The following is a 72,089-nucleotide window of genomic DNA, read 5'->3' as shown; positions in this document are numbered from 1 at the left end:
TCACTGCACCAACTGACATCACTTCCTGCATTTGGTCTCTTTTTGCTGTTACTAAAGACCAAATGGCCTTAGTGATGGAGCCTGGACTGCAGTTTTCCACCAAGTGAAACACCTAGTGGCCGATTTATAGCAATGTATTTCATATAGAAATAGGGCAAAAATAAATAAATAAATTAAGTATATTGCAAAGATGTAGCTGATTTCAAATTCTTTATTGGAAATGACAGTGTCCATTTAGGAGACACATAATTCTAGCTCTATATACAGAGCATGCATGGTTTGTAAGAAACTGTACCCAGTTAAGATCAACTTTTAAACGCTAGATTGTGCACTTACTCCAATGGAACACAGTATGATGCAATGACCCAGGACAGGACCCAATGCCAATCATGGCCATAAATCTATGACTCCTGCACCAAACCATACTGCATCTGAATACAGGGTTTATGCCCATCCTCTGCCGGGTAGGGTTCCCAGCAGCAGTACAGTATGAAACCCGATGGACAAGGCAGAAGATGTGCAGCTGTGTAATAGTAGTATTGCAGTATAGACCATGACGGACAATGCAGGAGATTTGTGGCTGTGTAGGGGTAGAGTAGTAGTACTATAGTATAGAACATGATAGACAAGGCAGAAGATGGGCCGCTGTGTAATAATAGTAGGACAAGGGAACCTGTCACATTGAAAATCCAGTCCTATCTGCAGGCATCTTGTTATAGAACAGGAGGAGCTGAGCAGATTCATATATAGTTTTATAGGAAAAGTTTCAGGATAACTGGTTATTTACCCATGTAAATCTCTGCTCATTCTGGGGGCTAAGTAGTCATGTGGGCGGTCTTATTCAAAGACTGACAACTATCTGTATGTAAGTGTATAGGTAGTCAATCACTGACTAGGGCCACTTACTTATCTATTCTGCATATTGTGGGTTAAAAAGTCAATTGGGCAGTCCTACTCAGTAATCAACAGTGCTTTCTACCCACAAACTTACACACACACAGCTGTCAATCTCTGAACAGGACCGCCCATGTGACTATTTAGCCCAGAAGGAGCAGAGACTTACATGGGTTAATGACAAGTTATCCTGGAACGTTTCCTAAAAAACTATATATCATTCTGCAGGCTGGACTGCATTTTCAGTGTGACAGGTTCCCTTTAACAGGTTAATGTGCTGGATGCAGAAAAAAAAAATTGTATCTATGAAAAAGGTATATTTTATTTTTTTCTAAAAGGTTATTTTAGAAAAAACAGTATTTTTAAGATGTAAGGGCATTTCTGTATGTATATTTCTGGCGCACTGCCCAGAGTATAGAAAGTATAAAATACAGAACTAAATCTAGTCATTGGAGCTGGTTGGATACAAGTACAGGATAGAGATATACTATATATATATGCTATATACAATTGTCTGTATTATGATAGACCCTCCTGAGAGGTCAGTGAAGTTTAAACCCCACCTATATAGTATAGAACATGATGGGCAAGGCAGGAGCTATGCGGCTGTGTAGTAGTATAATATAGGACACAATGGACAAGTTAGGAGATGTGCGGCTGTATAGTAGTAGTAAAGTATAGAACATGATGGACAAGGCAGACATTATGCAGCTGTGTAGTAATAGTCAGGGCCGTATTTACCACTAGGCACCCGTGGTCCGGTGCCTAGGGCAGCACCTTGCAGGGGGGCAGTACCAGGGAGCAGGGGGACAGAAAAAACAAATTTTTTTGGTTTTATTTTTTTAGTTTCCCTCCTCCTGTTCAGACTTGCCAGTAAATCTGGTGTCTTTTCCAGGGGGGTGGGGGGTATGGTAGTATTGGTCAGGTCTGGTATCGCCAATAGGTGCGTGAAGATGGGGCGTCTTCAGGTTTAGTGCCTAGGGCAGCAGCAGCTGTTAATACAGCCCTGGTAGTAGTAGTAGTATAGTCAGGGTCGTATTTACCACTAGGCACCCGTGGTCTATCTATTTAGCCTCCCACCTCCCGTTCAGACTTGCGAGTAAATCTGGTGTCTTTTCAAGGGGGGTGGGGTGGAATTGTTTAGGTCTGGTATGGCAGTGTTATCCAATCACAGTATGGTGGTATTGGTCAGGTCTGGTGTGGCGGTGTTATCCAGTCACAGTATGGCAGTATCGGTCAGGTCTAGTATGGCGGTGTTACCCAGTCACAGTATGGCGGTATTGGTCAGGTCTGGTGTGGTGGTGTTATCCAATCACAGTATGGTGGTATTGGTCAGGTCTGGTGTGGTGGTGTTATCCAGTCACAGTATGGCAGTATCGGTCAGGTCTAGTATGGCGGTGTTACCCAGTCACAGTATGGCGGTATCGGTCAGGTCTGGTGTGGCGGTGTTATCTAGTCACAGTATGGCGGTATCGGTCAGGTCTGGTATGGCAGTGTTACCCAGTCACAGTACAGCGGTATTGGTCAGGTCTGGTATGGCGGTGTTACACAGTCACAGTATGGCGGTATTGGTCAGGTCTGGTATGACAGTGTTATCCAGTCACAGTATCGCAGTATTGGTCAGGTCTGGTATGGTGGTGTTATCCAGTCACAGTATGGTGGTATTAGTCAGGTCTGGTATGACAGTATTGGTCAGGTCTGGTAATGTGGTGTTATCCAGTCACAGTATGGCGATATTAGTCAGGTCTGGTGTGGCGGTGTTATCCAGTCACAGTATAGCAGTATTGGTCAGGTCTGGTATGGCGGTGTTATCCAGTCACAGTATGGCGGTATTGGTCAGGTCTGGTAATGTGGTGTTATCCAGTCACAGTATGGTGATATTGGTCAGGTCTGGTATGGCGTGTTATCCAGTCACAGTATAGCGGTATTGGTCAGGTCTGGTATGCTGGTAAATATGACCCCTGGAGCTGTTATCTACCAAACCTGCGGTGAGAATTCCGTCAGACAATATGCAGATGGCTCTAATCATTGATTCAATGTGGAAATTTGTTTATGTTTTAAGCAGTTACAAAACATAAAAAACGTGACTCAGACCATGTTTCTACATGTAGAGAAATAGATGTGGCCTCTCCTCCACGCTCTCCAAGATGGGGCGTCTTCAGGTTTAGTGCCTAGGGCAGCAGCAGCTGTGTAGTTGTAGTAGTAGTTGTAGTAGTAGTATAGTATAGAACATGGAAAAAGTAGTAGGCTCTCTAGAAGAGGGTGAAATGATATATAAAAGATGATATATAAAATATATGCTTGAATAGATCTAAATTGTGATGATATAAACCATGTATATATTAGAATAGATCTGGATTGTAATTAGATATTTATTATAACACTTGAAAATACATGAGATGAGATTAGTCAGTGTCCGAATGACCAAACCCAACTATAGATGTACTTCAATATCAGACTCATGGTCAATACACATGGATTCATAAAAATCAGATTGAGATTAGTCAGTACCACAATGACCAAATGCAACAAAAAATGTACTTGATATATTAAAATCTTACAATATATACTGAAAAATATACAAAAAATTTTAAATATAAATGAAAAAGTAAAAAAATGATTAAAAAGTAGAAAATATATAAGAGCCCAGTGGTGTTTGGCTGCGCCGGGCCCAGCGCAGTCAATCCACACAATTGTATAGACAAGTGATCCCGAATCGCTGTACCAAATATTAATTCCTATCGGCAGTATGTAGTTATCGTAATCTCAGCTGTGGAATGATCGATATAGTCTATCTTGCAAGTCCTATGTATTTTATAGGCTATTGCAATACAAATATCTCATAGGCTCCGTAGTGATAGATGGCTGTGATACGGGCCGTGATCCTCACAGTTAAGAAATGTCTTTAGATATACATAACTGTATTTGTAAACATATATTATAAATTGAGACAGTGGCGGTGGAGTAATCCACCCCTCACCCTTTTGAGGACGGCTCTCACGGACCGATGCGGTGATGTGGTAGTGACCCGACCATAGATGGATTCGGTCTTCCTGGGGTCTGTGTAGACGTACTTTGGATTAGCACAGTGTGCTGTCTTGTGTGGAGTACTCTCTGAGCCGTTGCGGCGTCCGCTTGTCAGTGAGTGCGCGCTCTTTCAAACTGTTATTTGAAATGGATGCCGTGGAGAGTACAGTTCTGGTTCGGGATCTTTTTGGCAAACTTGAATATAGTGAATGGCTCCATTATCTTTTGTTCTTAGGACGCGTTTCAGGAGGGCTACTTGCTCCTTTCTTCAGCAAAGAATTTTGGATAACTATGTTGAGATGGTATCAGTTCAGGTCATGTATTTTCTCATGTATTTTCAAGTGTTATAATAAATATCTAATTACAATTCAGATCTATTCTAATATATACATGGTTTATATCATCACAATTTAGATCTATTCAAGCATATATTTTATATATCATCTTTTATATATCATTTCACCCTCTTCTAGAGAGCCTACTACTTTTTCCTATCCATTATTGCTCTCTTAGCGCTGAGACAGTAGTGCACTCGAAGTAGGTGGTTTTCCATACACATCAGTAAGGTGCAGCCAGGGCCGCTTCTGCCATGAGGCGGAATGAGTATTCCGCCTCAGGCGGCACATTCTGGGGTCCCTTTAGGGGCGGCAACTTCTGCCCTGTCATCTGACTCCCGCCGCCCGCTCAGGTGTCCCCCTTTCCGCATCCCTAGAAGCTTCGGCTCTGCAGCTTCTAGGGATGCACTGCCGTCAGACTCGTGGCCCTCGGTGACAGGAGAGGACGCCCCCACTCACACTATAATCCTCTCCCCTGTACGGCATCCGCTGGGTGACAGGCCCCTCCCCCAGGCCAGGTCACAATGCTGTACAACAGAGAGCGTGTATGGCACTGTGACCTGGCCTGGGGGAGGGGCCTGTGTGGCGTCTTCTCCTGTCACCGAGGGAAAGGAGAAGCGGTGGATCCCGGTCCGGATGGTGAGGAGGGGAGCAGGTGGGGGCCCTCAGGTTTTGCCGGGACTGTCCTGATTCTGACGAGACAGCCCCGGCAAAACCATGTCCCGGGAAGCTCCGCCCCCTGCCGCGGGAAGCCCGCCCCCTGTCGAGCGCGAGTGATGTCACCCATGCAGAGCGGGAGAGGAGTCCCTGGAAGACTAGAGGGTCCATACTGGTGAGGTGAGTATGGCTTTTTTTGTTTTAAATACAGATGAAGGGGCTAGTGGTATGATGATCAAGGCACAGGAGGAGGATGAAGGGAGAAGTAGTATGATGATGAAAGGGCAGAAGGATGAGAGGGGTAGTAGTATGATGATGAAAGGGCAGAAGGATGAGAGGGGTAGTTGTAGTATGATGATGGAAGGGCAGGAGGATGAGAGGGGTAGTAGTATGATGATGAAAGGGCAGAAGGATGAGAGGGGTAGTTGTAGTATGATGATGGAAGGGCAGGAGGATGAGAGGGGTTATACTATGATGATGGAAGGGCAGAAGGATGAGAGGGGTAGTTGTAGTATGATGATGGAAGGGCAGGAGGATGAGAGGGGTTATACTATGATGATGGAAGGGCAGAAGGATGAGAGGGGTAGTAGTATGATGATGGAAGGGCAGGAGGATGAGAGGGGTAGTAGTATGATGATGGAGGGACAGGAGGATGAGAGGGGTTGTACTATGATGATGGAAGGGCAGGAGGATGAGAGGGGTAGTTGTAGTATGATGATGGAAGGGCAGGAGGATGAGAGGGGTTATACTATGATGATGAAAGGGCAGAAGGATGAGAGGGGTAGTAGTATGATGATGAAAGGGCGGAAGGATGAGAGGGGTTGTACTATGATGATGAAAGGGCAGAAGGATGAGAGGGGTAGTAGTATGATGATGGAGGGACAGGAGGATGAGAGGGGTTGTACTATGAGGATGGAGGAGGAAGGAGGATGAGAGGGGTTGTAGTTTGATGATGGAGGGACAGGAGGATGAGAGGGGTTGTACTATGAGGATGGAGGAGGAAGGAGGATGAGAGGGGTTGTAGTTTGATGATGGAGGGTCTGGAGGATAAAGGTGGGGGTAGTAGTATGATGATAGGGCAGGAGGATGAAGGGGGGAGTAGTATGATGATGGAGGGTCTGGAGGATAAAGGTGGGGGTAGTAGTATGATGATAGGGCAGGAGGATGAAGGGGGGAGGAGGATGAAGGGGGGAGTAGTATGATGGTGGAGGGGGAAGGAGGATGAAGGGGGGAGTAGTATGATGATATGGGTAAGGTGGTCTCTGAGGCTAACAGTATTATTGAGTGTCTGAAGCTGGCAGTATTAAGCAGTCTGAGACCTATACTATTTGGGGGTCTCTAACACTTGGCTCCCCATATGTCACCACCATTAAGACTGGCACTTATACCTGCTCCTCTGCAGCCGCCGCTCTCCGCTCAAAGAAGTATCATGTTACTTCTTCGAGCGGAGAGCGGCGGCTGCGGAGGAGCGCACGCTCTCCCATAGATGGGCTATGGGACAGTGAGACAGGCGGGATCCTGCGGCGGAGAGTTCCACCGCGGAATTCCACCTGTTTTACTCAGTGTGAACATACCCTTAGTGTATGCACTTCTGTTATATAGTTCTGTATGCACTGTTGGTATGTAGTTATATATGCAATGTTCACTGCTGGTATATAGTTGTGTTTGCGGGGGAAGGGGCGCAGTTTCAATTTTCGCCTCAGGCAGCATAGAACCTAGAATCGGCCCTGGGTGCAGCGAATCCCTATCATCATATCATAGTATAGGACATGATGGACAAGGCAGATGATATGCGGCTGTGTAGTAGTATAATATAGGACATGATGGACAAGGCAGATGATATGCGGCTGTGTAGTAGTATAGTATAGGACATGATGGACAAGGCAGATGATATGCGGCTGTGTAGTAGTATAGTATAGGACATGATGGACACGGCAGATGATATGCGGCTGTGTAGTAGTATAGGACATGATGGACAAGGCAGATGATATGTGGCTGTGTAGTATTATAGTATAGGACATGATGGACAAGGCAGATGATATGTGGCTGTGTAGTAGTATAGTATAGGACATGATGGACAAGGCAGATGATATGTGGCTGTGTAGTAGTATAGTATAGGACATGATGGACAAGGCAGATGATATGTGGCTGTGTAGTATTATAGTATAGGACATGATGGACAAGGCAGATGATATGTGGCTGTGTAGTAGTATAGAACATGATGGACAAGGCAGATGATATGTGGCTGTGTAGTAGTATAGTATAGGACATGATGGACAAGGCAGATGATATGTGGCTGTGTAGTAGTATATTATAGGACATGATGTACAAGGCAGATGATATGTGGCTGTGTAGTAGTATAGTATAGGACATGATGGACACGGCAGATGATATGCGGCTGTGTAGTAGTATAGTATAGGACATGATGGACAAGGCAGATGATATGCGGCTGTGTAGTAGTATAGTATGGGACATGATGGACAAGGCAGATGATATGTGGCTGTGTAGTAGTATAGGACATGATGGACACGGCAGATGATATGCGGCTGTGTAGTAGTATAGTATAGGACATGATGGACAAGGCAGATGATATGTGGCTGTGTAGTAGTATAGAACATGATGGACAAGGCAGATGATATGTGGCTGTGTAGTAGTATAGTATAGGACATGATGGACAAGGCAGATGATATGTGGCTGTGTAGTAGTATATTATAGGACATGATGTACAAGGCAGATGATATGTGGCTGTGTAGTAGTATAGTATAGGACATGATGGACACGGCAGATGATATGCGGCTGTGTAGTAGTATAGTATAGGACATGATGGACACGGCAGATGATATGCGGCTGTGTAGTAGTATAGGACATGATGGACAAGGCAGATGATATGTGGCTGTGTAGTATTATAGTATAGGACATGATGGACAAGGCAGATGATATGTGGCTGTGTAGTAGTATAGTATAGGACATGATGGACAAGGCAGATGATATGTGGCTGTGTAGTAGTATAGTATAGGACATGATGGACAAGGCAGATGATATGTGGCTGTGTAGTATTATAGTATAGGACATGATGGACAAGGCAGATGATATGTGGCTGTGTAGTAGTATAGAACATGATGGACAAGGCAGATGATATGTGGCTGTGTAGTAGTATAGTATAGGACATGATGGACAAGGCAGATGATATGTGGCTGTGTAGTAGTATATTATAGGACATGATGTACAAGGCAGATGATATGTGGCTGTGTAGTAGTATAGTATAGGACATGATGGACAAGGCAGATGATATGCGGCTGTGTAGTAGTATAGTATAGGACATGATGGACAAGGCAGATGATATGCGGCTGTGTAGTAGTATAATATAGGACATGATGGACAAGGCAGATGATATGCGGCTGTGTAGTAGTATAGTATAGGACATGATGGACACGGCAGATGATATGCGGCTGTGTAGTAGTATAGTATAGGACATGATGGACAAGGCAGATGATATGCGGCTGTGTAGTAGTATAGTATGGGACATGATGGACAAGGCAGATGATATGTGGCTGTGTAGTAGTATAGGACATGATGGACACGGCAGATGATATGCGGCTGTGTAGTAGTATAGTATAGGACATGATGGACAAGGCAGATGATATGTGGCTGTGTAGTAGTATAGTATAGAACATGATGGACAAGGCAGATGATATGTGGCTGTGTAGTAGTATAGGACATGATGGACAAGGCAGATGATATGTGGCTGTGTAGTAGTATAGTATAGGACATGATGGACAAGGCAGATGATATGCGGCTGTGTAGTAGTATAGTATAGGACATGATGGACACGGCAGATGATATGCGGCTGTGTAGTAGTATAGTATAGGACATGATGGACACGGCAGATGATATGTGGCTGTGTAGTAGTATAGTATAGGACATGATGGACACGGCAGATGATATGTGGCTGTGTAGTAGTATAGTATAGGACATGATGGACAAGGCAGATGATATGCGGCTGTGTAGTAGTATAGTATAGGACATGATGGACACGGCAGATGATATGTGGCTGTGTAGTAGTATAGTATAGGACATGATGGACACGGCAGATGATATGTGGCTGTGTAGTAGTATAGGACATGATGGACAAGGCAGATGATATGCGGCTGTGTAGTAGTATAGTATAGAACATGATAGACAAGGCAGATGATATGCAGCTATGTAGTAGTATAGGACATGATGGACAAGGCAGATGATATGCGGCTGTGTAGTAGTATAGGACATGATGGACAAGGCAGATGATATGCGGCTGTGTAGTAGTATAGTATAGGACATGATGGACAAGGCAGATGATATGCGGCTGTGTAGTAGTTTAGTATAGGACATGATGGACAAGGCAGATGATATGTGGCTGTGTAGTAGTATAGGACATGATGGACAAGGCAGATGATATGCGGCTGTGTAGTAGTATAGTATAGGACATGATGGACAAGGCAGATGATATGCGGCTGTGTAGTAGTATAGAACATGATGGACAAGGCAGATGATATGTGGCTGTGTAGTAGTATAGTATAGGACATGATGGACACGGCAGATGATATGCGGCTGTGTAGTAGTATAGTATAGGACATGATGGACACGGCAGATGATATGCGGCTGTGTAGTAGTATAGAACATGATGGACAAGGCAGATGATATGTGGCTGTGTAGTAGTATAGTATGGGACATGATGGACAAGGCAGATGATATGCGGCTGTGTAGTATTATAGTATAGGACATGATGGACAAGGCAGATGATATGTGGCTGTGTAGTATTATAGTATAGGACATGATGGACAAGGCAGATGATATGCGGCTGTGTAGTAGTATAGTATAGAACATGATGGACAAGGCAGATGATATGCGGCTGTGTAGTAGTATAGGACATGATGGACAAGGCAGATGATATGCGGCTGTGTAGTAGTATAGTGTAGAACATGATGGACAAGGCAGATGATATGTGGCTGTGTAGTAGTATAGTATAGGACATGATGGACAAGGCAGATGATATGTGGCTGTGTAGTAGTATAGTATAGGACATGATGGACAAGGCAGATGATATGCGGCTGTGTAGTAGTATAGTATAGGACATGATGGACAAGGCAGATGATATGCGGCTGTGTAGTGGTATAGGACATGATGGACAAGGCAGCTGATATGTGGCTGTGTAGTAGTATAATATAGGGCATGATGGACAAGGCAGATGATATGTGGCTGTGTAGTAGTATAATATAGGACATGATGGACAAGGCAGATGATATGCGGCTGTGTAGTAGTATAGTATAGGACATGATGGACAAGGCAGATGATATGCGGCTGTGTAGTAGTATAGGACATGATGGACAAGGCAGATGATATGTGGCTGTGTAGTAGTATAGGACATGATGGACAAGGCAGATGATATGTGGCTGTGTAGTAGTATAGTATAGGACATGATGGACAAGGCAGATGATATGTGGCTGTGTAGTAGTATAGTATAGGACATGATGGACACGGCAGATGATATGCGGCTGTGTAGTAGTATAGGACATGATGGACAAGGCAGATGATATGTGGCTGTGTAGTAGTATAGGACATGATAGACATGGCAGATGATATGCGGCTGTGTAGTAGTATAGTATAGGACATGATGGACACGGCAGATGATATGTGGCTGTGTAGTAGTATAGGACATGATGGACAAGGCAGATGATATGCAGATGTGTAGTAGTATAGTATAGGACATGATGGACACGGCAGATGATATGCGGCTGTGTAGTAGTATAGAACATGATGGACAAGGCAGATGATATGTGGCTGTGTAGTAGTATAGTATAGGACATGATGGACAAGGCAGATGATATGCGGCTGTGTAGTAGTATAGTATAGGACATGATGGACAAGGCAGATGATATGTGGCTGTGTAGTAGTATAGTATAGAACATGATGGACACGGCAGATGATATGTGGCTGTGTAGTAGTATAGTATAAGACATGATGGACAAGGCAGATGATATGTGGCTGTGTAGTAGTATAGGACATGATGGACAAGGCAGATGATATGCGGCTGTGTAGTAGTATAGTATAGGACATGATGGACAAGGCAGATGATATGCGGCTGTGTAGTAGTATAGTATAGGACATGATGGACAAGGCAGATGATAAGTGGCTGTGTAGTAGTATAGTATAGGACATGATGGACAAGGCAGATGATATGCGGCTGTGTAGTAGTATAGTATAGGACATGATGGACACGGCAGATGATATGCGGCTGTGTAGTAGTATAGTATAGGACATGATGGACAAGGCAGATGATATGCGGCTGTGTAGTAGTATAGTATAGGACATGATGGACAAGGCAGATGATATGCGGCTGTGTAGTAGTATAGTATGGGACATGATGGACAAGGCAGATGATATGTGGCTGTGTAGTATTATAGTATAGGACATGATGGACAAGGCAGATGATATGCGGCTGTGTAGTAGTATAGTATAGGACATGATGGACAAGGCAGATGATATGCGGCTGTGTAGTAGTATAGTATAGAACATGATGGACAAGGCAGATGATATGCGGCTGTGTAGTAGTATAGGACATGATGGACAAGGCAGATGATATGCGGCTGTGTAGTAGTATAGTATAGGACATGATGGTCAAGGCAGATGATATGTGGCTGTGTAGTAGTATAGTATAGGACATGATGGACACGGCAGATGATATGCAGATGTGTAGTAGTATAGTATAGGACATGATGGACAAGGCAGATGATATGCGGCTGTGTAGTAGTATAGAACATGATGGACAAGGCAGATGATATGTGGCTGTGTAGTAGTATAGTATAGGACATGATGGACACGGCAGATGATATGTGGCTGTGTAGTAGTATAGTATAGGACATGATGGACAAGGCAGATGATATGTGGCTGTGTAGTAGTATAGTATAGGACATGATGGACAAGGCAGATGATATGCGGCTGTGTAGTAGTATAGTATAGGACATGATGGACACGGCAGATGATATGTGGCTGTGTAGTAGTATAGTATAGGACATGATGGACACGGCAGATGATATGTGGCTGTGTAGTAGTATAGTATAGGACATGATGGACACGGCAGATGATATGCGGCTGTGTAGTAGTATAGTATAGGACATGATGGACACGGCAGATGATATGTGGCTGTGTAGTAGTATAGTATAAGACATGATGGACAAGGCAGATGATATGCGGCTGTGTAGTAGTATAGTATAGGACATGATGGACAAGGCAGATGATATGCGGCTGTGTAGTAGTATAGTATAGGACATGATGGACAAGGCAGATGATATGCGGCTGTGTAGTAGTATAGTATAAGACATGATGCACAAGGCAGATGATATGCGGCTGTGTAGTAGTATAGTATAGGACATGATGGACAAGGCAGATGATATGCGGCTGTGTAGTAGTATAGTATAGGACATGATGGACAAGGCAGATGATCTCTAAGACATGATGGACAAGGCAGATGATATGCGGCTGTGTAGTAGTGTAGAACATGATAGACAAGGCAGATGATATGTGGCTGTGTAGTAATATAGTATAGGACATGATGGACAAGGCAGATGATATGTGGCTGTGTAGTAGTATAGTATAGAACATGATGGACAAGGCAGATGATATGCAGCTGTGTAGTAGTATAGTATAGGACATGATGGACAAGGCAGATGATATGCGGCTGTGTAGTAGTATAGTATAGAACATGATGGACAAGGCAGATGATATGTGGCTGTGTAGTAGTATAGTATAGAACATGATGGACACGGCAGATGATATGTGGCTGTGTAGTAGTATAGTATAGGACATGATGGACAAGGCAGATGATATGCGGCTGTGTAGTAGTAGTAGTCTAAGACATGATGGACAAGGCAGATGATTTGCGGCTGTGTAGTAGTAGTAGTCTAAGACATGATGCACAAGGCAGATGATATGCGGCTGTGTAGTAGTATAGTATAGGACATGATGGACAAGGCAGATGATATGCGGCTGTGTAGTACTATAGTATAGGACATGATGGACAAGGCAGATGATATGCGATTGTGTAGGGATAGTACTGTAGTAAGAGAAGTAGTGCTCACCAATATGAAGTTTTGGATTTGCAGAGTCACCACATTTTTGGGACACTTGGAATAACTGTGATTGGTGCTGAATGGATTCGTACCTCTAGAGAAGGCGTCTCTTACTCAGCCAGGAACGATAGCATCAGTCATAAGACATGCAGAGCGGAGATCAGGAGTTGTCTATGAAGTAACGTTCATGAGGACTCAGCCTACTTATTCACCAGCGACCGTTAACATCAACGTGGCATTTAATGAGTAATAAGGATGAGATATGGGCTCCTCGTAAATGATAGGAGGCAAGCTCGTGAAAATTGATTCTGATAAACGGCTGCCTCCTCCTCGTATAGATAACACACGCAAACCCTGGCATTATCTGGTGTAAGGCTGAACGTTCCAGACACATCTGTTTATAGCAGAATCACTTGAGTCTTAATGTCTGTTCTGGAAATCCAGACTACCCAAAGTATTTGCGCCGAAGGACTGTTAAAGAATCTAATGGAGCGAGCACAAAGTCGCTTCAGTGATGTCTGAAAAAAAAAAAAACCCTCATGAACGTAGCAGTACATTACCAGAAAGTGACACCAATATCAGAATTCTTCTGTAAACAGTATATAATATATTTATTGCAGATTGCATCTGGAATGTTGTACTAATACTTGGGTATTTACTTAAGGGTACATCACCTTCAATGGCACATCAAACAAATAAACGTTTTGGCGACTCCTTTTTCCCCCTTCTCTCACTCAAATAAGTTCAGCCACTCATAACTAACGTGTAAGGGGTTGTCCAGCGAAAATCTTTTTCTTTCAAATCAACTGGTGTCAGAAAGTTATATAGGTTTGTAATTTACTTCCATTAAAAAATCCCAAGTCTTTCCATACTTATCAGCTACTGTATGTCATGCAGGAAATGTTGTTTTATTTTCAGTCAGACACAGAGCTCTCTGCTGACATCTCTGGCTGAGACAGGAACTGTCCAGAGCAAAAGAGGTTTTTTATGGGGATTCATAGAAAACCGAGACAGAGTTCCTGTCTTGGCCAGAGATGTCAGCAGAGAGCACTGTGTCAGACTGAAAATAAAACAACACTTCCTGCAGGACATATATTAGCTAATAGGTATGGGAATACTTAAGATTTTTTAATAGAAGTAAATTACAAATCTATATCACTTTCTGATATTAGTTGATTTGAAAAAAGAAAAAGATTTTTGCTGGAGTACCCCTTTAACACAGTACACAGACCAGATTCTGCATATACTCACCTCTCCTTGTTTCTGCAGGTTACGAATCCTCCTACCTCCTGGGTGTAGACTGCAGGTAACATCCAACATTAGGGCTATGTTCACACTACGTATATGTCGCGGCCGGACATATACGTGTTAAACTCCGGCCGGGAATTTACGCAAGTTGCAGCCGGCTACGTACGGACTGCGAACTTACGCCCGTAGTCTACTTACGCTTCCCGAGCGCCCTACGTAGCGATCTGACAGCGGTCTTTTACTTGGAAATCTTCGCCTAGCCCCGGACACCCCCACAGAACCTTTTCGATTGGCAAAGAAAAGTGGAAAAAAGAAGAAATCGCCACTACGTACGGGACCGCATGTTACGCTACGGGCGTAAGTTACGGCATTTTCGTCCGCAAACAATGGTCTGGTTCATTTTTTAAGGCGCCGCGTACGATCCGGGCGTAAGTTCGTACGTAGTGTGAACTGTGCAGCCGTACATCGTATACTTTCCATTGTACGTCAACTACGTAAATCTCCAGCTGCTTATTCACGGAACGCGCTACGTCCGGAGACTTATGTAGTGTGAACATAGCCTTAGGGTTTTGTTTGCAGTGATGCCCAAGCAGGAAGAAAGATGATATCAGAAGATTTTCTTGCTCTTGCAGAGAATATACCTTTTGCCAGGAATCTCCATAACATTAAAGAGGTAGTGTAGAAAATCCAGAATGTGATATAGGCTTGTCTTCCAGTATTGGTACTTGGTTTCATAACCACCCAAGGCTGTTTACTATAATGAGAGGAACGTTGGATACTTAATGGGCTTGTTCAGGCTTAGGACCCTATTACATGGAGCAATAATTGGCTGATTATCGCTCCGTGTGATGCTGCGCTTACACGGAACGATTATCGTGCAAATTTGCACGATAATCAAATTCGAACGATAATCGTACGTGTAAACGCAGCGAACGATCAAGCGACAAGCGAGAAACCGTTCATTTTGATCTTTGAACATGTTCTCAAATCGTCGTTGGTCGTTCGCAAAAAATTCACAGATCGTTCCGTGTAAACAGTTGTTCATTGATTTAACCTAGGTGCGAGATAGGCTTAAGTGATCACAAAATGATTTTTCCGTACGATATATCGTGCCGTCTAAACCCTGATCGTTTAAAAAAAAAATTGTTACTTCTAAATCGTTAATCGTCTGATGTCAAATGTCAAAAGCAACTCTGCTCAGGCATTGCTAACAATGTCCGCGCAGCCCTAGCTAAACGAAACAAGCGTCTGTCGGCCCGTGTAATAGGGCCGATAAAAAAAAAACATGGTTGCTTTTGTCAAGAAACAGCACTTTTTTTGTCTCCAGTTTGGGTTTTGCAATTAGGCTTATTCACTTGCATGGAATTGAGCTGAGACCATGACGGCACCCCTAGGGTGTAGTAAGTGTCCCTCGATACCATCAAGTTGTATATACTGTAAATGTTTTGTTTGGATTGTCTAACTCTGGCTTTTTATCTCAAGTTAGAAAGGAAGTACCCCTTTAAAGGCCCTATTCCACCAACAGATCTGACGACAGATTATCTGACAAAGATTTGAAGCCAAACCCAGGAGTGGATTTGAAAAGGGGAGAAATCCAGTCTTTCCTTTATGACCTGATCATTGTTTTATAGTTTGTTCCTGGGTTTTGCTTCAAATCTTTGGCAGATAATCTGTCGTCAAATCTGTTGGTGGAATAGGGCCTTAAGATGAGACCACTACGTGGGATAGGCCTCCTGAGGTTGACCCTCCAGTGGCTAAGAAATCTAAGAAATCTGCCCTTCCCTTTGAAGACTCTGCTTCATCAAATGATCTTACGGACAAAAGAGCAGAGGTGTACCTTAAAAAAACAATTAAGAAACCACCACCTCCACATTTAAGCCCCTATAGCTACCACCTCTGTGGCTAGGTCCCTTGGTGTTTGGTTAACCCAGTTAGAAGGGCACATTAGGAAGGATACTCCCAAGGAACAGATGTTACAATTCTTCCTTATCATCAACAGTGTTGTCAAGTTCATATCGGAAGCTTCTGCTGACTCTCTTAGGGTATGTGCACACTACAGAATCCAGACAAAACACCCTTTGCGGCTTTCGGAGCTCGCACCCGCTCGCATTCCCGCTGCTCCCATAGGCTTCATTCTGTGGTTTGCCAGATTCCGCCATCCACACAAAGAATGAACCCGCTCATTCTTTAGGCGGGCGGCGGAATATAGCAAACCACAGAATGAAGCCAACGGGAGTAGCAGAGATGTACGCGCCCGCCAGAGTCCACGAACTGCGGAATCCGCAACGGGTGTTCAGTCGGGATTCCGTAGTGTGCACATACCCTTTGACTTTCTGCCCGGTCTATCAAAATCAATGTATAAGGGGTGTACACCATAAAAAACTTCCATTTTAATAATCTCTTATGGTTAACATACAGATTGGTTGTTGTTTGTTTCTGCCAGGCCTGCTGCATTGTCCAACTCTGCCCATAGGACCGTATGGCTTAAAGAAGGGAAGGGGGACATAAAATCTAAACTTTATGCAGTCCCATGCGAAGGTGAACTTCTCTTTGAATCTTCCCTAGATGTCATCCTTGAAAAAGCCTCTGATAAGGAGTTAATCCCCCAACAGACTAATAGATCCTTCAGGGGCAGAGGTAGAAGAAACCAGTTGGGTGGATCCTCAGGGAGAAAGAACTAGAGCCCCCCCCCCCCCCCAAAGAAATCCTAAGTGTTTGTAGTCCTCTAGATGTTCTCCACTAAGTTCTGCAAATCCACACAAGATGAGGGCCTTAAAGGGTCATGCAACTAGAATTTTGTTGATATGCCATAAATGCCTATGATGGGAATACCACTACTGACTTCAACTACCGTATACCTCTAACTGCTGATTTTAAACCATTTGGGTGACAATGATGTACAGCTTGGGGCATCATTGTGAAAAATGGTTACCCTACGAGTCAGCGAGTCATTGAGTCATTAGTGACCAGTAGAGATGAGTGAAACCCCGAATGCTCGGCCTTTGACTCCCGATGGCTGGATGCAGTCCTAGAGCTGCCTGGAAAACATGGATACATCCCATGGTTCTTCATTTTACGAAACAGCACTGCAGTTTTGCTCATCTCTAGTGACTAATGACCTAATAACAGAAGCCTCTAAACTGGTTTATAGCACTAAGGCCATTCAGGACTAATCCCCCCCCCCCCTTCACTCTGCACACACACAACCACGCACCCTCCGAATGCCGTATTACTTTAGAATAGACTTTGACGCAGACACCAAAAAAAGATTTTATCCAAAACAAATATAATTGAAATCTATATTCCGACCATGTCTTTTGAAAAGCAGATTAAACCAACATCATCCACAGACCAAACCTTTTGTGTGCACTTAATGGAACCATTAAGTAACGCATCGAGCCCGTTCTGTCCATTTTATAGAGCTGAGGGGTAGGATACAGAATGCAAAAACGGAAGCCAAATTAAGGGATGGATTTACCTATGGCCTTGGGTGGCAGGCCTATTGACAATGCCAACTAGATGAATAGGTATCCTGCTTACACTGAATCACTGCTGAATATATATTGGAGGCCTTGAGCCGAGCGGCTGTATACCGATGCTCCGGCTTCATTAGAGGACTGAATATGCCAGCACTAGCGCCAGAGGGTTCTTCTAGACAAGGCTGCCAATTTAGGATGAAAACTGAATTTCCTTTAATGCAACAAGTTACATGTTTCGTGGACAAAAGGCGGATATGGAATTAACTACTTCTGCAATGTTCCCCTCGCTGCAGGTTAGAAATGCTCAGACTGGAAGCAGTGGTGTCTTACACAAGCCCTTAGAGAGTACATAGGTCCTTTAGGTTGAAGCTAATGTCCTACTGATGTTCAATGTATGACATGGAGAGAGTTGGGGTCATCGGTGTTCCCTCAAACATTCAATTCAAAGAACATTATTGTATTGTAGGTCTAAATGTATGTATTAAACAACTTAATAGAAACTGGATCAGCCATAGCATCAAAACATGGTAAAATGGCCAACATTGACTGTATTATAAGAGGGATGGCATATCTTAGGTAACAAGTGAACAGGCAAGCATAAGGATCTGAGTGATAACCACAGCCAAATTGTGATGGGTAGATGACTGGGTCAGATCTCCAGTCTAGTCCAGTCTTGGGAGGGGGGGGGGTGCATCCCAGTATTCAGTAGTTGGCACCTACCAAAGGTCACTATATATGCAGAATGTAAGAACTTGCTGTAGCAGTTCTGATCCCCTTTCACTGTACTGTGCTTGTTCAAATGATCAAATGTGGACATGCATGTCAAAGTTAAAGGGTTTGTACAAGATTAGAAGAACATGGTCGCCTTCTTCTAGACACAGCACCGCACCACACCAATTGAAGAGTTAAGAGCTGGTATTGGCGCTCATCTTCAAGAAGCATTCCATTTTTTTTATCCTTCCCTTCAGCTGCAGGCTGCCACAAATATTTACCAATGATGATCGGTGTCCCACTGCGCAGCTTTGTTCCTGTCCTACAGAGCCGCTTAGATCCCACTGGCGCCCACATGAGCTCTTTAGCTTCAGCTCTGCAGGAGGCTGGAAGTCAGGGTCTCCAATGCATCTCTGAGAGCTTGAAACTTCTGGTCTCCTGAGCTGCAGGTAAAGCTGAAGAGGTCACGTGGGGCCTAGCGGGATCTGAGCGGCGTCGTAGGATGGGAACGAAGCTGCACCTTTGGACACAGATCATCATTGGTAAGTATACGTGGCAGCCCGCAGCGGGAGGGAGAATTAAAAAAAAAAAAAAAAAAAAAAAAAAAAAAAAAAAAAAGGAAAGCTTCTTTCATTAATGTGACTACCACACACACACACAACACTGTTGTATTAGAACCAAGCGCAGCCATGATTTTCTAAGATTTGCTATACAACCCCTTAAAGTTAAAATCCTATCGCTAGGATCTTAAAATATCCTACATGTCAAATAATGTTAAAAAAAAAAACCTACAAGGAGACTTCCACAGATCTGCTGTTTTCTGCCTTCAGTGAATAACATAATCTCCCTTTTCAATGCTCCCTTCAAGGTGGAAAGGTTTTACAGCTGTAAGCAATCTAGGGCAAACACTGCTCCCCAGACGCCAACGCCGAATACATAACTGCATGAATGCAAATTCACAAGGATGGCACATTCATCGTACATGAGAGGGAATGGACCACTCCTGAAAACATACCAAAAGGTCTTCTGCCCCATATCCATCCCATAGCGAGATTAGCCTAATGGCGGCCATATTTAATGCAACAGTACTCTCTTAAGATGGAATGCGTTTAAAGGATAGCGATGCATAATACAAAATAGGAATTATTTATGGTCTCCAAAAAGAACGAAAAATAGTCTACTAGCGTTGAAGCATCAGCAGCTGAGCCTCACAACATAACATAGGAGCTCCTGCAGGTACAAGAAGACAAAGACAAAGCAAAGAAGGTAACATCACAGTCATGGCAAACAGTCTGTGGTTCTGACGGCTGGATTCAGCATCTCAATGTCAGACACGCCAGCCTGAGTTTATCTAATTGTTGGCCGAAAACTGCATATAAGTTAACCAATCGCTCACATTATAAGTGTCAGGACCCCTAAAAACTTAGGGAGATCATGAAATGAAGACCTCGAAGAGGAGGCCGCATCCAGCGACACCACCACAGACTGACCGGTCAGCGATACTCAACTTGGAAGATGCGAGTTTATAGTGAGGAGATGAGTTAATGTTATGGAACGGCATTAAAAGCAAAATTAATGTGGGGGGGGGCTAATAATGGAAATGATGGCAAAATAAAAGAAATTAAAATGCATCCCAGAGAATATAGACACAAGTTTAGCCCCTGCAAGTCCGGGAAAAACAAAAAACTGGGGTCGGAGGGCAGCTGTGGAAAAGCGCGCAGTCTCAGCCCTTGAACGTCTGAACTCCAAAAGTCCTTCGTGGAGATTTCCCTCCGCCCCTATAAATTAAGGTAAAATTCCAGCAGGGGAACACACCCGCAGGGAGGGCAAGTCTGTTTATGCTCCCTGCTCCTCACAGGATACGGGAGACAGAAGGCTCAGTCCGGCCACGTGGCAAAGGAGAGTAGGGTGGCAACACACACAATGTCGGGGAGGTAAAGATAGAAACCTCCTCTCTCACCCCCTTCCCCCACCAATGTCTCTCATGCGATGAGGAAGAGGAGAGAGCGGCTCCAGATCAAGAGTGGGATATCTGTACACAAACTTTATTTTAGGACTGCTTCAGCCGCTTGCGTGGTGGGCCCAGGAAAGGGCACTGAGCCGAGGCCAAGGAACGGTATGCTTCTGCCACCAGGTGTGGGTGAGAGACCACCATAGACTTCCATCCTGACGTCTCCATGACATCAGACGCGTGGCTGCGGTGAAAGGAGAGAAACATGAGAATTAGAAGCTTTTAAATCCTTGTTTCCCAACCTGTAGCGAAACTACAACTCCTATAGTGCCCCAAAAGTGCTTACCTGTAGTTACCTATAGCGCCCTATGGTCAGTAGCAGCTGTGCCTGGTACTGCAGTTCAGTTTGGACAGAGCTGCAGTACCACCTACAGCCACTAGGAAATGTACAGCGCTGTTCTCACGAAGACAACATTGCGCTTGTTAAAACCAGAAGCCCCTTCTGCTGATTGTTGACAATTTGGCTGCCCACCCATCTCTTATGAATGGTTTGGAGAAAGTCACAGAAATATAATAATCCTTATCCCAGTGGCAACATATATTATGCAAATACCTCTCTCAGTAGGCAACTGGACCCCGATTATGGTGGCATATTGGCTTATGGCTGAACTACAAGGGACTACTACACACAGGGAAAGCATTAGAGTCACTCACTAGTTGATGAAGTCCACGGCCTGGGTCTTGAGCTGGTCTGCACTGTGTAGGTCAGCTAAGATCAGAATCTCGGCAGCGTTCTCCACTGACAGGTTGCTGCACAGGGCTTCCTCACACATCACCTTCAGACGTTCCAGAGCGTACTGTGGGTACAACGTAGAAGCTGCTTGGAGCCTTGTAGCAAGGTACGGCTTACAGTAAATGTTCAACATTTAAATTTCTCGGGATATCTTTATAGCATTTCTAACAGCATCATTATAATAGCTGATAGCAAATCCCCAGCGGTGGGCAGCATTAGGTACGTGCAGATTCTGTATGTAAGCAAGACTAATATTTAAAATATCAAGAATTTAAAAGGGAACCCGTCACCAACCAGTCATTGGGGCAATCCCTGACAGCTGCTCCCTGTCTGACTGGCCAATCAAAGCTCTCCAGGCAGGCAGAAGCCACCATGGGCCAACTCAATGACCTGTGGTTCGGGCAGCATGAAAATTATGAGAGGTTTTCCAAACATCAAAACTTACGTCCCAATAGAGATAACAAGCAGGAGCCCCACCAAATCCATAGAACAAAGAAAACTGCACAGCTCTCCATTCACTCTCTTTGAGGGCTTTAGAATCCGCCACTCATTCTGTGGACCCCAGCATTCAGACCCCCACCCATCAGCTTGTTTTCTACAGGATGGGGGATAACTCTGGATGCTGGGATACCACTAGAATGACTTTTCCTATTTCATGCTTGCTGTAAGCTACAAGTTAAAACTCAGACGTACGAGTTCGAAATGCATAGGAATTTCAATGCCATTCTTTAAAAAAAAAAAAAAAAAAAAATGTTACTTTTTTGGGGGGATTCTACGATACCTACTATAACCAGCTAGTATCTCCAGGGCTCACAGGCTCCTCCAATCCATAAGACCAACATTGATCACATGTGTATAAATGAATCAATATGTGTATTTCCCATATATAATGTAAGAGATTGGCCTTATGTTACTGGACGGCCCATTTATCAGCCCTTGGACCTGGGATAGCGGTCAGGCGGTGACCGTTCCCGCAGAGCGTCGCTTCACACGTTCACAGCTGATGAGCACAAGAGAAATGTTTGTCTGCTTCAATTTCCCCGCTGTCTCTTCGTATATATCTACTTTACAGTGTTTACGCTGCGTCCCTGTGGCTTTTCCAAGACGGATGGAAGTCTTCTCCTCAAAGAGCTGTAATTACTACAACTTTGTTGCATTATTGACACGGCCGCTAAAGCCGTCTCTAGCCAAGATATATTCCCTTTTACGATCCCTCCTCTTATTTATAACCTGGTGGCATTAGAGACCTAACACCTCTCGCTTTATTATCCTGGGCTCCAGGATCCATCGTCTACTCTCTAGGTGAGGAATAAACACCCATCTCATGTGGGGATTTGCCTTCAGGAAGTGTCAACAAGGGCGCTGACAAGGTGCGATCATCGGGTGGGGGTTGTCTTTAAGGGTTTTGACGCTATGGTGTTATCATAGACAGACCGCCATGAGTTCAGCTCCGGCAACAAAGTGTAAACAGCTAAAGCCGCTACGGCAGCCATTCAGCATAGCCCCAATTTTCCCATCCTGCAACTTGGTCATGAGAAAGGGGTGTGGTTTATGCAAATGTACTTTGTAAGGGGGGTATCTTTAGTTGGCAGGCGTGGGTCCGAACAGGTTCATTTTTCAATGGCCGTTCATACACTGGTAGTCAGCTGCTCTGGCTGAAAGAAAGAATATGGGGACCCCCTTAACAATGCCCAGAGCATAAAGACAGGGGGCACTCCCATGAGACATCCCTTTAAACACATTTAAAACTGGTTCAAAAACTAGTCAGCAACCAATTAGATTCTGGTTAGCTGGTTGCTATGGGCAACAGCACCGCTTTTCCTCTGAGCAAGTTTAACTAATTCTCCCCCGACGTATTAAGGGTTAGGAAGCAGAGATCCGGCTCTAAGCACCCGGCTCTGCCGCCTGAGCTTGCCGAGACTCAATAAATGAGAGGTCTATGTAGCAAATCAAACAATAATGCAGTGTCAGATATCAGCGGCTATACCCCTGAGGCTGGCGGAGCGGCGGGCCCGGCTGTCTGTTATTCCTGACTGGTGAGATTGTGGAGGATTACGAGCAAGGAGAGGAGAAAGAACATTTCTTCTGCTGTACTTCTGAAATGTTTACAAGGAGATGATTCACAAGACGAAAGAAATAAAAACCTGTACTTCAGCTTGAGGCTGGAGCGGGAAGACGAGTGCTTAGAGCGCGGATTTCGCAGGCCGGGAGGATTCTGGTTCATTCTGGTCAGGAGTTAACTGTCTGATTGAATCTATAACCAGTAAAGACCAGTAAAGCTGCGACAATCTGACCCTGATCCGACCTGAGTTCTGATCGTATTCACGATGGGCACCTTTGTAAGAGCACAGGGCTGCAGGGGAACTTAGAGGCCTTGTCGGAATGACATCTAAACGGTGGGAGTTTCAGCTAGCAAACCAGATCGGCAATAGGTTTGCACTGGGGCATTCTGATGGCATCACCTATGGTCCTCCTCCCAATGCATGGTACCATCCAGACTGCACCCTCACTTATCCCATGCATGGCACCATCCAGAGCCCACTCCCCACCTACATGTATGACGCCATTTAGAGCCATGTCACCAGTTAGGGTTCTCTCCTCCACGCACATCAGCATTTAGGTTTGCCCTGTTCCAACACAGTCCTGCTCCAATGCATAGCACCATTCAGGTTCCTTAACTCCATTAAAGGAGAAGTCTGCTGAAATTTTTTCTTTAAGTATTGTATTGCCCCCTAAAAGTTATACAAATCACCAATATACACTTATTACGGGAAATGCTTATAAAGTGCTTTTTTCCCTGCACTTACTACTGCATCAAGGCTTTACTTCCTGGATAACATGGTGATGTCACGACCCGACTCCCAGAGCTGTGCGGGCTGTGGCTGCTGGAGAGGATGATGGCAGAGGGATGCTCAGTGTCCCTCCATTGCCCTGTGTGCCTCAGTGTACTACTGCCATCATCCTCTCCAGCAGCCACAGCCTGCACAGCTCTGGAAGTCGGGTCGTGACATCATCATGTTATCCAGGAAGTGAAGCCTTGATGCAGTAGTAAGTGCAGGGAAAAAAAAGCACTTTATGAGCATTTCCCATAATACGTGTATATTGGTGATTTGTATAAATTTTGGGGGGCAATACAATACTTTAATAAAAATTTTCACCGGACTTCTCCTTTAACAGTGCCATTCAGGGCCCATACCTCCATTCACAGGACCATTTACAGTTCACCTATGCATGCACCATTGAGCCCCCCACCAACCCTAACACACAGTACCATTTAAGGTTCCTGATTCCACCCCACCCTGTATAGCACACCAGTTAGGTTCCTTCCAACCATTCACAGAGACACCCCCCCCCCCCCGGCTCACCGCATAATTAAGGGTTATTCCTACCCCAGAAAGCGCAATTCACAGTTCTCTATTCATGCACCATTCACCCCACCCCTTACAGTATTATTTAGGCTTCCTGTCCCCCTGCACAGCACATCATTTAGATTCCGTACCCTAATTCACAGCACCATACAGGGCCCCTTACCCCATTTAAAGCACCATTCAAGGCCCCTCACTCCTATTTATAACATCATTTAGTGTCCACCTAACACCACCACCTTGCACAGCACAGTTTAGGGTTCCTCCCTCCTGTACGGGACAGTTTAGGGTTCCTCCCTCCAGTACGGGACACCATTTGAGGTTCCTACCACTTTTCACAGCACTATTTAGAATACATCCTGCCTACTCATAACACCATTCCTTCGACCCCAGCCCCCCATCCCTGCACAGCACATCAGTTTCACCCACAGCCCCATTCCCTTTTGCACAGCACATAAAAGGGGGTATGTAGTATTAGGAATTTTTTATATAATGCTGCCCTGCTGAAGAACATAATGTATGTTATGCTTTCCCCTCCGCGCTCCCCCCGTGTTCTGCTACGGTGTCCCCAGCTGACTGCAACTGCTGCCACTTCCGGGTTGAACTTGTCTTGGGAGTGACAGCCCACTCAGCCAATGACTGGCCGTGGCGCAGTTCCGTCTCAGTTAGCAAGTTTGTCTTTGAAGTGGCATTGGTGCAGTCAGCAGGTGACGCCAAAGAGGCCGCAACATGACACTGGTGGAGTGCAGAAAGGTAAGCATTATGGGGAAGATTTATCAAACATGGTGTAAAGTGAAAGTGGCTCAGTTGCCCCTAGCAACCAATCTGATTCCACTTTTCATTCCTCACAGACTCTTTGGAAAATGAAAGGTGGAATCTGATTGGTTGCTAGGGGCAACTGAGCCAGTTTCACTTTACACCATGTTTGATAAATCTCCCCCCAATATGTTTATTATGTTCTCCAATAAATTCCTAATGCCGGATAACCCCTTTAAGGCTTCCTCCATTCCCTACACAACAGCAGTCAGGGTCTCCCCCGCCCCCCACCATTTACAGAGCCGGTAACCGTTCCTATTCCGAAGAATAAAGTGTGCCCCCACACCCAGATGGACATCTCCTTTAACCCAATGTTATATATATTAATAGTCTTGCTTCTAGCCTTTGGTTCCCAGTAGAGATTCAGCCCCGATAATTATTCTTCATTAATAAATCTGCTAGTCCCGGTGATAATCATACCTTGTCTGCAGCCGCCAGGAGATCATCAGCCATCTTGTCAAGGTTGGATGCCTTCCCGGTGTATATAAAACACATCATTTCCTTGAAGACATCTGGTTCCACATCTTTAATCTCCACACGATTCTACGTTCGGAAAAAAAAAAAAACACATGGTAAATATTCCAAATCTAATTCACAAAGGAACATCGCTCACTCCTCACGTCATCATCGGACAGAGTGGATACAAGAAATACCGTATATCAAAGTAATGGGCAGAAACTGTGCTCGGCCTGTATGGATTAGATGGTGCAGGCAGCGTACAGCTGTCAGGATGGCCATATATATAGGATAACCGCCGGCCTATTAACACTGCTAATCCCCTATTAAAGGAGAGCTGAACCTCATACAAAGAGCCGCTAATATCACTCCTGGGTATAGATGTAAATGTTTCTGGACTTCCCGGCAGAGATCACATTGTAGAGTATAGTTAGTCTCTTAGCGGGGTGATAACAGAGAGCAATATCTCACATTCAACTGCATACAAAGCAATTCACGGACTGGGGATGAACAGCTATCTTGTTACACATAACATAAAAGGAAAATTTATTATTAGTAATTCAACGATACATTGGTTTCCAAAGGGGGAGGGGTGTCATAGAGAGCACCAGCAGAGAGGCACTATTACTTGTATTCTGATAACAATCAGGGCAAATCACTATTACCATAAAATTTCACCTCCCCGTAATGGGGGGGAAGAAAACTTAAAGTGTAACTTTCATGTAAATGTCATTTTTCAAAAATCAATAAATATCAATAGTATAAGTGATTTTAGGGAACACTGTAATAGGTTTTATTAAGCAAAAGAGTTTTATTAAGCAAAAGAGCAAAAGGGGTTGAGGGGGACGAGTGAGCATGGAGAGGAGTAAAGCAGGGCTGTACAAAACATCATCCTGCTATCTTATCTCACCAAGATCCCAGACTAGCACTGACCTTTCTGACCTGTGAATCCAGTGTTTTATGTGCCCAGACAGTCTGCAAACTGTTAAGCTGCTTGTCTGCTCTTCCTGCTTACTCATCCCCCTTGACGCCTCCCCCTTCATAGGTTATAATGGACTCAGCAAACATGTCTTCACTTTGTCCGTAATGAAGACGGCTTTGCCTGATAATGCAGTAGTGAAGGGGGGGGGGGGGTACAGAAACAGGATTTTCTCCCTAATAGAACCCATTACAGAGTTTCTTAAAATTGCTTGTTTATTGATTTCTGCAAAGAATTATTATTATTATTTTTTTTTTAAATGACAGTTACGGTTTAAGGCCCAAGGTCAGAAATAATAGCGCTGATGTACTGAGATCTGTGGGTTAAATTACAGCAGTGGTAAGAACTGGTACTGCAAGCCAGTAGAGAACAGTGTGTAACATTAACTGTTTCTTTAATGATAAAAAGGCTGCACAATAAAAAACTCTAAAAACACAATTTACAGTGCTTGGTCTGCTTTAAATGACATCATAGAGACTTCTCTTTATTCTTGATAGCTGTAATGAGAACACAGCCTATAACTATAAAGGTGCAAATACAGCTTCAACAACTGTGGCTGAACGTTCGATCAGCTGACAGCTACTGTCCCCATACATATGAGTTGGCTCGGCAGCGCATATGTTCACAAAGGAGGAGAGAGCAGACTCCTCTAGTGGCAGCTTTTCTTACCAAAAGGATCGAGCAGTTGACATCCAACATGTCTGATCTGTCTCTACCCCAACATCACCTGTCTGGGGAGAGAGGGAAGGCTTCCATACACAGTAAGCAGGTTCCGCAACAAAAAAAAAAGTTTGGCTGACTAATGTGTATGGTGTTGGATCAAAAAATGTAGCATGTATGGCAACCATGCCTGGAGTCATAGGGCCGATGCTGTGAAGTGCATGCAGCTTGTTGAATCAGATGTTCCCATCAAGGGTGGCTCTGGATCACCAAACCCCAGTGTAACAATTCCAAACGTTAAAAAAAGACAATACCGTACCTTTTTACTTTCCTCCATCTCGTGCTCAAACATAGCGCTGAACACAGGTGAGCGGGCTGCAAGAGAGAAAAAGAGAAAAATATCCAAACTGATGTGCGGCTCCTCATCATCCATTACGCATTCAATGCACTGACTAAGCTAATTACCATAGGTGCAGTTCTACTTGGCCAAGCATGTCTGTGTATATCTATATTAAGAAAACAGAAGGCTGATGCTTTGCCCAAAGCCAAATTGATGATTCTTATTAGTTGCCCGTGTGAAGCCAGACTGAGGATGTTCAGTGGCTGCCATCCAAGCCAGCTGAATTATTGGTTCCCTCATTTGGAAGCGGCAGCCATAATCAGATAGCTGGATCCTATCTGCTCCATCCACACCCACTTCTGTATTACACCTGCTTTTTATGAGTATGGCTTCCTGAATCAGACAAATGAAGCTTAACAAGTCACGTCCATGGCCGTAATCACCTGTCAGAGGGAAAATGCAGCCCTATCTGCACGCGTCATGTTATAGGGAACACACCGATATATAGGTTCACGATAACTTGTCATTTATAGATGGAAATATCTGCTCGTTCTGGGCTTAGAAATCAAGTGGGTGGTCCTAATTAGTGACTGTTAGTCAAAAACAAGGGCCGCCTACTGGACTCCTAAACCCAGAATAAGCACAACTTTAAATGAATTAAAAAAAAAAGTTTCAATTATTTTCCCCCACAAATCTATATCTATCAATCTCCTAAACTAATCCTGCACTATAACATGATGCCCGCAGAGAGGATAGCAATAGTTGTAACAGGATATAGGTGATGATGACCAATGAGGACCTGCAGTGTGACAGGTTTCATTTGAAATAGACATGCACCACTGGGGGAAAAAAAAAAAAAAACATTAAAAGTGTAACATTGCTTTAGATTTTTTGCATGAATAGAACAGCGCCGCTGCGGGGAAGCCGATACCATGGTTCTTTTTTGAACTACCGCCTGGTTCCCACGCACGGTGCGGGTCTTATCCCGAGCTCCGGGCATGAAGCACTGGAGGTGGGACGGCTGACCCCAGTGTCCCTCTGTGACATAGCTCCATTTATTCTAATGGAGCTGCGTCACAGAGGGCAAAGGGGAGGTTGTCACACTGGGGGTCAGCGGGTCTGCCCCCAGTGCTTCACACCAGGCCAGTGACCGGGAATAGACCGACGCCGGTTGAAAAATCTCTGCGTTCTATTCATGTAAAAAAACTTAAAACTATGTACCTGATAGTACATTCACTTTATTATTCATAATAACAACAACAACAGTCTATACAGTATAATATATGCTTAGCAAAATACATATTCATTAGATGGAATGATAGATTGTGTAATAGGCAAAAGGAACACTCTGGATGGACCATGACAAGGGGATATAAAGCACTAGGAAGTGTGAATCCACGTCATGCTCCGCCCCTGAGGATCCGGCATCAGACATAACACAGTATTTCAGTTCTCTCAGGAGAGTTCCTTAAAATGTGATATGGAAACTAGGAGTCAGAGACAAAGTATTGTGCTTTTACCATCATGTGTGTCACTTACATCATAAATAAAACGTATGAACAGGTCGTAAAAGTTATTGATCGCACAATGCAACACTGAGTCACTGTAGACAATGGAGAACTAACATGAGGACCTCACTTTCCTTACAGAAGGAGATCCCTGCTGTCATAGGGGGAGATTTATCAAACATGGTGTAAAGTGAAACTGGGTCAATTACCCCTAGCAACCAATCAGATTCCACCTTTCATTCCTCACAGACTTTGGGAAATGAAAGGTGGAACCTGATTGGTTGCTAGGGGCAACTGGGCCAGTTTCGCTTTACACCATGTTTGATAAATCTCCCCAAAAGTCTTATTATTTTAACTGCCCAATAATTCAGAATATTTAAGAATCCAGCCCATATAGCTTTCTAAGGATGAAAGTAATTTTACTATATGTGGTCAGGTTGTCTAACCAGGTGTCTAGCACTAGCTTTCCTAGTCTCCATAAAGGGCTATCTATGAACTAAACAGGATCTGGGATAATACCACTTTGCCTTTCATGGGCCCAGGAAAGCTGGATGACAACCCCTATGCATCATATAGGAAGGTGGGGCACATTGAGCTCTGACAAGCTGGCAGCTCATAACTCGGGGCGGCTTTCTCTCAACCTGTGAATCACTCTACAAAGAGCGGCGGCTGCGACATCCTCCACACTATGAGCACAGAAAGGACTGAGCTGCAGGTTTGTCACAGCCTATAAAGTCAAGGCTGGGCTTCTGTGTACTTTTAAAGGCACGCTATGACATTGAACCCTCTGCAGAGATCAATATTACAATGGTGCTCGCAATGTCGTACTGTTAACGCCTTTCAGGGTCACCGCCAATGCTCACCAAGCACAGCGGTGTATAGACAGAGAGAAATAACACGGTGATGGCTGACATCAGCGCCTGGGGTGACTCATTTGCAAACTTTGTTAAAACCACTAGCCGGGGGAACCCCCCCCCCCCCCCCCCCCACAAATGTGAATTTCCTTTGAGAAGTAACTAAGAAATATCCAGTACAGGACCACTGCCAGCATAGACTAGAAACGTAGCTGCTGCCAGTACATAGCAGACAAGGAGACCTCTAAAAAGCTTTGGTCAGTCAGGGTCCGGACCACCAAGAACAAGTGGAGAGAAGTGCTCAGCTAAGTGCTTCTTCCCCTCTCTCTTCTCGCTGCAGGAGATGGATTCTATACAAAGTCTATGGCGGAGATACCTGTATGTGTATGACCGGTAATAATGGATGGCTTCTTTACTATTCTCTGCCCTAGTTTGAGTCTAGTTTTACAGCTCAGTTCAATTAAAAAGTCAATAGAGCAGAGTTGCAATACCACACACAGCCTAAGGACAGGGGTGGCGCTGTTTTTGGAAGAAAGCTAATTGTGTGTAACCCCCTTTAAAAATGTAATCCAGATGGCACACCCTCAAACAGAAAAGTCCTGGCCAACCAGGTGCCAGGGAAATGCCCATGAAATATAAGGGTGGCCAGACTTAATATGTGCCCCAATAGGGCCTAAGGACACCAGTTATAGGAAGACTTAAAGAGGTACTCCAACAAAAATCTTTCAAAACAACCACGGTATATAGATTTTTTTAAATTTACTTCTATTTAAAAATCTCAAGTCGTCCCATACTTATCATCATCTGCTGTATGTTCTGCAGGAAGTGGTGTAGTCTTTCTAGTCCGACACAGTGCTCGTAGCTGCCACCTCTGTCCATGTCAGGAACTGTCCAGAGCTGTAGCAAATACCCATAGAAAACCTCTCCTGCTCTGGACAGTTCCTGACATGGACAGAGGTGGCAACAGAGAGCACTGTGTCAGACTGTAAAGGAAAGCACCACTTCCTGCAGGACATACAGCAGATGATAAGTACTGGAAGAGACTGGAAGTACTTGAGATTTTTAAATAAAACTTAATTACAAATCTACATAACTTTGTCATCAGCTGATTTAAAGAGGTACTCTGGGCTGGGGTTATTTTTATTGTATGGCCGGGGAAGGGGTAGATATAGAGGCCGCCAGCCAATTACCTCCCCGGTTCCAGAGCTGGTTCCCGGATCACGCCGCCCCATTCTCCTGTCCGGCTGCCGCTTCCTGGTCTGAGCTGCGGCTTCAGACGTGACGTCTCAAGGCAGCTCAGCCATTCAGCGGTCGTAGCGGAGACGGGGCGGCGCGATCTGGGACCCGATGCTGGAACCGGGGAGGTAATTGGCCCGCGGCCTCTATATCCACCCCTTCACCGGCCGTACAATAAAAATAACCCCAGCCCGGAGTACCTCTTTAAAAAAAGATTTTCGCCGGAGTACCCCTTTAAACCAGGTATTTATGACACACCCTTGAAATACCCCTTTAAGCATCTATCAGGCTTTAGAAGATACACAGTATACAGAAGCTAAACTTCCTCCCTCAGAAGGACAATAAGCAGATGAAGCCCCCCCTCCTCCGTACTAACCTGCGCCCAGGATCTGCCTTGTGTAATATGCTAATCCCGCACATGCCCACATTTCATGACAATTCTCTCCATAAAGCGGCAGCTGCAAACTGCTACCATTTCAATGAAAATGATACTTTTATGGTGTAAAGCGCTGATACACAGGTGCAACATTATACAGCAACAGGAACGACATTCAATGGGATGGGTTTTTGGACTAAAAAGATTACTTTAAAAAAAATGATTATTTGAACTGCAGTGTAATGTACATATCCTGATGCTTTCAAATTCTTAAGAAGAGAAATAGCGCCACTTTTGTCTACAGGTTGTGAATGGTACTGCGGCTTAGATCGTATCAGGATGATTATACAAGCCAAATGTAGTATCCCATACCATATTGCAGTATGTATAATACAGTGGTCTCCAACATGATGCAAAACTAAATCCCCCAACATGCCGCTGAGGGTTGTAGTTCTGTAACTGGTGGAAAACTACAGCCTGAAGACCACTGCCAGGACAGTACAATAGTGATAGTAATCAATACACAGCAGGGGGTCCTAAGTTATTCAAAGGGAAAAAAAAAACCTAAGCCCCCTCCCCTATAAGATGCCTGTATCCCAATAAATGCATATGATAGGGCCTGCCCCTTACAGGGGGACTCCGGAGAAAAAATGTTTTTATATCAACTGGTGTTGGAAGCTAATACAGATGTGTAAATTATTTCTATTTAAGAAGTACTGGAAGTCTTCCAGTACTTATCATCTGCTGTATGTCCTGCAGGAAGTGGTGTATTCTTTTCGCAGTTTGACGCAGTGCTCTCTGCTGCTCCCTCTGTCTGTGACTGGAACTGTCCAGAGCAGTAGAAAATCCTCTTAGAAAACCTCTCCTGATCTGGACAGTTCCTGACATGGACAGAGATGGCAGAAGAGAGCACTGTGTCAGGATGGGAAAACTATACCACTCCCTGCAGGACATACAGCAGCTGATAAGTAATTGGTAATTTACTTCCATTTAAAATGTCTTCAACCTGTATAACTTTCTGACAACAGCTGACTTATGTTATATATATATATATATATATATATATATATATATATATATATATATATATATATATATATATATATATATATACACACACACACAGTGGTGCCTTGGATTACGAGCATAATTCGTTCCGGGACGGTGCTTGTAATCCAAATCCACTCTTATACCAAAGCAAATTTTCCCATAAGAAATCATTGAAATGTAGACAATTGGTTCCACACCCCAAAAATCATTTTATAATCATTATAGCAGCAGTGTGTATAGCTGAGTGTGAGTGCAAGCACATTATAGCAGTAATGGAGAGGATGGGAAACACAAGGACTGATAGAGACTGCAGGGAGCATGAAGGAATGAGCAGGGCAGATGTGGACACAGTATAGCAGCACTCTCTGTCCGGGGAGAGAGGGGTTAAAGCTATAAAGAGATTACCCCCACAGTCCTGTCCCCTGATGCAAGCCCCAGCCTGAAGTGGATCTGCTATAAATTGGAAGGTGAGAGAGACTTCCTGGGTCAGAGTACAGTGCTGCAGACCCCGCTATGCAGGCCATGCCCCTCTCCCACTCACGCTCCCACCCAATACCAGGAGCTCTTAAACCAAAGCAATGCTCTTAAACCAAGTCACAATTTTGAAAAACTGTAAGCTCTTCTTGCAAAACGCTCTTAAACCAAGTTACTCTTAAACCAAGGTACCACTGTATATATAAATAAATTTTATTTGCTGGAGTACCCCTTTATGTAACTTTCTGACACCAGTTGATTTAAAAACAACTGTTTTTGCACTGGAGTACCCCTTTAACACTTGACAAAAATGAATAAAAATAAAATCTAATAAATAAGTAAAAAGGAGGGGGAAAAAAGCCAAACACACAACAGAAAGGGGACAGTAATAAAATAAAAGAGCCCCATGTATCCCAGAAAAAAAAACACACAGAACACACATTTGCATAATTATGGACATGGAGGGGAGGGGGAAACTAACCTAGTCTACAGATGTTGAAGCTGCAATACCAGACACAGCCTATAGACAAGAGTGGCGCTATAAAAGGCAAACATTTTCAAAAACTACATTTAATACATGTTTTTAATTCTCATATATGTAGATGTAAACATTGATTTCTATGGTGTAAAACATTGCCTACTTGTTTCCATTTGGCTGCTTTTTTTTAATTATTTTTTTGGCCAAAAACTTTGCAACTCTTTAAATTTTATAATGTAAGTCAATAGGAATTGGATTGCGGCGTCCGTCTAACGTATACGTTAATGTGAACCCTTCCCAAACCCATTATACAATCACTGTTCTCCTTGAAGAGCAGGCAGAAGACTTCACTTGTGTTGTAACTGCACTGTTATCCCCCCTGGACCAAAACCCAAGAGGAAACAATGTAAACACAAACAGTCACTAAACTAAAAGAAACTGCTAGAACAATAGAGGCGACAGAGCGAGAACGCTGCCAGGAGTCAGGCAAAGCTACTCAGCTGTGCACTAACAATGGAGGGGGAGGTAATGCTGCAGAACTAGCGACACACAACCCCCCGGAGACCGGGAAAGCTGGGCGACAGACCCCCGAGGAGCCATCATGGCCGCCAGACTGATTGTCACTTTCAGGATCCATATGAATACAGCCAAACATAACGTCACGTGACTCCATTCCTCTTATACTTCCCCCTTTCAGTTCTATATAAAAGTCCCTTTAGTGTCGGATAAAAATGCATTTCTATAGCGAGTTAGCAGCGATTACTGCCTGCTGTAAACCCCATGACAACACTCGCTGTCTTATGTTCATCCTTAAATGGGTATTCCAGCGGAAATACTTTCAAATCGACTGGTGTGAGAAAGTGCCAGAGATTTGTAACTTACTCACTCCAGTCTTCCTGTACTTATCAGCTGCTGTATGCCCTGCAGGAAGTGGTGTATTCTTCCCAGTATGCCGCCACCTCTGTCCGTGTGAGGAACTGCCCAGAGCAGCAGGGGTTTCTACGAGGATTTGCTACTGCTCTGGATAGTTCCTGACACGGACAGCGGTGGCAGCAGAGAGCACCGTGTCAGACTGGAAAGAATACACCACTTCCTGCAGGACATACAGCAGCTGAAAGTGCTGGAAGACTGGAGATTTTTTAGTAGAAGTAAATTACAAATCTATACAACTTTCTGACATGGCTGATTTGAAAGAAAACATTTTTCGCTAGAGGACCCCTTTAAAGTGGGCACACATCTCAGATGGGAGCAATAGCTGTCACCTGATGCCGCTTGAACTAGGGTGCATGTGTTCTCCATAAGGAGAGGGGACTAAGGACATGTTTACATGTTTAGGTTTTGGGGGTTTTTTTGCAATTATTGAATACAAAGCCAGGAATGGATCTGATAAGAAAAGAAGCCTCCATATTTCCTTTATCCATGTGCTCTATAATCTGCACCATAGCTGAACCCTTCTCCCTATGCAGAACACAACAGGAGTAGGGAACCTTGGCTCTCCAGCTGTCGCAAAACAACAACTCCCATCATGCCTTGAAGCCAAAGCAAAAGCATGATAGGCGTTATAGTTTTGCAACAAGGTTCCCTACCCCTGCTTTAGATGGTTGGAGGGTTTGGGCAACATTTGTCCAATGGGTATGGTCAACTTCCTCAAAGCAATTATTCACAGCAGGGCTGTTAGGGCATGTTGGGAGTTGTAGTTTAGCAACAGCTGGAGAGCTACAGGTTTGAGAATACATCTCTATAGATATTCCCCCAGCTCCCGGCGCTCCACCACCCTCTACATTGTCACACTGATCATGTTCTCACCACTATGCTACTCTCTATTATCACCATCTGCACGCAGCTTATACACCGCTCCCTCGGGACCCTAAGGCTTCCACCCACAGTATACACTCTGCTTGTAGGTCATACAGCTTCCCTTGTCTGTGGCCCCAGCCTGCTCCTATGAGAGTATGTGTGACCATAGATGAGAGGCTGCACCAGGAATAGACCCGCCATGAACCTTTGTACTACCTACAATATTAGCCGTAAGGGCTGTCACCCAGCTTTCCACAGAGCCTGAAAGGCATGGCTACATAACAGTGCAGATTTCTATGCCTGGGTGACAACCCCTAGGTCATGTGCACATGGTAGGGGAGAGATTTATCAAACATGGTGTAAAGTGAAACAGGCTCAGTTGCCCCTAGCAACCAATCAGATTCCACTTTTCATTCCTCACAGACTCTTTTAAAAATGAAAGGTGGAATCTGATTGGTTGCTAATGTTTGATAAATCTCCCCCGGTGTATTCTTGTAGAAAAATAAGCTGATTCTTTGGACTACTATCAAGAAGGCAGTAGCCTTATTCTAGCTTACTTAAAGGGGATTATCCAGGCTTAGAAAAATATGGCCACATTTCTCTAGAAACAGCTCCTCACCTTTCCTCAGTTTGGGTGTGGTATTACAACTCAGTTTCATTGACGTGAATGGAGCTGACTTGTAATACCACACACAACCTGAGCACTGGGTGATGCTGTTTATGAAAGAAAGTGGGCATGTTTTTCTAATCCTGGATAACCCCCTTAAATGTATGCTCAATGTGTATGTGTATCCCTATAAAAAACAATGGTGTTTTTCAGTCCATATTTAGTGGAAAACAATGCCTGGCCTTGGGCTATGTTCATACATGGTGACTTTTTTTTGCAAGATTAGGCAAGCATTTCCCGCGTCTGTTACGTCTGAACCTACTGTAGATGTTGCAGGGGTGTTAGAGGACTATAAAGACTGCTGTCTTACCTAAACAGCACCACACCTGCCTATAGGTTATATTTGGTACTGCAGCATCAGTACTGTTTCACACAAATGTTACACGCATATTTTAAGGCTACACTATAGCGGCATGTCCTGGCCTGACGCGCTCCTGATGTCACTTCAGGTCATCAAAACCTGCAGTACAAACCTGTGGGCAGGTGAGACGCCATTTCTGGAATAAAACATATTTTTCTAATCACTTAAAGGAGAAGTCCAGCGATTTATAAAATCAGGCAGCCGGCGGGGGTAATTATTACAAGTACAGACTTACCTCTCCCTGTGCCTGCAGTGAGCGTTGGGACTGGCCCCGGGACCCCCGGCAGACATTACCACAATAAAAAGGCCTGTCCCAGCTAATGGACTGGCCGCTCAGCCAACCAGTGACTAGAGCTGCGTCCCTGCCCAGTCACTGACTGGTTGAGCGGCCAGTCCATCAGCCGGGTTGGGAGATGTGAATGCCGGAGATCCCGGAGCCAGGCTGGGGTCCCGAGGCCAGTCCCGCAACTCACCGCGGAGGCATGGGGAGAGGTAAGTCCGTACTTGTAATCAGTTTCCCCCCTGCCGAATTTTATAAATTGCTGGACTTCTCCTTTAAGTCTGAAAAGGAATCCAACATTAGCAAGTTCCCCACCCCCCCTTACAGATTCTGCACCTCCTTACAATTAATTCCCTGCTATAAACAATGGGTGACACTTGGACACTTTAATGCTGTAATTTAAAAGTAGTACAAAGAAGAAAAAAAAGGATCTGAGGCCTCGCTGCTTCTTCTATCGGTTCATCTCGCACTTTTCTTTACAAACGTGGAATAAATTAGCACCACGTCGATTTAATTAAAAGGAAATGAGTCCTCAGCCAATCAGATTACAGGAAGAGACACCGGGGAAAACTTTGTGGCACGTTTTCTCAAAGGAGCAGAAAGGCTCTGTAGTCATAGCACTATCTGGGTTACACAGGCTGTACTGCAAACCTCAACACAGCAGATTAAAAGGGATTGTCTACTTTGAACAAGTTCTTTAGCGGGCAGGTACTGGGACCCCCTCCCCAGCCCCCTCCATCACCCACATGTATTTAAGATCATGTCACAGACTGCAAGTAACGCTGGATCCATAATGTAACCTAAATATCTGGAAAACAGATCAGCGCAGGAACATCAGATATTCTGGATCATCAGGAGCCGAAACTTAATTAAACTCTGTTATAATATGAATAGAATATAAGTAGCTGTCCTCAATCCATCTTCTGCACTGGCAACAATGTGAGCTTAAAATACAAAGTAGTCCCCTATCCACATGATCAGTGTATGTGGGGGGGGGGGGGAAGGGGGTGGTCTTACTGTTGGGACCCCTGCTGATATTGAGAACAGACAATTGTCCCTGAACAGATGCACAGCTAGTGCTCCATGGACTCTCTATGGGGCGTCTGAATATTGCAGTTTGGCACTTGGCAGTGTTCAGAAACTCCATAGGGAATGAATAGAGCTCTGACTGCACATGCACAATGCTGCTCCTTGGAAAACGGATCTCTGTTCTCATGATTGGAGCGGTCCCTACAGTCAGCTAGCTATTCCTTATCCATAACTTTTCAACTTGGGATCACCCCTTTAAAGACTAGCTACATTACATAATCCTAGAGATTTCACCCTAGCCTAATATGCATAGCTGAACATTCATGTGTCCCTTATGGGAAGGGGAGGGGTGAGCTTCTACCCACAGTACCCTTGCCCCAGTTTATCCCTCCAAGTTTTGCAGCTTAGTTCCATTGATATAAATGGAGCTGACTTGTAATACCACACACAACCTGAGGACTGGGGTAGTGGTGTTTTTGATAAACTTCTCCCCTCCCTCCCCCCTCCAACATAATGCAAGTAAAGCCTCAGGAGTCCACCATACACCTTATACTGCCACCAGTCTTTAGTGTCGTACAGACACTGGTCGGGTCCTTTCTATATACTCAGGGCTGACTGTACAGAGATAACCCAGTCCCTGATCATGTCACTAGGAAATTATTTTTACCATGCCAGGGTCACTTTTGGGATGCGAGGTTCACTGCACAGCCAAGCACCCATGCAAGGCTTTTCCTATAGCATCATAAAGCACTGCGTTGTAGAATAAGGCCCTTTTATGACTGTCATAAAAGACGTATTAGTGGCTGTTAAGGATGTGCTGTACAAGAGCTCAGCAGAGTATATTGATTCCTCTGTATTCCCCGGCCCTTACAGCCATGTCACATATAACCTTTAAAGCCACAATCCCAGATCACAAGCACAATGCATGCTGAATGAAGAAGCACCCATCACATCACTGTATCTTACACCCACCACACACACACACACACACATGACCTGTGCCAATCCCTTCATTGAAGGAGAATACTATGTTTTCCTCTAACATATCTCAGTAAGACAGATCTCATACAGCCTTCTGGGGATGCCAAATCTGTCAACATTCTAGTCAATGGTCCAATAAAATCAATGGTGGGGCGTTAGATTGTCAGTAGTAGAAAGCTCTGCGCATTGCCAAATGTGTGTACCCTTCCTATAGAGTGACCTATATAACTATCATTGGCATCCTGTAATCACATATACTCCCATATGTATATCAGACATTAGGGATAGAGATGAGTGAACCTCGAGCATGCTGGAGTCCATCCGAACCCGAATTTTCCGCATTTGATTAGCGGTGGCTGCTGAAGTTGGATAAAGCCCTAAGGCTATGTGGAAAACATGGATATAGTCATTGGCTGTATCCATGTTTTCCAGACAACCTTAGAGCTTTATCCAAGTTCAGCAGCCCCCGCTAATCAAATGCCGAACATTCAGGTTCGGATGGACTCAAACCCGATTCGCTCATTTCTAAATAGGGATAATTTTCAGCAGTGTTCCCCTTTAAAGAGGTATTCCAGGGAAAATGTACTTTAAAGTAGGAGATTGCAGGGGGTCCGACCTCGGCACCCCACGACGATCTCTGTAGCTGGCTCCCGGCTTCTGTATTTTATATAGAGCAGCAGGAACGGCACTGACCTGCGGCTCTATTCATTCCTAAGGAGCCGACGGAAAGAGCCAAGTACAGTGCTCATCTGGCATACTCCGGAGCGATTGAAAGAGCGACGTATGCCAGATGAGCACTGTACTTGGCTCTTTCCGTCGGCTCCTTAGGAATGAATAGAGCCGCGGGTCACATGCCATACCCGTGGCTCTATACATAATACAGAAGCTGGGGACGATAGGGAGATCAGTGGGGGTACTCCTACTTTTTCCTTATCCTGTGGATAAGGAAATGGTTTATTTTCCCGGATTATCCCTTTAAGGCTGCCTATTATCACAATGCAGAACAGGACTCTTCTCCACAGGAATGAATAGCAGAAAAAACATCAGAGAGCAGGAAGATTGCACTTGCATTAGACCGACCTGCAAGGATGGCTTTGTGCGCCTGAAATTCCTGACCGGCCACACACAGGCAGCAGTCTGTGAAGCGAGAGTTCTCCCATAACCCTCCCAGCTCATCCGCTAGGCGACATTCAGGGACTTTCACCATGTTCATTGTGTTCTGACCGGAAATGTTTACAGAATCCTGTACCACGCTGACCTAGGGGGGCAAGACACACAGGTTATAACACTCTCCAATCCCATCTGTCATCACAGATTTAAAGGAGGCAGTAACACCGTAAAGGGGATGTCCAGTCTTGTTACACAAGTTTCTGATACATTTTAAGATATCTGCTTGCTTGTCAATGAATGGAAGCATTCTTGAAACACTGACAGGCTACAAAATGATACCTCTTACAGCTAGGGGTTAGATAGTATTGTCCAGACAGTGAGTTAAAGGAGTTGTCTAAGATGTGAAGAGCATGGCAGCTGTATTCTAGAAACAGTGCTGCACCTATCCATAATAGTGCTGAACTTAACTGAAGGGAAGCTGCAATACCAGACACAACTATCGGACAGCTGTATAGCGGCCAGGTTTTCCATATGTGCCTCCATAGAGGAGAAGTATTATCCATAGAAAATGGAAAATTTATAAGCTCACATAAAGGTACAGTAAATTCCATGATAGCTTCAGTACAATCCCATACCTCACAAAATAAAGTCAACTTGTCATCCGGGAGTAAACCATTGGCCTCGTCGAGCAGGAAATCCCTACGAATGAACTTCTTAAAACCCCAGTCCTTCCCCTGGACGAAGCGATATGCCCGCTGACTCTCTGTAAAGAACACATAAGGGTATGTCACCCTAGGCCCAGGAAACAATGACAGCGATAAAACAGAGAGGAACAACACTACCACATACCCATCGCCTTGGTTTCTTCCCCCTTGGCATTGAGGATGGAGAATTTAAATTTGGCGCGAACCTCGCTCTTTGGACAACTGACTAACAGCAGATAGAGAGACAGATAGTCCTTGCTTTCTTCATCCAAACCCTTAGGATTTACTCGTAGGCACCTGCAGAAAAGCGAAAGTATATATTAGTAGTCATGTCATACAAAAAATAGCACTTTATGTTCTTGGTGGTATAATACTCATAATAATCAGTGGGTGTCTGACATCTTTAACAAACAACAATGTGGAAAATAAAGGGGCTGCCTCTTTAAATCTATCACTTTCCCAGGACAGCCAGGTGCACCACTGAACTGCCACCAATCTTATTCACTTGAACAGAGCTGCACTGCCGTTCCATGCACAGTGGGTGGCTGTATGTCCAACACCCCACAATCATAAATTGATGGCATATCCAAGCAATATGCCATCACTTTATGATTTGGAATAACCATTTAAGATGTTTGTTATGTGGATCTAGTATAATATAGGGAATTGCACAAACAGCTATCACATTCAAGTGAAACACATTTGACTCAGCATTCGATAATCCAGAATGACCAGAACAGAAGATCTTATGCTTGGGGTTTATTTTTTAAAGTAAATGATATATTCTATGCCAGCCCAATAATCCAGAATATCTGACACAGAAAATAGTACGGTATTAGAATAGTTCCCTTTGTTTTCCCACCATTAACATTGACACATTGATGGACTATGCCATCATACTCTCACTGACACACTATACTAAACTAAACGTTGTTGTACAACAGTTTACATCTACTAGGCTGATGCCAAAACCAAAAGAGAATCTGAATTCCACACCACTTCCCTATTTCATTAGTCAATAGTGCTTTTCACTGTCAGTTTCACTGTCTATTTGACACGTACGTCAAAAGTTTTGGTGTGTCAGGGTCTGGTTATACAGACTCCCACCAATCTGCTAGAATGGGGCAAGTGAAGCTCAATAATAAGCCCTTCTTTTTCTGACTTGCCCATAGAAGCACAGGACAGACTCTATAGAACCTGTATAGAGCCCATCTTGTGCAGCCATGTGTAAGGCCAGATTCCCACCTTCTGTAGGCACAGCCATGTGGAAGGCCAGATTCCCACCTTCTGTAGACACAGCCATGCACGAACAACGTACTACGGACTGAACCTTGGAATTCCTGGCATCAGCATTAATTATTCCGAAACAGTTAAATATCTGCACTACTGTACTGACTCGGCTGTGTTTGTAGTGGCACAGAGATTTATATCATCACGTTAGAAGTATATATTGTACATGAGCAGCTTAGATGCTTCTAACCTGCTGATAGTTTCCTTTCAAATCTCTGCACTACTGTACTGACACAGCCATGAATTTAATGAATGACAATGCTAGGAGTTGCAGGGTTCAGACAGTAGCATATAGTCTGTGCACAGACCGTATCTACGGAACGTGTAAATCTGGCCTAAGACTGAAAAAGAAGCACTTTCTCCCGCCTCATTCTGGTGGATCAGTTGTAGTCTGTACACCCAGACCCTAGACTGTTCAGATATCTCTTTAAAATGTAAAGGTATTGCCATTTCCTATTTATAGAGCGCTCCCATGTCTGTTTAGATGGGGTGATCTTACCATTTCAGTTTATCGTTGGCTCCTGATGAGAACGTGGAGCTTTTGATCACCTCGCCCATTTCCTCTCGGCAGAAGCTGAAGTTATTGATAGTCCACATGTATGAAAACTTCACAACTTTTATCTGTGATGAGAAATACAAGACAACAATGACCGACAATGCTTAGGAACAGCAGATGTCAATGGAACCTTGAGGTCCCCATGCACCTTATAATAAAGTTGGCCAGACTCTCTGCTAGTCGTTGCCGCCAACAGTATAAGGGGTGTATGGGGGACTCCTAACTCTCCACCCTTAGATAATGTCAGTGGAGAGAAGGATCGGGTAGCGAAAATCCATCACTTTTGTCTCCACCACCATTATCTTGTTCATGGAGGGATAAGCTGGCACCAGAGCAGTGCAGCTCACCCTCCCCCTATGTAACACATGAACGTTTGACACCAGGAGACAAAACAGTTGGCCAAACAACCATTCATCTGAAAAACGTAAACACTGAAAACGTATTGGAACCTGGCGCCTGTCCTCTCCATACACAGGAACATTCGCCATGGCCGAATGTTCCTGTGTTCTCAATGAGGATGGGAAAAGTAAGCCGCTGTGAGAGAGCACTGATCTCTTTCTTAACAAAGGGTTGGCTGTGATTTTCCATCACGGCTAACCTTTTTCACCACAGACATGATGTGTCAGTCTTTGATGGGGGGCGCAAACATCACAGAATAATGGCTGAATACGCTGCGAGATAACATAAGACTTAGGTGCATGGCCACCTTTAGTCTCAGCAGAACAAAGAAATTTACTTGAGTATAACACCAGCTTTCAGCCACGGGACCACTGGACATCTCAGCCGGGGGAGGGGGACTTGGAACTCGCGACATCGCCAGCTTGGAAGCGTTTGTGAAGCGGAGGAAGGAGCCCGAAGGGCCTTCTCCTGAAAAGAAGAAAAGAAAGAACTTTAATGGTTTATGTACATTTCCCTATTAGAAATCTGTACTGTGCGTATCTAGTATGACACCCATAGAAATCTGTGGCCCCATAACACTTAATGGCTCCAATCTCCTATGAAATCCATCACATTATGAAGGCAGCCTCCTATGAGTACATCTTAATACACAGATGTTTTTAAGACACTAATACTGAGGTCCTCTGGTAGGCTATGGGATCCACATGCTCTTAGTAGTAGATGTGACCACCATGGTGAACAGGTTGCGGCTGCTCAAGAGAGATGAAAAAAGACAGGCCATAAACTGCACTACAGCGAAGGTCAGAAACCAAAGGGAAAGTTCTTTGAAGAGTTCTACAATTCTTTAATTTAAGGGGCTTTGCCAACAGAAGACATGGCCTGAGGATCTGATCTTCCGAGGGCCCCGCTGGAGATGAGAACAGGAGTCCTACTCTAGTTCCTCCCCATAAATGCGCTGCATGAAGATAGCCATCCCTCACCACACGGCAGCAGTGTACATGTCTAACCGCAACTCAAATAAGAGCGCGGGATGGGGGTCTTAGAGGTCATACCCCAACAATGAAACACTGTCATTTGTTGGTAAACCAGTTTAAAGAGGCACTGCCATATTATAAAGTAATGCCATTTTGCCAGGACCCAGTGACCCCCCTACCAGTGCACCTGGCTGTGCATAGAACTGCAGCACGTCCCTACTGTAGTGAACACGGCTGGCGGCATCCCCCTGCACAACTGGGTAGCTGGAAGCACCACTGTAGAGGAAAGAACGAGGGATTCTACATTACACCTGCAGTCAGTGGGGTTCTCAGATGTCAGACCCCCACTGACCAAGGTGATGGCATACCATGACTTTATGAAATAGGTGTACTTCTTAAGATACTGTTCCCCAACCTGTGGCTCTTCGGCCACTGCAAAACTACAGGTCCCATGATGCATCAAGTTGTATCTTTCCAACAGCAATGCTGGGAGTTGTAGTTTCACAACAGTTGGGGACCTGTAGGTTTTGGACTACTGTCCTATACGATTTGATGTCCAAGTAGAGCCATCTTGGTGGGCTGGGAGTTGTAGTTACACAACAGCTGTAGAGCCACAGGCTGGCAACCACTGCTCTCTATGCGCTCTGCGTACCACTTTCATTCATGGACCCCTTAACCACTCACACACACACTTACCTTTCAGTAACGTAGAAAACACAGAGCAGCCTTTGTATACGGAGTTGTCCGACTGACCATTAAATTCCAACCCAAGTTGTTAACGGCGATAACTTTCCCAAAGAGAAAAAAGTAAATGTAAGTAAATCTTTGTGACATCTCCCACTGCCAACATCACTACTATCATCTGGACCCAAACATCTGCCCTAAATAGGCCGCCTGTGACTAAGTGCACCACATAGAGGTGGTAAATGACGCCAAGGTCTATTGTTATCATGCATAGACGGCCTAGGGTGATGTCATAGATGCCAGTCTGGTATAAATATGATCATAATATTGAAGAAATCAGGGTAAAAATGAAGATAAAGTCATATCGACAGATGGATAACGCTGCATCCTGTCTCTGACCGCTACTATGAGTATATACATGATGCCAGCTATGGGCAATCACCTATAATGTATACATGTAGTGATGTTTATATGTATACATCCACAGCCTATCAGCTAAAATGTATACATGTAGTTCTGTATATATATGTATACATCCCCAGCCCATCAGCTATAATGTATACATCCACAGCCCATCACCAATAATGTACACATGTGGTGCTGTATATACGTATACATCCACAGCCCATCAGTATAATGTATACATGTAGTGCTGTATATATGTATACATCCACAGCCCATCAGCTATAATGTATACATGTAGTGCTGTATATATGTATACATCCACAGCCCATCAGTATAACGTATACATGTAGTGCTGTATATACGTATACATCCACAGCCCATCAGTATAACGTATACATGTAGTGCTGTATATACGTATACATCCACAGCCCATCTGTATAATGTATACATGTAGTGCTGTATATATATATATATATATACACACACACATCCACAGCCCATCAGCTATAATGTACACATGTAGTGCTGTATATATGTATACATCCACAGCCTATCAGCTATAATGTACACATGTAGTGCTGTATATATGTATACATCCACAGCCCATCAGCTATAATGTACACATGTAGTGCTGTATATATGTATACATCCACAGCCCATCAGCTATAACGTATACATGTAGTGCTGTATATATGTATACATCCACAGCCCATCAGCTATAATGTACACATGTAGTGCTGTATATATGTATACATCCACAGTCCATCAGTATAATGTATACATGTAGTGCTGTATATATGTATACATCCACAGCCCATCAGCTATAACGTATACATGTAGTGCTGTATATATGTATACATCCACAGTCCATCAGCTATAATGTACACATGTAGTGCTGTATACATATATACAGCACTACATGTACACATGTAGTGCTGTATATATGTATACATCCACAGCCCATCAGTATAATGTATACATGTAGTGCTGTATATGTATACATCCACAGTCCATCAGCTATAACGTATACATGTAGTGCTGTATATATGTATACATCCACAGCCCATCAGCTATAACGTATACATGTAGTGCTGTATATATGTATACATCCACAGCCCATCAGCTATAAGTATGGGATACAGTGTGAAACAACACAACTAGTGACACTCACACTCACACTCACACTCAGGCACTATACCTCTATTATTACAGATCACTGATCACCCACAAGCACAGGAAGTGTTCATTCCAAGTATTAATCAGCTGTCAGTTCCTGGTTCGTAGCCCCTCCCCCTTCAGGTTCCCAGGGGCCCCCCCAAACTGGCTCCCCTTCGAGCTACGCGGCCCCAAATACCCGAGTAATCGATGGCACCCCCTAGTGACCACTGATAAAGGTCCCCTAGAACCTCAACAGGCAGGGCAGCTCATAATGTGGCAGCATATGGGGAGCTAGGAATGCTCACTATCTGGCAAGAGAGAAACCCTGCAGAGCTGTACGGCGCAGGCGTAAGCCATTAGGCGGAAAAGCGCCTGCGCAGACGATAGTCGCTATTTCCTCCATATGGGGAATGGTAGACGCTACGCATGCGCAATACTTACTAAGGAGGCGATGGGGAGCCGGAGTGGGGGAAGAGCGCGCCTGCGCAGTAGGAGCTAATCGGTGGGCATGCGTACTAGTGTAGGGAAATAAATGGCACATGCGTATTACAAGCTCTTACCGTTCTTAATCTTTTTTGTTTTTGCGATACTCCGGTAATGAACGGTTTCAGCGCACAGCAAGTAATGGACTCCACAGGTAGAATAGAACGGACGTAGATAGCTGTGACGTCATCGCGCACCAGGAACGAGGCCGCAATAGGAACTGCGCATGCGCGCTAACTTTCCCCAGTATTTCCCTACAAGTCTAAAATGTTTTCCAGTCATCACGGGTGACCTCATCCACATGTTACAGATACTTCATCCTGGTTAGTCACTGCTGGAAAACCGATGGCGTAGAATGGAAAATAGCAATCATTAGATGGTAATTAGGTGTAATAATGGAGAATAACAGATGGAGGAGGTACTGCCCTTTAAGTCCCACTTATACATCGCCTTGAATAAAAGTAAGAAGGGAACAACAGTGCAGGAAAGTATAAGTGTTATAAAGACCTACAATATTATTAATTATTAATATTGCAGCAAGAGCGTTCTATAATAAAGGGTTCCCAACTTGTTGAAAAACTACAACTCCCATCATGCCTGGATGACTGTGGCTCCCCATGACTTCAACATCAATCATACTCCGACATAGGTGACTCTCCAGCTGTTAAAAAACTACAACTCCCGTCGTGCTATTGATGGCCTTGAGCGTGATTGCATAAAGAGCTGTAAGTCACTGATCAGGACCACCCACTGGACTCCTAACTCCAGCATAAGCAGGGGTTTAGATGAATACATTACTAGTAAGGCCAGGTTCACACTGCGCTTGTGCTTATGTGTTTTGCATATATTTTATACCCTTGAAAGGGATAAATAAATATATGTTATCAGATGCTGAGTACAGATTTTGCCATACAGTACATGCATTAGTAGGGTGCGTTGACGCGCACCGCATCCACAGCACATTTCACGCTGCAAGATACTTAGCGAAATCCGCAGCGTTATGCGGTACAGTTATTTCCTATAGTCTCTGCATTCTTGCTGCGGTGTGCAGTGCCTTGATTGGCTAAGCGCTGTCAGTGACCCAGGAGCTGGAGAATCAAGACGGTGCGTGGGAAGGTAATGTATGAGCCTCTTCAGGCTCCCGACTTGTGGCAGACAAGTAGTTAATAAGACAAAGAGGCTGCAATAATCTGCTGCGAGAATGCAGAGACCTTAGGGAATAACTGTACCGCAGCGTGAAATCCGCTGCGGATGTGGTACCTGTGAACGCACCCTAAGGCTATGTTCACACTATGTATCTGTGCGGCTGTATTTTTTACGCAGCTGGAAATGTGCGGCTGAAACTACGGCCGTGGGAAAAAATAGACATGCTTCTGAAAACATACGGTCATTTACTTGGAAATCTGGTTCAACTAAAAATAACAAATAAAATCTTTAGAAAGTGATGGAAACACCTCTGGATGCATCTGGGAAAGCAGGGAAACAGTTTACAGGAATCGCTATTACCGGGGTTTGCGATCCTCTGCACTATAGCCGATGTCTCTCATGGTTAATATATTTAATTAATAAAACACATTTTCGTTGTAATAAAGTCCCTTTCATTGTTCAATAATTACATTTAAACGATTCTATCATTTTGCAATTAAATATACTGTTAAAATAAATATATATATAAATAAATAAATGTATATTTATATATATTTATTTTTTGACAGTATATTTAATTGCACAATGATGGATTCGTTTAAATTAAATTATTGAACAACGAAACTGATTTTATTACAACAAAAATGTGTTTTATTAATTAAATATTAATTAGTACAGGAAGCTCCATAAGCCGTTAATTCATATTGCCGGCAATAGAGCTTTCTGTACTAATCATCACTTTACTTTAATGAAAACATCAAATGTTTCTTCTAATTATGTTATGACAATAGCATTATTAGAAGAAACATTTAGAATTATATGTGCGCTCAGCTGATCGGCTGATCGGCTGAGCGCACATATAAAGAGCCGATCCGCAGCACAGTGACTTCATTGTGCTGCGGACCAGCTAAGAGGACACATCGGGGTGAGTATAGAGCTCTCCCCACCCCCTCCCCAGCACTGCACCCCTCCCAGTAAGGTAGGGGGGGTCACTTAACCAGAAAAAAAAGGAAAAAATTGGTCAGCTCTCCTAGAACACTGTTCACTGTTCGTGGTGAGGCAGTTTACGCTGTTTGCAAATAGTTACCAAGGAAATTTTTTGGGCAGTTGGGGGGGCTGCTTTTAATTATTTTCATGTCTATGGTGGGTCTGTATCTTGCTATTGCGGTGAGCTGTTCCATTTTTCTGTGTTTTTGTGTGTTTGCAATTTCAGCCATGGCAACGTGCTCCTGCCTAGTGTGAACAGTGTTCTAGGAGAGATGACCAATTTTTTCCTTTTTTTTCTGCGTTCCAGTTGGGGGAGTGGCTGCCTCTATTTGGTCGTGCACTCCACCTGTCTCACCCAGGTGGTGCAATTATTTTTGCAGGTATTGGACAGATCTTGCATGCCCAGAGCATAGGCGTATTATACGCCATGGAGAGGCCATAGTGTACATACAGTGTAGGGTCTGCCTCGATATGAGTCCACCTTATCGTGGTGAGGCAGTTTACGCTGTTTGCAAATAGTAACCAAGAGACTCATTATTTTTGTGGGAATTTTTTGGGCAGTTGGGGGGGCTGCTTTTAATTATTTTCATGTCTATGGTGGGTCTGTATCTTGCTGTTGCGGTGAGCTGTTGCATTTTTCTGTGTTTTTGTGGGTCACTTAACCCCTTCCTTGCTTGGATGGGTGCAGTCTGACATCAGTCTGGCCCCCAAGGGGTTAAGGGGGATGCAATACATCCTCCCTTAACCCCTTGGGGGCCAGACTGTAAGCAGCGACCTGTAAAGATGCTGCATCCTGTAAGGTGCACAACACCGCTCACAATGATGGGTGTTGTGCTCCTGTTTGTGTGTTTTTTGTGTGTTTCTCCCTTTTTGTTTTTCAGATATCGGTATCCTGTGGATTACGTCGGATTCGGTGGACTACGTCGATGACCAGCGGTTGTTTGGTTGGTTTTTTTTAATAAAATGGTCAATGAGGGGTGTGGGGGTGTTTTTATTTGAATAAAAAAATTTTTTCCACTTGTGTCTTGTCTTTATTTCTTTACTTTATAGACTTAGTAGTGGTCATCGACGTAGTCCACCGAATCCGACGTAATCCACAGGATACCGATAACTGAAAAACAAAAAGGGAGAAACACACAAACAGGAGCACAATACCCATCATTGTGAGCGGTGATGTGCACCTTACAGTATGCAGCATCTTTACAGATCGCTGCTTACAGTCTGGCCCCCAAGGGGTTAAGGGAGAATGTATTGCATCCCCCTTAACCCCTTGGGGGCCAGACTGATGTCAGACTGCACCCATCCCAGCAAGGAAGGGGTTAAGTGACCCCCCTTCCTTACTGGGATGGGTGCAGTGCTGGGGAGGGGGTGGGGAGAGCTCTATACACCCCGATGTGTCCTCTTCGCTGGTCCGCAGGACAATGAAGTCACTGTACTGCGGACCGGCTCTTTATATGTGCGTTGAGCCGATCAGCCAATCAGCTGAGCGCACATATAATTCTAAATGTTTCTTCTAATAATGCTATTGTGATAACATAATTAGAAGAAACATTTGATGTTTTAATTAAAGTAAAGTGTTGATTAGTACAGAATGCTCTATTACTGGGAATATGAATTAACGGCTTAATGGAGCTTCCTGTACTAATTAATATTTAATTAATAAAACACATTTTTGTTGTAATAAAATCAGTTTCGTTGTTCAATAATTTAATTCTAACGAATCCATCATTGTGCAATTAAATATACTGTCAAAAAATAAATATATATATAAATATACATTTATTTATATATATATATTTATTTTAACAGTATATTTAATTGCATAATGATGGATTCGTTAGAATTAAATTATTGAACAACGAAAGGGACTTTATTACAAAGAAAATGTGTTTTATTAATTTAATATATTAACTATTAGAGGCATCAGCATTATTGCCGGCTATTTTTGAAGTACTCCGTACAGACCGCCTGTCAATCCACGGCCGTGAATTTGCACAGTTCCAGCCGCAAACAATGGTCTTGTTCATTTTTTACGGGTCGGTTTACGATCGGGCCGTAGGCTCATACATAGTGTGCACTGTGCAGCCGTACATCGTATACTTTCCAGCGTACGCATGAACCGGAAAAATACGGCCGATGATTTACAGCCCGCAATACAGCCGCACAGATACATAGTGTGAACATAGCCTAAAAGGGGAACTATAAGCAGGTAAGTAGATTCTTACCTATTAATATGTCCAGGGCTGGCCTTAGGGTAGACGGCGCCCTGTGCGAAACTTTTTTCGGCGCCCCCCACCACCACCAAATCCTACCGCCCAACCCCACTGTCAGCTGCAGTGTTGCATGACCACAACCCCTTCATACCCTATCAGGGTACAAAAATCCAGTAATAGTAGCAAATCCTTGCACTACTTATCCTCACCGTTCATCCAGCCAAGTGTACAGACGCTGGGGCACAAGAAGCTCATGCAGGTAAATGGTGGTATTACAGTGACGCACAGCGGTGCTCAGTCCATGAGAGGTACTTACAAGAATACGATGTAGAAAATAATAGCGAGACGGCACTCACGGGATTCAGCTGGATGCTGTTTATTTGCAAGGCTTCCCTGTATGCCATTGCATTTGTATTCGGTGATTTTTGCAACTAAACAGCATCCAGCTGAATCCAGTGAGTGCCGTCTCGCTATTATTTTCTACATCATACCCTATCAGGGGATGATGGGGTTGTGTTCATGTAACACTGCAGCTTTTAGGGGATCATGGGGGTTGTAATCATATAACACTGCAGCTATGAGGCTATGATGGGGGTTGTGGTCATGTAACACTGCAGCTATGAGGGGGGTTGTAGTCATGTAACACACACCAGCTACCAGGGTATGATGGGGTTGTAGTCATGTAACACACACCAGCTACCAGGGTATAATGGGAGTTGTATTCATGTAACACACACCAGCTACCAGGGTATAATGGGGGTTGTAATCATGTAACACACACCAGCTACCAGGGTATAATGGGAGTTGTATTCATGTAACACACACCAGCTACCAGGGTATGATGGGGGTTGTAATCATGTAACACACACCAGCTACCAGGGTATGATGGGAGTTGTAATCATGTAACACACACCAGCTACCAGGGTATGATGGGGGTTGTAATCATGTAACACACACCAGCTACCAGGGTATGATGGGAGTTGTAATCATGTAACACACACCAGCTACCAGGGTATGATGGGGGTTGTAATCATGTAACACACACCAGCTACCAGGGTATGATGGGGGTTGTAGTCATGTAACACACACCAGCTACCAGGGTATGATGGGAGTTGTAATCATGTAACACACACCAGCTACCAGGGTATGATGGGGGTTGTAGTCATGTAACACACACCAGCTACCAGGGGATAATGGGAGTTGTAATCATGTAACACACACCAGCTACCAGGGTATAATGGGGGTTGTAATCATGTAACACACACCAGCTACCAGGGTATAATGGGAGTTGTAGTCATGTAACACACACCAGCTACCAGGGTATAATGGGAGTTGTAGTCATGTAACACACACCAGCTACCAGGGTATAATGGGAGTTGTAGTCATGTAACACACACCAGCTACCAGGGTATGATGGGGGTTGTAATCATGTAACACACACCAGCTACCAGGGTATAATGGGAGTTGTATTCATGTAACACACACCAGCTACCAGGGTATGATGGGGGTTGTAATCATGTAACACACACCAGCTACCAGGGTATAATGGGAGTTGTAGTCATGTAACACACACCAGCTACCAGGGTATGATGGGAGTTGTAATCATGTAACACACACCAGCTACCAGGGTATGATGGGGGTTGTAATCATGTAACACACACCAGCTACCAGGGTATGATGGGGGTTGTAATCATGTAACACACACCAGCTACCAGGGTATGATGGGAGTTGTAATCATGTAACACACACCAGCTACCAGGGTATGATGGGGGTTGTAATCATGTAACACACACCAGCTACCAGGGTATGATGGGGGTTGTAGTCATGTAACACACACCAGCTACCAGGGGATAATGGGAGTTGTAATCATGTAACACACACCAGCTACCAGGGTATAATGGGGGTTGTAGTCATGTAACACACACCAGCTACCAGGCTATGATGGGGGTTGTAGTCATGTAACACACACCAGCTAACAGGGTATAATGGGAGTTGTAATCATGTAACACACACCAGCTACCAGGGTATAATGGGAGTTGTAATCATGTAACACACACCAGCTACCAGGGTATAATGGGAGTTGTAATCATGTAACACACACCAGCTACCAGGGTATAATGGGAGTTGTAGTCATGTAACACACACCAGCTACCAGGGTATAATGGGAGTTGTAGTCATGTAACACACACCAGCTACCAGGGTATAATGGGGGTTGTAATCATGTAACACACACCAGCTACCAGGGTATGATGGGGGTTGTATTCATGTAACACACACCAGCTACCAGGGTATGATGGGAGTTGTAATCATGTAACACACACCAGCTACCAGGGTATGATGGGGGTTGTAATCATGTAACACACACCAGCTACCAGGGTATGATGGGGGTTGTAGTCATGTAACACACACCAGCTACCAGGGGATAATGGGAGTTGTAATCATGTAACACACACACCAGCTACCAGGGTATAATGGGGGTTGTAGTCATGTAACACACACCAGCTACCAGGCTATGATGGGGGTTGTAGTCATGTAACACACACCAGCTAACAGGGTATAATGGGAGTTGTAATCATGTAACACACACCAGCTACCAGGGTATAATGGGAGTTGTAATCATGTAACACACACCAGCTACCAGGGTATAATGGGAGTTGTAATCATGTAACACACACCAGCTACCAGGGTATAATGGGAGTTGTAGTCATGTAACACACACCAGCTACCAGGGTATAATGGGAGTTGTATTCATGTAACACACACCAGCTACCAGGGTATAATAGGAGTTGTAGTCATGTAACACACACCAGCTACCAGGGTATAATGGGAGTTGTATTCATGTAACACACACCAGCTACCAGGGTATAATAGGAGTTGTAGTCATGTAACACACACCAGCTACCAGGGTATAATAGGAGTTGTAGTCATGTAACACACACCAGCTACCAGGGTATAATAGGAGTTGTAGTCATGTAACACACACCAGCTACCAGGGTATAATAGGAGTTGTAGTCATGTAACACACACCAGCTACCAGGGTATAATGGGGGTTGTAGTCATGTAACACACACCAGCTACCAGGGTATGATGGGGGTTTGGGAAATACTAGCAGCACTCAGCAGCCTGACAGACAACACATTGATGATGACACTCACTGTCAATGCTGCTGCTCCTTTTCATAGTCCAGTCCCTGGTAGGAGGCCTCCAGCTGCCGCCATCACTCCCCCTTCTCCCTCCTCACACACAGCAGGAGAGGGGGAGGGGCCGTCAGCAGCTCCGTGCAGCATGTGAGTTTAAGGAGAGAACCAGCCAGGGCCAGAGGCGGCATCAGGGGGCTGAGAGGGCCGCACTTGCCAGGTACTGATGGTCTGGCAAGTGCCTGTGTGGCCCGAGGGCGCTGTCAGGCAGGAGAGGGGAAAGGAGAAAACCCCTGCGGAGGAGGAGGGCGCACCTGCAGACAGAACATCTAACAGCAGGAGCGCCCCTGCTGGCCGGGAGTGATGCTGCGCCCTGTGCAACCGCACTAGCTGCACACCCCTAAGGCCGGCCCTGAATATGTCCCTCTAGAGCACGGGGCGCTAAGGATAGCGGGAGATATCAACAGGCTAGATACTTCTTCTAACCTGCTGATAGTTTCCTTTTTTTTTTTTTTACGTCATGGCTGGCCAAAATGGACATATACTTTTCATTTCGCAAGTTTTGCCACAATTTGTGTACAATTTTGTTCAATTCAAAACTGCAGCGGGGGTCCACTCTCCATAGTAGTTACAGGCCCTTTAAGTCCATCAGTGTCATCATGGTCACATGTCAAAGATCCTGCAGTGCATGAGATAGTAGTAGAGGTATATTAGAAAGTGGGGGATGGAGGGCACATAGGGAGGGGACAAGATGATTAGTTTATAGGGGAAAGAGAGGCAATCATAGGGAGAGGGGGGGCATAGGAGCAGTTTGTGTAAGAAAGATCAGCGTCTTCTCTATTCTGGTGTCTGAATTAATTTGGGGGTTAGGCCTGGGGCCTATTATTTTGTACTTGTTTGTAACCCCTTAGTGATATCTGCAATACATGTACCGTAAGAAGCCTACCTTATCTGGATATGAACAGGTTTGTAAATTACAACATTTACCAACTATAACCCTTTCCTCAGAAAAAAAAAAAGCTCAAAAGTCTTGGTCACTAGGTTTCTCACTCCCCTGAAATATAGTGTCCACTGCTTGTTGTGAGGAGAAATCAGTCTCTAGTAACAGAGACCACAAGACAGAACATATGAAGTAGGGGTGGGGCTTAGCATGTCCTATGTGCGGGAAAGAAAAAGAGAGTGATCCTAGACTGATTGCATGCCAGCTGAGTATATCTCTTTATTCTCCAAAGGACCTGCAAAGTCCATGAAAGGTAATGCTTCCTTTTCTTCGCAGCAGCATGTCCGTGCTTAATGTAACCATTTCCTTGCTATGTTAATGTAGTTTTCCTTTCTGCAACATAGCATTTTGCAAACACAGTACATGAGTGACCCCCTTCTCCCTCCACATGCCATCTGTAGTACTGATGGTACTGATGTAGCACCATCTGTAGTAGTGATTTCCCAGTACAGTGTAGCTTCTTCTGTCCGGTGCACTTTTACCCGTACTCTGTCATGGCATAGCAGAGTGGATTGAGTGTTGTGCTGTAACTGGCTAGAGAAGTAAAATAGGAAGTAACTATGTGTACTACTAGTGAGGTACTGAGTTGGCATTTCCTGTATGTCAGGTTGGCGATCACAAAGCCCTGATCAGTGGAGACTGGCCACGGTTGAAACAGCAGCAACAGGGTATGAGGGGGGAGAGTATCCCCGTTTATAAAGCTAGTCTAAGCATTGAATAACATTTCTAGCACTGGACAACCCCTAAGGGATATACAACCTCTAAAAGGGAATTCCAGAGAATTTATTGGGTTATCTAACTGTGCTCAGGGTGCAATTAAATAGAATAAAACCTATGCTTAGCCTCTATACTCTATTGCTGCCACCACCTCTGTGTCAGCTCTGCGATGCACTTCCTTGTGTCTGTACAAGGACCTTCTGGCTCAGCCATTCTGTGACTGGAGCAGGAAGCTGCTGAGGCCACGGATTGGCTGAGTGGAAAGGTCCTTGTGCTTACACAAGGGTAATTATAGGTTTATTCTATTCAATGGCCCCTAAGCACAGTTAGATAGAAAGAAAAATCTCCAAAATACCCCTTTAATGAAATAGCAGGAAAACTTTAATAATAGACAACAGAAGGTGCACATTGGTTCCTCTTAGAAAAGAAGTAAAAAATCATCATACTATGTAACTATTCTGAGCCTATAGTGTACGGAATCATGGAAAGTCTTGTAGACTTCTGGAGGGGGATACACAGGAGGTGAGCATATGCTTTTTTTCTGTTGTCCACCCACCCCACTGGGTGGAATACCATTTTAAATACTGCTATACCAGGCATAATAGGCTATGTTTCTGGAAATTATATCCCTTTTCTGATCCCAAATACCATTTTTCACCATGTATTGGTCCCATTCATGAATCCAGCCTGCCACCCAACCTTCCCGCTCCCTTGAGTCCAGCAGAGGAGTCCATGTTGTCCTTTAGTCTATCTAGATAATAGTATTCAAATGACGTTTCTCCAGTCATCTCTCACATTGATCAAACAGACATCGCCCCCGGGGTCAATTACAGTCGCCAGAAGCGGCATCAATATGTGACAAGCACAGTAGTTAATAGAGATTAATAAAGATAAATAGCCACTTCCTCGACTGATCCCTAACAAACAGCCAATCTTCATAAATACGTAACCGCCACTTCTCGCCGGTCCTGTGTGTCATATTCGCAAGAGGGATGAGAACAATATTCCCGTCATTAGGTCACTTTGCTCCGGCTTGAAAGGAAACATTAACAAGTCGCTGTCATTAGAGCACAGTGCTCCTCGGTTGGGGGCACCGTCATCCATTATTCGACCTTTTCATCTACACATTGTGGGCTTCAAATCACGCTCGCTAATAGTGTGTTAATATGTAAAAATAAACATAAATGACCAAATACTGTTATTGCATTAGGGCTCTCCGTTGTTGGTGTCCTTCTCTAGGATGGAGTTAATGTTAATGTTTCATATAAAGTTTCAGCTTTCAGATATATGCATCCTATATGTCTGTGGTCAGAATACCCCTTTGATGTCATTTCATATATTGCTGGCTTTAAAGTGAATGTGCCAGCTCAATTCCAAACTTTCGCCACTGTTAGATAAGCTGTTAAGGCAAGGAGAGATGTAGTACCTTTCATTCATTCATCTGTGCTTCCATAACATAGAAAATGCTTTGTGTTTTTTAGATGAACAGACTGGAACCGTCGCGGGGTCCTTTTTTTTTGAACCAACACCCAGTTAGCGCGAACATCGCCGGTCTATTCCCAAACACCTGGGAGCGGGACTGCCAGCCCCATGTGACGAAACCCCCTCCCCTCTGCGAGGCAGCTCCATTAGAATCCATTGCTAGAAAGTGGGGCAGGCACAAAAAGTGTTACAGGCTCACCTCTGTGACACTATTGTTTCCAAATAAAGATTTTTTTTTTTTACAAAGACACCAGATTAGAGAGCAAAGCTAAAGGTACCTAAGCGGTGCTCGCTTAGTAGGAAACTGGCAGCACTGATACAGGCATTCTGTCAGTTTCCCTTTAATGGGTTGATTTCACCCAGTCTAAGAGCAGCTTTCGGGAAGGGTCATTTGGGACTATCGATAATTGTGAAATAGCTTTGGAGGTCACAGTTGGAATTTTCTGAAACCCTGGGTACATTTTACCACTCTGTGTTTTCCGCCATCATCAATCAGCCTCATAGTTCCCAATTTACTGCGCTTGTTTTGCCCAATTATCTGTGTCACTTCCACCCGTTAGATTGTTGCTACATGGAGCTGACCTTTAATTAAACATGTCAATGTTATTAGATCCTACAAATCCCAGGCGAGAGTTATCCTTTAATCTACTAAACATGTCAGCCTATTCTCCAGTGTTGCCGGATAACCCCCGTAAATTGTGGTGTAGTCATCACCCCTCTAAGTCTATTTGTTCACATAACACTTTCTCCAGATTTGGGCCATCAGCGTGTTTAAACAGGCGCGGTATGAGTGCTTTTCCTCTGTGTAGACAACAGTCTAATCTCCTGAAGAAAAATAAGAGCAATATTTGAAGGCTATTATGGGAGTCCCAGAGGTAAATGTGAGTTTATGGGTTAAATTATTTAATTCATCATCCGCAGGTCCGCAGGGCTATAGGAATGTGGTGCTCATTTGATGAGGCTGTTTCCAGCAGGGCTCAAATCACTGACATATCTCATATATATGAAATTGGCGGCAAGTCTGTACACAGCTGAGAAGAACCGTGTATATATATATAGAGAGAGAGAGAGAGAGAGAGAGAGAGAACAGCTGTAAAATTAAAATCACTGATAGGTGACAAATAAAATTATGATTATCTCATTACAGCAAGGGTGGTGTGTTAGAAGCAAGGAAAATGAGCAAGCATATAGATCTCAGCAACTTTGACAAGGGCCAAATTTTGAGAGTCAGAACATCTCCAGAATGAACGTTCATGTGTGGTATTCCTGGTATGTACTGGTAAGCATCTACTAAAGGGACAATTGGTGACTCCATCATGAGCGGCCAAGGGTCGCCCATACTGACCCCCATCCATCACAAAGTGTCTGCCTTGAGCACATGAGTATCAGAACTGGTGAACAATGAAAGAAGTCCTGGTCTGATGTGTCACGTATTAGGGTCCTATTAGACAAAACAAAATTTGTTTCCACCGATTAACGAAAAGCTATTGCATATTCACGCTTTTAGGAACGACCTGAAATCATTCACTATAATACAAAGAACGATAGTCATCAGTTAGGATTGCAATTCTGATCGAAATACATTTATTCGTTTACTGTGGCCCACAAGCGTTACATGCCACTTTCCGTGTAATAGGGCCCTTACATCATGTGGATCGACAAGTGTGCACTTTATTTACCTAGGAAATAGCACCAGGATTTACTATGGGAAGACAAGGTAGAGGAGGCAGCATAATGGGTGATGTTCTGCGGGGGGACTGTGTGTCCTGGCATGTGGATATTACTGTGACACCTACCACCTACCTAACCGTTGTACAAATTAAGTCCACCCCTTCATGGCACCATGATCTCCTAATGGCCCTCTGAGCAAGTTAATGATCCCCAAATTCTCCAACAACAGAAATGCTCTTGAGTTGTTGGTCCTCAGTGTCCCGCCTTCCTCATATGGACAGTCCACATAAGCAATTATCCTAAATTTGTGTTGGATGCCAACTTCTTATGAATATTTTATTTGGCACTTTTTCCATTTCCAGTAAGCCCTCCAAAATCACATGGGAATGATTCTCTTTATTGGTTGGTGCAAGCAAAAAAAAAAACCTTACTGGTGTATGAGAGTCTATTCTGCAATACATACTTGATGATGGCCATAAAAAAAACAATTTGGTGGGAGACCCTTCTTTGTGTATAAAATACTGTTCTTCTATTTTAGTGTCAGGATAGGGGCAGGGAAACACAAGGACAGGTAAACCCTGACACTGGCACTTTTGTCCCTACCTTCTTGCCTTAGATGCCCTAAGCAGCAAACAAACAACTGGACGGCAATCCCTGATCTTTCCAAAGTGCAACACAGAACAAAAAGAGAGAGACAAACACAATAGGAGGGGTGCAGTACAAAAACGTGTCCAAAGGGGTAGTCAAATAGTCAGAAGTCAGGTAACCAGAAATACTATACAGGGTAAACACTTGGTAAAGATATACTAACAAGCTAGGCTCTATCGCAGGCAAGGGACATGATACAAGTGCAGGAACCTGCAGTCCAGCCCCCAAGCGTGATTGGGGATGAGGGTCCAGGTCCTGCCCAGATACCGACAGCTAATTGGTAAGTCAACTATCAGTCAACAATCAGTGAGCTCACTACACCTATGTTGATCAGCCAGGGAATGATCAGGGCCGCTTCTGCCATGAGGCGGAATGAGTATTCCGCCTCAGGCGGCACATTCTGGGGTCCCTTTAGGGGCGGCAACTTCTGCCCTGTCATTTGACTCCCGCCGCCCGCTCAGGTGTCCCCCTTTCCGCATCCCTAGAAGCTTCGGCTCTGCAGCTTCTAGGGATGCACTGCCGTCAGACTCATGGCCTTCGGTGACAGGAGAGGACGCCCCCACTCACACTATAATCCTCTCCCCTGTACGGCATCCGCTGGGTGATAGGCCCCTCCCCCAGGCCATGTCACAATGCTGTACAACAGAGAGCGTGTATGGCGCTGCGACCTGGCCTGGGGAAGGGGCCTGTGTGGCGTCTTCTCCTGTCACCGAGGGAAAGGAGAAGCGGTGGATGGTGAGGAGGGGAGCAGGTGGGGGCCCTCAGGTTTTGCCGGGACTGTCCTGATTCTGACGAGACAGCCCCGGCAAAACCATGTCCCGGGAAGCCCCGCCCCCTGCCGCGGGAAGCCCCGCCCCCTGCCGAGCGCGAGTGATGTCACCCATGCAGAGCGGGAGAGGAGTCCCTGGAAGACTAGAGGGTCCATACTGGTGAGGTGAGTATGGCTTCTTTTGTTTTAAATACAGATGAAGGGGCTAGTGGTATGATGATGAAGGCACAGGAGGAGGATGAAGGGAGAAGTAGTATGATGATGGAAGGGCAGGAGGATGAGAGGGGTTATACTATGATGATGAAAGGGCAGAAGGATGAGAGGGGTAGTAGTATGATGATGAAAGGGCAGAAGGATGAGAGGGGTTATACTATGATGATGGAAGGGCAGAAGGATAAGAGGGGTAGTTGTAGTATGATGATGGAAGGGCAGGAGGATGAGAGGGGTTATACTAGGATGATGGAAGGGCAGAAGGATAAGAGGGGTAGTTGTAGTATGATGATGGAGGGACAGGAGGATGAGAGGGGTTATACTATGATGATGGAAGGGCAGGAGGATGAGAGGGGTAGTTGTAGTATGATGATGGAAGGGCAGGAGGATGAGAGGGGTAGTACTATGAGGATGGAGGAGGAAGGAGGATGAGAGGGGTAGTACTATGATGATGGAAGGGCAGGAGATGAGGGGGGTTATACTATGATGATGGAAGGGTAGGAGGATGAGGGGGGTTATACTATGATGATGGAAGGGCAGGAGGATGAGGGGGGTTATACTATGATGATGGAAGGGCAGGAGGATGAGGGGGGTTATACTATGATGATTGAAGGGCAGGAGGATGAGGGGGGTTATACTATGATGATGGAAGGGTAGGAGGATGAGGGGGGTTATACTATGATGATAGAAGGGCAGGAGGATGATAAAGTGGGTCGTAGTATGATGATGGAGGGTCTGGAGGATAAAGGTGGGGGTAGTAGTATGATGATAGGGCAGGAGGATGAAGGGGGGAGTAGTATGATGATGGAGGGTCTGGAGGATAAAGGTGGGGGTAGTAGTATGATGATAGGGCAGGAGGATGAAGGGGGGAGTAGTATGATGATGGAGGATGAAGGGGGGAGTAGTATGATGATATGGGTAAGGTGGTCTCTGAGGCTAACAGTATTATTGAGTGTCTGAAGCTGGCAGTATTAGGCAGTCTGAGACCTATACTATTTGGGGGTCTCTAACACTTGACTCCCCATATGTCACCACCATTAAGACACTTATACATGCTCCTCTGCAGCCGCCGCTGCAGTATCATGTTACTCCTTTGAGCGGAGAGCGGCGGCTGCGGAGGAGCGCGCGCTCTCCCATAGACGGGCTATGGGACAGTGAGACAGGCGGGATCCTGCGGCGGAGAGTTCCACCGCGGAATTCCACCTGTTTTACTCAGTGTGAACATACCCTTAGTGTATGCACTTCTGTTATATAGTTCTGTATGCACTGTTGGTATGTAGTTATATATGCAATGTTCACTGCTGGTATATAGTTGTGTTTGCGGGGGAAGGGGCGCACTTTCAATTTTCGCCTCAGGCAGCATAGAACCTAGAATCGGCCCTGGGAATGATACACTGCCCACTGCTACAACACGCAGAGCAGAGTAGACAGAGTCGTAACAGTTAGTGTGCTACAGTTTTTCTTAACATAATCTTAGCCATTCTTTTGGACCTCGCCTATGACATGTCAGTTTTTTGGGCAGATGGCGATATCTGCCTGAGCATAGAATGAAGCCTATGGGATGGGTGGAACTTCACACGGGGGCACGTGGCGGTATCTGCTTGAACTTCTCAGCTCTAAATCCGTAGTGTCCACATAACTTCATACAGGAAAATTTGACGGAAATGAGCAATGGTTTTTCAAAGTATCAAACCGACCCAATCAACTAATGAACATTCGCTAGTTCGATGGCTGATCACTAGCGCGATTATACAGAACATTGTTGGCCTAATCGGCCAACAATTGACTTGCTTAACAAGGTGCTAGCATCCATGTTTTGACCCGGATCCATCTTCTTATTACTTCTTAATCTCATCCTGTTTTCCACTAGTGACCTTTGGCTTTGTTCTCATCTTCACCTTTGCTTCAGCTTCAGACGTTCTTAGCAGTGTCCCCTCTGCCAATCAACAACTGCAGGACCACAACTAAAAATCCTACCGGGAAGTCCATAATGATGAAGAATACACTCTTTACCAAAATTCAGCCAATGCCAAACTGACTTTGGTTCAAGGAAACAGAGGTAGCCTTCACATTTCTTACAACTGGTTGCCCCTACTTTTTTCACTGGCGCCGTTGGGCACAGTAGGAACTCTGGGGAGGAGAAAGTAGTGTAGTCATGTCACTATGCTATATCCCCTCTAAATAAATTACCAGTGAAGGCAGATAGTGGGTAGCAGTGTAGGATAAGAACTCCTCCATGCTTTGGTGAACTGGTTTCGTTGAAAAACTGGGAAGAACCAGCTATATCCACCTGTACAAGAATCCACTTCACTGGTGACAATCATAGTAGTTCCATCAATCCTTACAATTTCCTGGGGGATGATTAACATGTGACTTAAAATCCTCCCGGAGCCGTAGTCTACTCTTTCACTGGGTGCTTCACGAAATTCCTCAACCCAGGTCTAGACTCGACGTGGCAACTATAAAAACAACATAAACCAGACAATAGCACAAACTAACAAAGCCTACATCGAATTCTAGCCGTTGCATCAATCCAACAAGCGACAAAAGCCACCACCTCTCCCTTGTTCTTCTATGTCTTGTTCCCAGTGTAGTCTCATGTACAATCCATCGCCTGGGAAGGAGGACACTTAGCAACTGATCAGAGAGATTCACTGCATGGCTTTTGAAGGATAAAATACGCTTATTTTTCACAGGACACACACAAGCAAACCGCTCACAGTTCATTAATCCTGTTGCCAATTATCTCTGTAAACCGTTGAAAAAAAAAAATCAATTTTTTTTCCTCCCGTTCTTCGCTAAGTGGGACCGGCCCTTTCAACGCAGCTTGTTAATATTCTACATCTTCTCCACCTTCTAATTATTTTCTTTCCCCATTTTCTTTCCCCCTTTTTTTTCTTTCCTCCTTCTTCCTTTTCAATTCGCTAAACCTAGGAGCGTAATTAGAAGCTGAACAGTTATTAAAATGGTAGTTTAGAGCGAGCGCGAGAGATTCTTATAATTACATCCATCTCTCCAGAAAAATAGGCACAGCTTCAACCAGCGCTAATTAAAGAATCCCCAGCCGTTAGGGAGGGACGAGGGAGACACAAAATCCTATTTAATTAGTTTTTCCATGTTGTAAACGGAGAAAAGAAAGAGCAGAGAGATTTTGATGTTTTTATTTATTCCGAGCTATAAACTGATTTCTTCTTTTTTTTTTATTTCTCTGGAGACTGGGGTGGTAGAAAGGTAATCGCGAAAATCTGTTTCTAGTTCAATTGCAGATTTTGGATTCCCAAAGCCTGTGCCGGGTAGATTTTATTTTATTTGCTCCATCAAAGCAGGGACGTTCTGTGTTATTTTTATAGAGGAGAAATTAAAACGCAGCGGAGGTGGTCAGATGATGGGCCTAACCAATACCCAATAGAATACAGCCTACAAATCTAACTTAAAGGAGAAGTCCGGCCAAAATTAATTTTTGATATGTTGTTACTTATGAAAAGTTATACAAATTTCTAATGTACATTAATTATGGGAAATGCACATATACTGCTATTTCCCTTAATTTAGTAGATCAGGAAGTGTTAGAAATATCTCTGAAGAAGTGACGTCACGACCCAGGGTGTAATTCCTATGGAGTGTCCAGCAGGGGGCGCTCTCTATATAGAAGTCTATGGGACTTTATTGTTTCTATGGGTTTCTATGTAATGTAATGTAATGTAATGTAGTGTACAGTGCTTTATTGAATGAATACATCTATGGAATACTTTGGGGAGCAAGTGTCCTTGCTCCCCAAAGTATTGCATAAATGTATTCATTCAATACATAGTAAGCCCGCCGATCCGCCGCATTTCCGCCGCATTCCCGCTGATCCGCCGCATTCCCGCCGATCCGGACCATATACATTGAACTACAGTTCCCATCATCTGCTTCTAGTATGAACAGGTGATGGGAGCTGTAGCTGGGTAATGGATATGACATGCCGCCGGGCGCAGGGGGGAGCCGCTCAGTACACAGGAGCGCTCCCCCCTCCTCCTTCCGTGATAACTTCCGCCTATACCAATGCTGACTCCCTGCCTGGCCGCCGCTCTCCGCTCACATATACCGGCTCCCGGCATCAGCGCGGACACCAGGATGCATCGGGAGCCGGTATGTATGGGGGGGGAGAGCGGAGAGCGGCGGCCAGGCAGGGACTCGGCATTGGTATAGGCGGAAGTTATCACGGAAGGAGGAGGAGGAGGGGGGAGCGCTCCTGTGTACTGAGCGGCTCCCCCCTGCGCCCGGCGGCATGTCATATCCCATCACCTGTTCATACCAGAAGCAGATGATGGGGGCTGTAGTTCAATGTATATGGTCCGGATCGGCGGGAATGCGGCGGATCAGCGTGTGGCGGATCGGCGGGAATGCGGCGGAAATTCGGCGGAAATGCGGCGGATCGGCGGACTTACTGTGTATTGAATGTATTGAATGAATACATTTATGCAATACTTTGGGGAGCAAGGACACTTGCTCCCCAAAGTATTCCATAGATGTATTCATTCAATAAAGCACTGTACACTACATTACATTACATTACATTACATAGAAACCCATAGAAACAATAAAGTCCCATAGACTTCTATATAGAGAGCGCCCCCTGCTGGACACTCCATAGGAATTACACCCTGGGTCGTGACGTCACTTCTTCAGAGATATTTCTAACACTTCCTGATCTACTAAATTAAGGGAAATAGCTCTATATGTGCATTTCCCATAATTAATGTACATTAGAAATTTGTATAACTTTTCATAAGTAACAACATATCAAAAATTAATTTTGGCCGGACTTCTCCTTTAAAAGGGTTGATTAGAAAAATAGGTCATCTCATCATCATTGTTTATTGTTATGGGTTCGGCTTAAAAGGAATGTATCACCTAATTTTTTTTTTTAGTATAATTAAATCCAGATCCATGTTCATTTCTTTTTCTCTGTCTTTATTTTCTAAGTGTATTTTCTTAATTCTATTTTCTGTTCTTGATCATGGCAGCAGCCATCTTACCTGAGCTGTCTTTTTCAGCATTTAGGGTACAAACCCACACACCGTATACGCAGCAGATACGCAACAAATACGCAGCAGATTTGATGGTTTCGATTTGATGCTGTGTTCAGTTATTTAGATCTAATCTGCTGCGTATTTGCTGCGTATCGCAGCAGTAAATACGCTGTGTATACGGTGTGTGGGTTTATACCCTTAGAGATGTTTTACAGCAGCCACAAGAACCATAGAAAACAATAGTCTGAGCTGACTTGACTTTTAGGTTATGTTCACACACAATAAAATAATACATATATATATAGATATATATAGATATATATAATAATAATATACCAAAATCGTTTTTTTTTTTTTTTTTAATAAAACAGTTTGACATAATACCTAATTACGCCAATTTTTCTATACAGTGTGTGGTCAATTTCCCATAGACTTTAATAGACCACATTATTACACTGAAAATACAATTATGGCTATATCTTTTTCTGTGGGAACAAAGTTCACACACGTTAAAATATATACAAAATACCGTTGTAATTTTGAGGTACAAATATGGCTGTGTTTTCAATGCTTTGAAGTCAATAAGAAATTGGCCTTCATGGAATGTCCTCTAAAAAGCCTTTCTTATTCATCAGAATGGGACTGGTCCTGTCTATTGTGCCTATGGTCCATGGAGCTTGATGTAAAGCATATCTATAAATGGTGTTAAAAATAGTTGAGACAAGATGGCAGCCCCCATAATAATGTACAGAAAACTAAAAAAAAAAAAAACAATCAGAAAATATGGCACAAAAAATCACTCATCTCAGGGAGACCAGCTAAAGACGACACTGTCGGCTGCTAGTTAAAGCACCCAACACAGTGAAAACCTAGGCCCCTGGGAAATACAAATATGCTAAAGATTCTGTGGAGCCTCATTTAAGAGTCTCGAAAAAAAAACTAGCCAGATATCCCTCCAGGGAAGGACCCAGCCATAGTGACCATATTGGTCTACTAGGCATTGCTCCCACCTAGCCAGAATCCTACTCCACACCTATGAGGGCCAGCACCCCCGAAACAGCTGTCTGTGGATGGAAACCTGGCTTTGGTATTTCCCTTGTCATATGCTAAGGTTTATAATTTAGTTGGATATTGACCGAAAGGGACGCATAATATGGTGGTTTTGGTGGTCTCCTTATTGGAGCTACTCCTTTGCTAGATCCTTCCAAGAAGGATATCTGGCTATGTGTCATTAGAAAATGACTTACTGTTTAAATAATGTTTTTACGTTAAATATATTTTTTAAGAATTTTTGGTGACTTTTTTAATTTTCCATGTTTCTATTTATATTATAAATCTATACAGTATTATAATTTTGAAATCTTGCAGTTTTTATTCTCACCACTGGGGCTAAAACTAAGCTGAGACTTCCTGTTCTATCTGTAGTGATAAGAGGAGTCTGCTGTAAAGTGATCTGTACAGCATCATGTGAAACCAGTAGGTAGATAGCATCATTGTGAGACAATAGCAGCTCCCTGTGGAATGACCTTTTCAAAGGTCACAGAGCATGCTGAATGATGTTTTACCTTCAACTCAAGGGGACAGAGTATGTCTATTATCTTCTATGTCCAGTGACTCTTGCTGTAAAGCATGTCACTAAATGGTGTTAAAAAAAGGCCCAGGCAATATGGCAGCCCCCATAACAATGTACAAATAGTGATATAGAAAATAGAAACAGATTAGAATAAAAGTATTTAGTATGTGATTCTAATGAATAAAAAATAAAAAGTTTTCGTTTGTGATTCTAATGAGTAAAAGAAAATTTAGTTGACACATTCCCTTTAAATGAGGCTCCGCATCAGAAAATAGAAATAGATTAGAACAAAAGTTTTAGTACCTGTGTCTGATAAGCAAAAAAAATAGGGGGGGGGGGGAATCTAGGGGATTCATAACCTTTACTATACCCCTGGCGATCAGTTGTTATCTTCAAGGGAACCTAGAACTAGCCGTACATGATCCCTGGCCTCTACAGGTGAGTACAATGAGTGGGCAGCTTAAAGGGATTGTATTCAAGTTAGAAACCTTTTCTTCTGCTGCTTTCTTCCTGCTGAAAAATTCAGTGTGTGATTGGTCCTTCTATGGTTGGGCAATTGTAATACCACCTCTCACCAGTAGTGGCTACTGCAGGAAACTCATATAGCTTGCCACTAATTCCCTTGATTGCCAGGGGTTTCTAAGGGCCCTATTCCACCGGACGATTATCGTTTGCATAATCGTTACCGATTAACGATCTCAAACGGCCGCTATTGCGAAAGACCTGAAAACGTTCATTCATTTCCATTGAACGATAATCGTTACTTATGATCGTAATTGCGATCGTTTTTCTTCGCTATTTATTCGCTATTGTGTTCGTATCTATTGCGAACGACCGAACAATGTCTTATTCAATGCGAACGATTTGCAAACGTTTTGCGAACGAGCAACGATAAAAATAGGTCCAGGTCTTATAAAGCGATCAACGATTTCTCGTTCGGTCGTTAATCGTTAACTGCATTTCAACCGAACGATTATCGTTTAGATTCGAACGATTTAACGATAATCTGAACGATAATCGTCCGGTGGAATAGGGCCCTAAAGATGGAGCTGTGATGATCACTTGTCGATTGACTATAAGATGTCACGATGAGACATCAGACATGGGATTTAGGGGGCCGCCATTTGGTGAGTCCAATTAATATTCATAACAAAACCTAATAAACTCTCAAGAAAGCAAAGACATAATTAAGGCTTAAAGTTCCTTAGCGTCACTAATTATTATAGAATTCATTAGCACACCTTCTAAAATATTGGTTGCGGCCTCCACAGGGTGTTTTTCCCGAGCGTCCTTGAAGGCAAAGCGTTAATTTTAATATGCAATCCCCTTATTTCTAGGCATCGTCAATCCAGTCTGGAGAGAAGTCATGTGGTGAATGTCTATGGTTTAGAATTGATGAGACAGCCACAGTTCTGGATTTCTGGCTGTTTCTGAGAGGTATAACTTTTTTTTCTGCAGATACTACAAAAATCTGTAAAAGGATTGACATTTCAAAGCGAGAAAACAAGATGATTGATGATTGTAGAAATGTTACAGGAAATGCAGAGCGCGGACTGCAGTTCAATGCAAGTTCCAAATAGCATGTGAAGAAAAATGTGGAATTAGAGGTGAAATATCACTTTTTTTTGTAAACATGTATTTAAAGGGACATCTATACTGTGTAATTCCTGTAACCTGACACTTCATGGAGGCAGAGATTGATGAAATACACAGTAAAAAAAATGAAATCCCATTTTAGTCGGAATTTGTTGGAAATTCAAGCAAGCAACGCCTTGTAAAGAAGTGGCTTCTATGAACCCACTATTATGAGTCTATCCCTGGATACCGCACAGATTATAAAAGAAAATTATTGTGGATGCAGACTAACCTTACAGCTACACACATCAACGAGAATAAAGACTCAACATTTGTTCCAATAATATAACGCTGATCACTGGCGTTTATGCCTACCGATAATTGACCAGTGTAAAAGGGCGCTTAAGATCAGTCCAAAGGTCAACGCATTCAGATTCCAGAAGAAGGACAATATATAGACATTGACATAGAAAATTGGGAGCTGTGAGATAGCATTGGTAGCCCAGGTAGGACACGTGAAGTCAGGACAAAGTCAGCGATCAGCCCAGAAACAAACATGATCAGGCCTACACAAAGGAGCCAGGAATGAGGTCCAAAGACAACTCTTGGCAAGAATTGGCCAAAGCAGAACTGAAGAACCAAGATGGACGGCAAGAAACAAACACGCATGACAGTAATGAGACAAGACTTTGGAGATGGGGGACTTAAATTCAATGTTTATTTTAAATGAAAAATAATTACTGGACTCGATATTAGAAGACTTGAAAGACGGTACAGATGTAGCAAACAATGGATACCCAACCTTCTCTCATATCCCTTAGCAGCATCTAAAGGTCCCTTTAAGCCCCTTTTATACTGGCCGAATGTCGTCAAGGAGCATTGCTAGGAACGCTCCTTCGGCCAATAAACACCCATGGTGTCAGCGATAAGCTAGAAAACGCCCGATCAACAGCTGATTGCATCTTTAAAGGGAGTCTGTCTCTAGGTTTATGCTGATGTAAATGAGGGCAGCATAAACTAGTGACAGAAATGCTGAACAGATTGGTGTATTACTTACATCATTCTGTTCAGCCATTATCCTAATATGCAGGAGAATAGGATTCTTGCCACACCCCTTCCCCCGCCCTCCAGCTACTGATTGACAGCTGCTGTCTATACACAGCATGGATAGATAACTGACAATCAGCAGCTGGTGGGCGGAGTTTTCTGCTTCTCATGAATAATAAGGACTACTGAGCACACACACATAATGGAGAGGACTACTTATTGTGCATGGTATTCAGGAAGATATCTCAGAATCAGCTGCACAGAACAATGTAAGTGATAAAAAAAAAATCACAGCTGCGTCACACAATGTATTGCGCAGATAATACCGGTCAAAAAATACATGGATTAAATATATATACTTCCGGAATCTCGTATTAAAATTTAACTTCTATTAGTATATCTAAAGTGTTGTACAAACAAGCTAGCTACAAAAACAATATATATATATATATATATATATATATATATATATATATATATATATATATATAAAATGGGCACCTCACAACAATACTGGAGTGTTGAGTCTCCATATTCCCTGCTTTGACCGTGTTAAATAACACTAGTATAGAACTGGGAAGCAGGGTAATCAGATACTAGTTATGTCTCTGTCTCTACGCGTTTCACCCAGATATCACTCTGGGTTCATCAGGAGACTATACAGTAACACGATGGTTCAACAATAGGATTTTCAACAAAAGAACCTTTAGATGTGCCAATCTTCGCGCATCCTTGGCCACAAATGAGCATGAATCAGCGAGATCGGTACTCAATTGCAGTCCTTTCACACGGCACAACTAATCGAGCAGCCTGGTCATTTAAATTCATAGCTATCGGCCGCACCTCCCCTGTTTACACAAGGACATGTGCCGCCAGTACATGATTTATTGTCTCCTCAAAAGATGTAAGCAACCAAGGAGCAGGCGTTTTCCCGCTCCTAAGCTGAACGCCGATACTTTTACATATGCCGATTACCGGCCGAAGCAGCGTTTCTAGCAACACCAATAATCAACCCATCTCAAAGAGCCTTTAGAAACACAGCAAAAGGGATCCATCTAGTGACTAGTATTCCGAGATGAGTCGGCATTAAAGTCCCTACAGCTGTGAGAACCACATGAAGTCATTGAAATTTAAATAGTCCACATGCCGCTAGTAAAAACAAGATGCACCATTAGTTTTGCCAATCCAACATGACCTCTAGGTGAGGATGGGAAGCCTGAAGCTGTGCTAGAGTGAAGTGTTGTGTATAAAGAACCTAAATGAGGAAGCTAATAGAGGAACCTATGTGATTGACCTTCACTGACGCTCGTGCCCCATAGCTATAACCTGATTAATTACACATATATTCTGCGTCTACTCTCAAGAACGTTCACGCTTCCAGGGCTGAGGATATTCGTGGTAAGTGAACCGGCTTAATTTTCGCAAAATGCTGTCAATTTATATATGTTACCGTAATGGCGAAGCAGAGTTAATACACTGGCCATTCAGTTACAGTAGGAGTAATAGGCAATTTTCATTTACAGGCAGTTAGACTGCACCATTAAAAAAGCGATTAAGAGAATCCATTCATGTTTCCCAGCAATCAGCTTATCCACAGTTCCCAGTAAGAACACCTGTGAGGAATGAGCATCAGGAAACCTGAATGCGTCGGAGACAAATTCTAGGTCTACAGAGCAGAACAAGCTAACACATGGGCTTCTATACAATGTGAGGAAAAAAGATAGCTGAAAAGCTTTTAAAAGGGAACTCCATATAAATCTATGTTGTGACATTTTATCTAGACACATCAGAAAATGCCACTGACTGGGTCTGAGAACTAGGGTCGAAATGAAGGGGCGACGATGTTCTGTAGAGTTCTCTGCACTGCTGTCATTTTGTAAAAATCTCTTTGGATCAGTGAAAGAGGTATGAATTTACTACTGACTATTTACTATGGTCAGTCAGCATTTTTAGAGTCTCTTTGGATCGCAATTCGCAAAAACCCACCATCGGCATCTTGGGACTGTTCTCAAAACATGTGAACATCTCACATAGGTCTATGGGAGTAATAAGTCTCTTTGGAGAGACCACATAGCTGGCATAGAGAAGCATAAAGCGAATGTACCATTTAAGGGTACAAACACAGGCCAGATCCGCAGCCGATTTCTCCCTCTGAAATCCGCTGTGGATTCCTTGCCTGTAGTTTGTATGGGAAGACAGACCAACCCGTTAACCCCCTGCCGGCCGGAG

At 44.0% G+C, this 72,089-nt stretch overlaps 1 protein-coding gene across 4 annotated transcripts; it reads right to left on the bottom strand.

The window, feature by feature from the left end:
- Positions 1 to 17,545: 17,545 nt before the first annotated feature.
- On the bottom strand, positions 17,546 to 46,836 carry SPOP (speckle type BTB/POZ protein). 4 transcript variants are annotated; one of them, XM_069952739.1, is made up of 11 exons: positions 46,748 to 46,836; positions 44,637 to 44,728; positions 43,304 to 43,434; positions 42,511 to 42,632; positions 40,867 to 41,018; positions 40,653 to 40,780; positions 39,988 to 40,165; positions 27,796 to 27,851; positions 25,802 to 25,924; positions 21,122 to 21,264; positions 17,546 to 20,651 (listed from the first exon to the last, which is right to left on the bottom strand). In XM_069952739.1, the coding sequence occupies exons 3-11, from the start codon at positions 43,379 to 43,381 to the stop codon at positions 20,507 to 20,509; spliced, it is 1,125 nt and encodes a 374-aa protein (XP_069808840.1). In that variant the 5' UTR covers positions 43,382 to 43,434; positions 44,637 to 44,728; positions 46,748 to 46,836; the 3' UTR covers positions 17,546 to 20,506. The 4 variants fall into 4 exon arrangements, with proteins under 4 accessions (XP_069808840.1, XP_069808839.1, XP_069808841.1 ...); XM_069952738.1 differs by lacking the exon at positions 46,748 to 46,836 and adding an exon at positions 46,228 to 46,545; XM_069952740.1 differs by lacking the exon at positions 46,748 to 46,836 and adding an exon at positions 46,258 to 46,545.
- Positions 46,837 to 72,089: the final 25,253 nt, after the last annotated feature.

The sequence above is a fragment of the Dendropsophus ebraccatus genome, chromosome 14 (genome assembly GCF_027789765.1).
Source record: "Dendropsophus ebraccatus isolate aDenEbr1 chromosome 14, aDenEbr1.pat, whole genome shotgun sequence".
NCBI classification, from domain to species: Eukaryota; Metazoa; Chordata; class Amphibia; order Anura; family Hylidae; genus Dendropsophus; species Dendropsophus ebraccatus.
This window is presented reverse-complemented; position numbering and strand designations above follow the sequence as displayed.

Coding starts and splice junctions, on each gene's coding strand:
- SPOP (XM_069952739.1), bottom strand. CDS start 43,381: ATGTCGCGAGTTCCAAGTCCCCCTCCCCCGGCTGAGATGTCCAGTGGT. Junction 42,633..43,303: donor AAAGCTGGTGTTATACTCAA/GTAAATTTCTTT, acceptor TTCTCATCACAG/ATAAAAGTTGTGAAGTTTTC. Junction 40,781..40,866: donor GGAAGAAACCAAGGCGATGG/GTATGTGGTAGT, acceptor TGTTCTTTACAG/AGAGTCAGCGGGCATATCGC.